The 72,089-nt window shown below is 43.4% G+C and overlaps 1 protein-coding gene across 1 annotated transcript; it reads right to left on the reverse strand.

Moving 5' to 3' along the window:
• Positions 1 to 20,373: 20,373 nt before the first annotated feature.
• Positions 20,374 to 47,306, reverse strand: LOC148040416 (uncharacterized). The gene is made up of 2 exons (XM_087666564.1): positions 47,001 to 47,306; positions 20,374 to 20,686 (listed from the first exon to the last, which is right to left on the reverse strand). Exons 1-2 carry the CDS (start codon positions 47,103 to 47,105, stop codon positions 20,600 to 20,602), a joined length of 192 nt encoding a protein of 63 aa, XP_087522690.1. The 5' UTR covers positions 47,106 to 47,306; the 3' UTR covers positions 20,374 to 20,599.
• Between the last annotated feature and the right edge of the window lie 24,783 nt (positions 47,307 to 72,089).

Here is a 72,089-nt window from a genome sequence, read left to right on the forward strand (position 1 = left end):
GTTGGGGTCGTTATTCCCAAACCCCTACCAGCGGTGCTGCCCCCGGATCCCCGCTGGGGGCGTTGCCCCCAAACCCCCACTAGGGGACGTTGCCCCCCGACCCCTCCCCAACCCCCCACTAGGAGTGTTTCCCCAAGACCCCCACGAGGGGGCACTACCCCTTGAACGTTCCATTGGGAGCATTGCCCCTAGGTCCCTACAAGGGGCGTTACCCCCACTGGGAACATTGCTCACAAACCTCCACCGAGGAGGACGTTGCCCTCAAACTCTCACTAGGGGCATTTCTCCCACACCCGCTCCTTCCCCCTCTCCCCTTCTTAAGAACCTACCATTGGGATATTGCCTCTATTTCCACATCTACAGATTTTGCCTATATACTCTCCATCCTACCTTGCTAGAGATTCTACTCTTGACCTATCATTAAGGTGGCTTAAAATCCTCAATGATATTACACAATACACATTAGATACATTAAATATACATAATCTTACAAAATATGATTTAATATATTTTAAATATATTTATTAATTATTACTAAATTATATATATATATATATATATATATATATATATATATATATATACACACACACACACACACACTACATTCTATAATATGCACATAGTACGATATACTAATATAACATGATTTAGACTAAAATAGTATAACTTAAAAATAAAGTGTAATATTATAGATTTTACTATTATCAACAAGTAGGTAGTATAAGATTTATGAATATTTAACCATGATAAAAAATATATTTCCTTCTCAAATAACTTCTATTGATGCTGAAATTTCCTCAATCTTTATAGCTTCATGTCATAAGAAATGGAATCTTCTATTCTTTAGAGATCCTTGTGGTTTCAACATTTAAACACGAGGTCAAAGTTTCTCATAAAATATCTTTATCCTTGTTGTCATGTGGAATACATAAAATAAAGGTTTTGATCATTTGATCAAATATTTTCTAGTGGAGATCACAGAGATTATTTATCCTTGTTGACATATAATAAAGGCTTTGACCATTTGGTTAAATCTTGTTCTATGGACATCACAAACAATTATTATCCTTGCTATCATCAAGGTTACATACAATACATGTTTTAACCATATGGCTAAATATTTTCTTTTGGACATTACAAAGAATTTTAATCCTAAGTCTTGTGTAAAATAGTTGTAATGGAGGTTTTGACCATCTAGCTAAATCTTTTTCCATAAAGATCACACACAATGAACTTTTATCCTTGTTGTGTGTATTTTGCTTGAGATTTTGACCATCTAGCTAAATATTTTTCTATGGAGACCACAATGAACTTTTATCCTTTTTGTCATGTGAAATACATACATCAAAGGTTTCAATCATTTGACTATGTTTTCTCCTATGGGGATCATAAAGATTTTTTATATTTACTATGGTATGGAATACATACAATATATTTTTGACCAGGTGGCTAAATATTTTTCTATACACATTATAAAGAATTTTAATCATTGTTCTCATGTTGAATAGATATAATACAATATTTGAACATCTATTGTATCTTTTTCCAATCAAAACTTATAAGGAAGCTTTTGCTTGCTCAAAGATTAGCTAATAAAATAAAGTAAAATCAAGGGCAACTAAAAATAATAGAAGAAACTTTTTTTCTTTACTTTAGAGCATAGTTCATGAGAAAGTTTGTTTTTGTCCACATGGTCAAATCTATCCCCTTTCTGTACTATGTTTTTATTAATACTTTCTATTATGGCTGTTTGACTCATTCTATCTAATGTTTAAGTGCTTTTTCTGTTTCAACGAAATTTGATACTTCATTGTATTTCGCAATCTCATTACTATTTTCTTCTTTCTGTGAGGTGACAACATACAAATTATAAAATCTCCATTTTCTCACTTGTACAGGTATCATAATTAACAAATTTTATTTTGGAGAAACTATGAATTTGCTAGTTGATCATGAGATTGTTGCACTTGGGAGACTGCATGCAATACATCCAAATGAGACATACCATGGAAAAACACTTGAAGATGAAAATATTTCAGTGGCCATTTATAAATGTCTAAATGTAGCAGCATATTTGCCATTTTCAACAATTGACACAATGAAGGTTCATGAAGCTGTAGGTGGTTTTGCAAAATGGGAAAAGAAAGATGTGGTGGTTGTTTCAAATTCAATAACACTTCATGGCAAAGGAGATTACGAATCAAACCATGTCCTGCCTTCTGAGGATATTGATGTGCTTAGCATTCATGAAAGTTGGAGAGAACGTAGAGTGATGCTATGGACAAAAGGCAACACAATGTGTGTTGGGACAAGGGTTATATTATTGGCTTTTCCATATGATGTGATAAACTTTGAATTGCTAGAAGAAGAGGATATTGGTGTGGTGGTAGATAAAGCCCTTGATCAAACTACAGGAACATACATAGATGACAGCCTCCACTGTGTCACTTTGGAAAGATGGCCTATTAAACATATCACCTTTGATGATGGAACATCGTTGCTACAACAACAATCATACATGCAATTTATCTCTACAAATGCTTGTGCCAAAAGCATAGAAGATACCAACTAAGATTTTGTTTCTACAAAAAAATCAATTTTTGTTCAAAAGAGATCATATTGTATGGTCAATAGAAAGCCTCGAATTATTGCCCCTAAAGGTGCAAACTTGAGGACTTCTATGAACTCCATTTCATAAGTTTACATGATTGATTGTTGCCAAGAAAAGTGTTGTCAATTTGCTGATAGAGAAGCAATGCAACAATTACGTAAATATTTTTGGGGATTGCAATTTGAAGACCGCACAAACTATGTTTATGACAAGTTTGAATCATCATGCAGGTTGATTACTTGGGAACAAGGAAGTACAACTTCATCTTCAATGGACAAGTGGTATGTGGAAGGGCATGGTATGAGATTCATGGAATCCCAAACACATCTTTTTACAAGTACAAAATACAATTTGAGCATGGCGTGAAGAGGGCAATGCATGGAAACAAGGGGGTAATAAGAGCAGCTTGGGATCACACAGAGATGGGAAGAGCCATCCTTAGAGACTTTGTTAAGAAGAATGCAGAGCAAATGCCACGTAAGAGTAGAACAATGCAAGATGGATCAAGGGAGACACAATTAGTCATCCCAGATGTTTACAAGCATGTAGATATATGGGTAAAAGTAAATACAACATTGAGTGATATTGGATGTAAGCAAATGTTATTGTCCACCTTCAATCGTATTTGGAACACAGAGTTCAAGCATGTAACCTTAGCAAAGACGAGCGAGTTCTCCAAATGTAGTATTTGCTCAGAGATCAACGAGCAACTTGCAGCAACAAAGTGTCTTCAAGAGCGAAATGTGCTTTTAAAGAAGCATCAATGTCATATGCTACAACAACAAAGTTGTCGAAACATATAAAACAATTGGTGCTTGGCCTCAACATTAGATCCAGATAAAAACATGTGCATCATACATGATAAAATGGACCAGCAAAAGACAGCTATCCCTAGGCTAAGGCTTCGATCAAAAGAGACTGAAGGATCTACTCAACTACCAGTTTCTTTAATAGGCATGATTACACATAGATATGGAGAAGGTAGATATGGACATTTCTCACTCGATCTATGGCCTCACGATCCTAACTTCACAATTGTCTCATTGTCATTGTGCTTTAGGAACTTGGAGCAACTACACAGGCATGCAAATGGTGATCTGCAAGTAGATGGAATGCCAAGATCAACCTTTGTGCTACTAAATGCCCTCAACTCGAAAAAAGCACTAGACCACCATCAAGGTGTTGCACAAAATAAATCATGCATGGAACATAATACAACACAGGATGGCCATCATCATTTCAAATGATTGCCAGAGAACTTACTACTTCAACTTGACAATTGTGGATTAGAAAATAAAAATTATTATCTCTTTGCATATCTATCAATGCTTGTTGCACGAGGAACATTCAAGATGATCCAGCTTGGGTTTCTCATGGTGGGTCATATACATGAAGACATTGATGCAATGTTTAGCAAATTTTCAGAGAAGCTAAGGATGAGCATGACCTTCACTTTTCCTCATCTTATGTAACATTTTCAATCATGCCAGATGACAAGTCCTACACCTTTCTTATTGACACATGTGCCTGACTTTAAGAGATACATTAAGGGATAATTGTGTGATTCCAAGGTTACACTTGTTGGTCACTCAAAATCTCTTCAATTTCGATTTTATATACAAGGAGATACACCTGTCATGCAATACAAGATGCATTCAAAGTCCCTAGACTGGTTACCAAGAGAAGGTGGCATTGAATTATGAAAGAGAGACCTTGCAGGAAAGCCTACTCTTCCAAAGGGTATTCCAATGTTGCTGCCCATGTTTGAGTACGTTAAGGATCATCAAGAAATAGTAAGTGGAGTTAAATATTATTTGAAGTATTGGAAAAGATGGTCAAATGTACAAGGACCTGAAGCAGAGTTCACAAAGTTTATAACACCAGTGATTGATTATTGGAAACATATGATCTACGCTCTTCAAACTTCAAATGTCCAAGAAGATTTATTTTTCATAGATTTTTGACTAAGAACACAAAGTAATGCAACCAATATACATGTAGATAATGCATATGACTTTATTGTATTGGAAGAGTTGAATGATCATTATTGTGGTCCTCTCAGCAAACGACCCAAATATGCATTTGAACCAATGCTTGATGTTAAGAAAGATGACTTTGTGCTTGTTAGACCTTCAGATCCAGTATATCCAATATGGCTTGGTGTTGCACAAAGTGAGGTTAATACAAATAGAAATTCCAAAAACTTCAACAAGGTACGTATACAATATTGAGCACCAGTTTGTAGTCGTCAAAATGCTATAGATGCAGAGGTGTATTTTAATTGTTGGGATAAATATTGGATGTGTAACAAAAAAGATTCTGAATGATGGGAAACAATAGATAGCATTGTCTTCTCTTGGATGACGAAAGGTACAAAATCTCCCAAAAATTTTAAAATTCCCCCAAATGTTGTATTGAAGGCCAAAGAAAGTCTACAAGAATCCATCAACTAAAGATTTTCCTTGAATATTTTCAAGGATATTAAAACCAAGGTGTTTATTAACACCACCTTTTTGAGTTTTTTTCAATCTCTTGGAAACAACCATAAGCAGTAATATGTTCCATTTCACCAAGTTCCAAATTAATGAAATTCCCAAAATTCACGAAATCCATTTTGATTTGGAATTCCCATATTGATGGAAAATTCCCAAATTCTCAAATATGGAGTTTTGAGAGAATGACTTTCAAAGTTTAAGGCATACAAGTCAATCACAACAACAAGTTTTACTCCAAATTCTTTGATTGGTTTTGTGAGGGAGCACATCATTCCGATGGAGTAATCCCATCCAAACACACCATCAAAAATGGTGTAGTGAAGTGTGGCAATGGGACCGTGCTTGAGATGGCCCAATCAATGCTAGAACATCATGGTCTACCTCATTTCCTTTGGGGTGAGGTGGTTTCTATAGTGGTTCATAGCCCCAATGCATCTCTAACATCAACTTTGAAGAACATGACTCCCTACGAGGCTTTGTTTGGCAAGAATCCTTTTGATCACTTTTGCATCTTTAGGTTGGATGCATATGTCCATGTGGACAAGAATAAGAGGGACAAGATCGATGCAAAATTGAAGCAGTTAATCTTTCTTAGTTTTAGTGCGACCACAAAGGGTTAGAAGCTCTATGACTTCACAAAAAGGAAGACAGAGGTGAGCCAAGATGAAATCTTTGGCAAGACTACAACTTCAAATACTCTCATTGATGGCGATTCTTCTACAAGTGGTTCATCATTGACTAACCCCCATAGCATCAAACCCCTCCCCATCCCCCCCCCCCCCCCCCCCCCCCCAAAAAAAAAACCATCAACACCTCCCCTACCTTTCCAAGTTATCTTTTGGCACCACTCCCTTACCTTCTACTCCTCCCCCTCCCCTTCATCCTCCTACTCCTCCACTCTTGCTAGCTTCATGTGCTTTACCAAGTATTCCTACTCCTACTCCATCCCCTCAAGTTTCTTCAAGGGGGGTTGAGCCATCAAAGAGAGATCCATCTATCAATGATGAGGGGGATGTATCTTGCCATAGTGAGGGGAGTCCCTTACCTAGATAGATGTTTCATTGGTACAAGAGGCCACTAGGCCTCCATCGAAACATGATCAACCCATTATTGTTCCATGATGGTTTCAACAACTTTTGTAGAATTTGGGAGTTACTCATTTTCCCAATACACCGACGGGCCCATGCAAATTATTTAGTCCATAGGCCAATAAGGAAAAATTACTCTGTGAACTATGCTCTTATGTATAGGATTCTACAAGATCATGAGCCTACTAATATTGAGGAGACTTGCAAAAGATGTCTAGTGTTGTGTTATGCAAGAGGAGCTCCACTGTATGGAGTTAAATTAGACTTTGGACATGGTTCCATATCCAAGAAAGGCCGAAGGTGATTGGTATGAAGTGGATCTATAAGACCAAATACCTAATTAATGGCAGCTTGGACAAGCACAAAGCTAGGCTTGTTGCTCGGGTTTCACATAGAGGGCATGCTTGGACTACTCCAAGAGCCATCTATTTCATGAAGCAAGCTTGTAGGGCTAGTACCAATAGATTCATCAATTCTTTCTACAAAGTGGCTTCCACTAATGAGACCATGATCGGGATGTGTTTATCATTATTTATGTGGATGACCTAATTATTACATAGAGTGACTCGGCAAAGTGGATCAAACAAGAGAGATTTTACGACAAGAGTTCAACTTGATAGACCCTACTACACTTCTTCCTTGCTCTTGGCTTCCATTCGTTGGTTGACACATGGCATCTTTATCACCTATCTCTAAGCTACTTTCAAATTTTGGTATGGTTGAGTCTAAGTATACTTCATGCCCCATGGAGCATGAGTCCAAGTTGGTTCTATTAGAGATCCCCTTCCAAATGCCACTCGATATAGGTGCTTTATCAGTTCCTTAATCTAACTTATTCATAACCAAACATCTCTTTTGTGGTGGCATTGTTGTCTTCCTTCAAGAAGACTCCTCATATACAAGCTCACAAGAGATCCACTTTGCACATGTTGCACTATTTACATTTGAGATCCTATAGGATCATGTATGGAGAGGACCATTCACACTAGATGGAGTGACTTGGATTGGATCGGGAATGTGGAGTCTCGATGGTCCGCTACATGTTTTGTTTTCCTCCTTGGATCGAGAGATATCTCATGGAGCAGTAAGATGTAACCTACCATGGCCTTACCTTCTATGAAGGCCAAGTACAATGCTCTATGTTCTACCACACGAGGCAATTAGGCTCTATTGGTCATTGGTGGAGATTGGCTTTCTACATACAAGACCCATTCAATTGTGCAAGGAAAACCAAAGTACCCTAGCTCTGGCTAAGAACCTAGTGCTTAATACTCGCACAAAGGACATTGAGGTTCGGTATCTTTTTTTTTGGGCGGCTCATGGATTCTAAGTTAACAATCACCTATTGTCCAATGGACAAATCTCTTCATGAAGCCTTTGTCACAAGTTTCCATGTTTCATTACATAAGGTATTTGGATCTTCAAACACTCCCGAGGATTTAAGAGGGTATGCACCTACACACTATCAATTTGTCATCCCATGGTTGTGAGCTTTATCAAAGTCTCATTGAGACATGATAACTTTGACTACTCCTATCCATTCTAGAGTATAAAGTACACTTTCAATGAGTCTTTCATTGTGTTCACACTAGCTTATGTTCTTTTTCAACCTTCACATTTCTTTTTCCATGATGGCTAGTGTCTATTCCCACACGATATGAGGCAATCAGCTTCTTTATGTGGTAATCAACATTTTTTAGATATGCCTACATTATTTTATTCATTTTATGTAGGTAGGTCAACTTTTTTATATGTTTAAACAATAATCGAATAAATTTTGGCATTTATGGCTATATATAACCATCCTTTACTCAATTGGTTGTTCATCTTTTGCGGATTTTGTGCACAACAACATTCAAGGCTCTCCTCCATCTTCAATGCTACCATTTACAATCAACCTAAACCAATGGCCTCACTAGGGCCTTCAGCTACATGCAAGGACTAATAAGTCCACCTTTGTATTCTTCATTCAAATTCAATGGAGATTTATCACTTCCATCCTCTTCTTTCATTGTGGTCTCTCTTCCCTTCTCTTTATCTCGTGGAATAGATAATTGTATTAATTACGAAAAATGTATCAGATTCAAGATTACAAGATGTAAGACGACTCTAGGCCATCATGTACAAAAGATACAAAGTCACGACAATACAACAAAGGAGATTGGTATACGCCAAGGAACTCTCGAGGGAAAAGATCAGCATACTAGATAAGAGCTAACGGTCAATGCAAGAAACTCTTAATTCTAGCAATATGACCTTGAACGCCCACAGGCTGCATCAAAGATGAAAGCATTTCGGGTGACCCAATTATAGTCAGGGCAATCATGTCTGACTGAGCGCTAAAGGGGAATGGGATCAATGACACTACCATTGAAAATCACTCATGAGGATACAACAACACTAATCCTGTAGCACTGGGACATGCATGGCCCAAATCCCATAGTGTGCATAAGTTCTACACAATGAAGGACCAATCCAAATAATCGAATGCCTTTTCCAAGTCCAGTTGCACTAAGACCACTTCTTGTTGAGAATGTTTGGCATAATCAATTCCCATCTATACATTCAATACATTATGCAATGTGTTCCTTTCCTTGATGAATCCATACTAATTGGAATGCATAATATCTAAGGAGAGACTTGTTTGGCAAACACTTTCAGAGAGAATTATATACATGGACTCCATTAGAGAGATGGGTCACCAATGCTTCAACATGGAGAGAAGGAACCTTTGGGATACAAGGTTCCTAATTAAATTATAAAAAGTCACATGAGCATTAGATATATGTGCAAAGGGGGTTTTGGCTGAGCCAAGAATATCCAAAAAAGCATTTAAATAATAGTGTACGGATCCATGACCATGTTACCCTCCGGATTCTGGAGTCTAACCATATTCTCTTGAGGGGAAGGATGTGAACCTTGAAAGATTTTATGGGTTTGGCAAGAGGGATCTTACAAGTTTTCAGTCATCAAAGATTTCAATTTAGCTTGCTCATAAGACCTCAACTAGAAATGTTGAATGATATCAACCAATCTTACAACCAATACAGGCAAAAATGTATCATTTGGCAACTCAAGAAATAACGAAATTAACAAATCAAGGCTAATAGTTCCTCTTTCGCCTATCGGCATTGTTTGCAAAGGGACGCATGGTGAATACCATATTGTAGGGCAACCCTCTACAACTAATCAATTGCTCAAAGGAGAAAGTGTTGTCAAATGGAAAGTCTATCAAGCAACTGTCCCATGTAGCCATTAAAAATAAGGTGTTTCAAGTAAGAGGAATTGAAGCACAAAGAAAGCTTTTCCAATAGTTGTGCAAAAGGCGTGATAGATTATGCAAGCATCTCTAACTGGAGAGAAAAATGATCTGGTAAGGTATATTGTTGCAAGACTTGCATATCCAAGATCTCTAACAGAAAAGCATTATCCTACATGACATAAATATGATTTGCATATCCAAGATCTCTAACAGAAAAGCATTATCCTACATGACATAAATATGATCCAATCACCTTACCGTATGTGTTGGAAGTAAATGTGGTTGGAGGATCTTTACAACAATCCACATGGGTTTTCATGGTAGAGGGACTTCATGGGGAAAAAGAGACCATCGACAAATGTATGCACCACAGGTTGCTTATCCTTGCATCACACATAGGTACGCAAGTAAGGAGTCCTAGGCACCAGCAAACTTAGTAGCTAGTGTCAACATTAATCTTTTTGTTTCTTTCGGAGCAAGCATCCATCCAAGATGAGTGTTCCATCCAAGCATGTTCCAATTGATACTGGCATTGCACATGTTTTACCACCCTATCTATGTTGATGAATGATGGAGCCTCCACATCTTGAAGGCCTTCAACCATAAGGTCTTCCTCAACTACTAGTGGAACTCCTACCTTGGGACTCACCTTTCTATATGGGCACTTAGATATAAAATGCCTCAATTGTCCATAGAAGAAACAATGATCAGCAAAGATGCTCAGTTTGAAATGCTAGTGCAAAGATGGCATTCCAAGGCAATATATAGCCTTAGCCAATTACACTACTTACAAGTAGTATTCCATAGCATACACATACAATCACAATTTGGTGACCCTTAGTACAAGGGGCACCAAATTCGTGCTAATACCTGCCATAGATTCCTTTAGTAAAGGCCAATACACAACAGAGTAAGCCTCCACTTCCACCCAAATTGGGCATTCCTATTGAAGTAGGTGTTGAAAGTCAACCATCAATCTCCACACGACCACAAAGATCAAAGAACAAAGGCACCTTTGTCAAGAGGTTGTCACAAAGCATTGGCAATTTAAGCATCGCTTTATAAAAGCCCCGAGGACCCACAAATATTTTTTTCCACATAGTCACCCAATGGTGTTGAATTCAACCATTGGTGGATCCATGAAAGTACTAGGATCCTGCCTGTAAAGAAGAGGATGACCCCCCTTTCATAAACTGCCAAGAAAGAACACAGTTTTCGTATCAATGGTTGCATCTAAGACATCATCCTGATCCTATTCAAGAAATATTTCATGGTTGTGTTGAACATAATCACCCTGCTTCATGGTTGTGTTGACCATATCACCCAGTAGAGTATTGGCAAATATCCATTAAGTGTTCCCAATCAAGATCCTAAAGAGTCCTCACTGGCAAAAGTGACATGTGCATACGTGCACACTTAATGGTCAGTACGAGGCATTTCATCAATTTCTTCCATCAAAGCATCAAATGCATGCTTACTGCGATTATTTCATCAATTTCTTCCATCAAAGCATCAGATGCATGCTTACTGTGATTAGTCAGTGCTTGCGCCTCCAGACCTAACTGAACCTCAGAATAAGGGGCCACCATCTCAAGGAAGTAAACCATTTCCTCCCCTTCCTCAGTATCCAAATCAGATCCAAAAGCCTCCCACCACCTAATCGATAAAAGCTGTGTTTAACTCGAGCATGTCTACTGATTTGGCACAACACACATCACCGGGCTGCCTTCTGTCTGTTGCAGTATTGCACAGGCTTTCCTGCGCACTGGTGGAGCAGGCTGCTCTCTCTTTTTTTTTCGTAAAAGATAATTGTATTAATTACGAAAAAAATACAAGATTACTTGAATACAAGATACATGATGACAATCTAAGCCATCATGTGAAGAGGTTCCAGTACTACAAGTTACAAAGTCATGGCCAAGACGCGGAGGAAATTGCCATATGCCACGGATGTAAGTCCTCCCTAGAGAGCATGTCAGAATGCTGGAGAAGATCTAACTGCCAATACAAGAGGCCCTTAAGCCTAGCAATATGCCGCTGAACATTATAGGCGGAATAAAAAAGAAACGCATTCCGAATGGTCTAGTTATGCCAACAGCCCCAATATCGAAGAAAGTGATACATGAGCTTCATATGTGGCTGTGCCGGAGTGGGGTATTTAGACTGCCCAAAAACCCAATCAAAGGGGCGTAGGGTGAAACCAACCACCCCTCGCCAAACAGCCGACAAAAAGAACCAGACTTTCTTAGCAATGGGGCAAGAAATAAATCGGTGCCGGGCGGATTCCACAGTAGTGGCGCAAAAGAAACAATTGCCATTGGAGATTCGTCACTTGGAAAGAGCTGAAGCAAGCGGAAGACCACCAATCATCTCTCCAAAGAAAGACCTTATATTTGAAGGGTGTCTTGTTCAACCAGCCCTCCATCATAGTTGCCCTCCACCATGACCGGGATTTATGCAATCCCCATAAAGCATTCGCTTTAGTAACCAGCCATTGATGATCTTTAATCAGAAGATGATACACCTGGCTAGCAGAAGCTTTGCTTAAATTCAGCCGGCCTTCTAAGTCCCAATCCTGTCAGGGATGATCCAAAGCAAGGGCAGAAAAGGGTTGTCTGCTCTGGAGCACCGTCAAAAGCTGTTCCCATAAATGCCTATATCCACGAGGGATCCTGAAAAGCCTCCTAGCTATAGGAAACGATATTAGCACATTGCGACTGGCAAGGATGGCATCCGCGACTGAAGATAAGCCCAAACGTGCCATCCGGTTGAATTGTGGTCTAAGCTCGTGTTTACCTTCCCATGAAAGTAAATGCGAGATTGCCAACAATTCCGATTGAAAAGAGTTAGTAGCTAAGCAATCCTCCGCTGGATGCCACTGAGCCTTCTGCAGGACCAGTTTCCAGGAACATACCAAATGAGTAAGCATCGATGAAGAAGGACTGGAGAACCGCGAATCAGCATTAAGAACATGCCACCAAGAATTCCGGATTTGGGTATTGCCATGCAAAAGCCCATGGTCCTCAAGGAAATAACGGGCTATAACGACCCATCGATGATGATCCGAGCACATGGCACGGAAAAGAGACCAACAGAGTGCCAGCATGTGAGTTTGGGCATCTAAAATAGCTCCTCCACCCATGCGTTTGGGGGTGCACGCATGCGACCAAGAAATCCAAGAAATACCTGCATGCAATGAGTCCTTCCATAGCATGAAACGAATAGACTGAGTAAGAGCATTCAGGGTCGTAGTAGTCCAGGGCAGCAATGGCAAGAAATATGTGAGCATTGGCAACATAATTGTCTGGGCTACTTTGAGGCGAACATGGAAACTTCCAATACAAAAACTTAGCCACCATTTTCTGAGAAATCCACTGCAAAGGCTGCTCTCTCTCTCTCTCTCTCTCTCTCTCTCTCTCTCTCTCTCTCTCTCTCTCTCTCTCTGTCTCTCTCACTCTCTCCTTAGTCTGTTGGATAAGACACCAGGCAGGAAGAGGACAGTGCGCTTATGGGGCAGAGCTCAGGATGCAGTCCCCCAGGTCTGTGCTCTCTCTCTCTCTCTCAGGGCTGGGACCAGACGGGCAGGGGACTACTGTTCAGAGCAAGGCGCATGCAAGCAAGCAGGCCGTGTGCTAGGAGCAGGGGTTGATGCTCCGAGCAGAAGAGAACAGGTCGTGGGCAGGCCCGAGGGATGATCTTAGGTAGCTCCCGCCCCATCCCCGGTTTCCTGCTGTTGCAGTCGCAGCCAACTCCTGCACAACACAGGCACAGGGCATGTCACAGCAGGCCGGTGAGCAGGTGAGCGCACAGACTGCGTTCAGGTCAATGGTGGCAGGGCCCAGTGCACAGGCGACGTGTCATTTTTTTCCATCACACACACACACACTTTTTTTCGTAAAAGGTAATTGTATTAATTACGAAAAAAATACAAGATTACTTGATTACAAGATACATGACGACAATCCAAGCCATCATGTGAAGAGGTGCTAAGTACTACAAGTTACAATTTCATGGCAAGGATGCGGAGGAAATTGCCATATGCCAAGGACGGAAGTCCTCCGTAGAGAGCAAGTCAGAACGATGGAGAAGAGCTAACTGCCAATACAAGAGGCCCTTCAGCCTCACAATATGCCGCTGAACATTATGGGCGGAGTCAAACAGAAAAGCATTCCGAATGATCCAGTTATGCCAACATCCCCAGTATCGAAGAAAGTGATACATGAGCTTCATATGTGGCTGTGCGGGAGTAGGGTATTTGGGCTGGCCCAAAACCCAATCAAAGGGGCGCAGTGTGATACCAACCACCCCTCGCCAAATGGCCGACAAAAATAACCAGACTTTCTGAGCGACGGGGCAAGAAAGAAATCGGTGGCGGGCGGATTCCATAGTAGTGGTGCAAAAGAAACAGGTGCCATTGGAGATTCGTCGCTTGGAAAGAACCGAAGCAAGCGGAAGACCCCCAATCATCACTCTTCAAAGAAAGACTTTGTATTTAAAGGGTGTCTTGTTGACCCAGCCCTCCATCACAATTGCCCTCCACCATGACCGGGATTTACGCAATCCCCATAAAGCATTCGCTTTAGTAACTAGCCATTGATTATCTTTAATCAGAAGATGATACACTTGGTTAGCAGAAGCTTTGCTCAAATGCAGCCGGCCTTGTAGGTCCCAATCCTGCCAGGGATGATCCGAAGCAAGAGCAGGGAAGGGTTGTCTGCTCTGGAGTACCGTCAAAAGCTGTTCCCATAAAGGCCTATATCCACGAGGGATCCTGAAAAGCCTCCAAGCAGTACGAAACGATATAAGCACATTGCGACTGGCAAGGGTGGCATCCGCAACTGAAGACAAGCCCAAACGTGCCATCCGGTTGAATTGTGGTCTAAGCTCATGTTTACCTTCCCACGAAAGTAAACGCGAGACTACCAGTAATTCCAATTGAAAAGAGTTAGTAGCCAAGCGATCCTCCGTTGGGTGCCACTGAGCCTTTTGAAGGACGCGTTTCCAGGAACACACCAAATGAGTAAGCAGCGATGAAGAATAACTGGAAAACCGCGAATCAGCATTAAGAACGTGCCACCAAGAACTTCGGAGTTGAGTATTGCCATGCCGAAGCCCATGGCCCTCGAGGAAATAGCGGGCGATAGCGACCCACGGATGATGATCATCCGAGCACATGGCGCGGAAAAGGGACCAACGAAGCGCCTGCATGTGAGTTTGGGCATCTAAAATAGCTCCGCCACCCATGCGTTTGGGGGTGCACGCATGCGACCACGAGATCCAGGAAATACCTGCATGCAATGAGTCATTCTTCCATAGCATGAAGCGAATAGACTGAGTGAGAGCATTCAGAGTCGTAGGAGTCCAAGGCAACAATGGCAAGAAATATGTGAGCATTGGCAACATAATTATCTGGGCTACTTTGAGGCGAACATGAAAAGGCAAGGCCTGAGACTTCCAATACATAAACTTGGCCACCATTTTCTGAGAAATCCACTGCAGAAGCTGCTTTGGGGGAACATCAACACCCAAAGGGTATCCAAGATGCCTGACAATGGAACCTTGAGGAACAACCAAACCCTGCCAGTCCAAGGACTGCAAATCCGACTCCGTGCAGCTTAGAATGGCTGATTTGAGGGCATTGATACGAAGGCCTGACGCCTGCCCAAAGAGACCCCAAACATCCAATGCTTTTCGAAGGTTATCCTTGTCCGCACGCAAAATCATAAAAGTATCATCCGCCAGGGATTGGCTAATGAAGTGTTGTCCTATAGGAAGCGACAGTCCGGCCAACTGGGAAGAGGCGGCCATATGTGATAACATGGAAAGATTTGGATGTGTCGCAAGGGCAAAGAATAAAGGGCTCAAAGGGCACCCCTGTCTGACAGAACGGGCAAGGACAAATGGCTCAGTAACACCTCCGTTCAGCATGACTCGCGAAGACGCCGCAGCACTAATGGTGTAGATTAGACGAGACATCTGAGCACCAAAGCCCATAGCAGACATAAGGTCAGCAACGAAAGACCAGTCCAGATAGTCAAAAGCCTTTTCTAGGTCCAGTTGAATCAGTACCACCTCCTAATTAGAATGCCGGGCATAATCAATGGCCAATTGGGCATTCAAAACATTGTGTAGAATATTTCGGCCCTTAATGAAACCATACTGGAGAGGGTGCACAAGGGCAGGGAGATGCTTATGGAGCCGATTCGCCATTACTTTGGAAAAGATTTTGTACATTGAACCCATCAAAGAAATGGGGCGCCACTGTGTCAACTTAGATGGCGAAGGAACGTTTAGAAGCAGTTTAATAAGTCCTTGTTTCCATGAGGGAGGCATGATCCCTGTTTCCCACACCTGCTGAAACAAAGCCTGCAATGGTTTCGCCAGTTGGGTAGCAAAGGCTTCAAAGAACTCATTGATGAGACCATCCCAACCCGGACTTTTATCTTTGGGCAAGTGTAACAAGACATCCATAACCTCTGCTTCACCAATATCTGACTCCAGAGTAGCTTGCATGTCCTGCGAGAGCTGATTGCGGACCAGGTCATAAAAAACCGAACGGGCCTGAGTAATTTGGGCTGAAGGTGGAGAAGCGGAACCGAGAAGGTCACGGAAATAATTCCTGCACATATGCACAATAGTCTGTGGATCCAGGATAAGGTGGCCTTGTGCATCCTCGAGTCTGGTCATATTCTCTCGAGCAGGAGAGGCATGGAGAGCTCGAAAGAACTTATGAGTCTGACATGCACTATCTTGCAAAGTCTCTGTCAGATGTTGCAATTTGGCCTACTGATACGATTTTAACTGGAATTCTTTAATAAGATCGGCCACCCGCATGGCCAGTGCAAGCAGAAATGCATCATCCGGAGTGTCCACCAGTAGGGAGCGAACCAAAACCAGCAGGTCCTCCGCTGCCTGTCGACGGTGCCGACAAAGAGAGGCATGATAGATCCCATATTGCCTAGCAACCCGCTGCACATTAGAGAGCAATCTTTCAAATGACGCAGTGCCCTGAGAGGAAAAGTCCAAGAAGAATCCGTCAAGCAATTGCTGCATATAGCCCTGAAAAATTGTATGCTTTAAGTAGGACGAGTTGAAACGCAAAGGGAGTCTCTCCAGAAATTGCTTGAAAGGGACAATGGGTTGTGCAAGCAACTCGAACTGCAGAGGGAAATGGTCCGACAAGACATATTGCTATAACACTTTTATTTCGAGCGTCTCAGGCAGAAAATCATCATTTTGCATGATATATATACGGTCCAACCGCGACCATGTTGTGGCATACTGGGCCGAATGGAAAGTAAAGCCTAGAGAAGACGGGTGTAGCCAAGACCAAAGATCTTGCTTAAGAACAGCAAGAGCCAACTCTTGCCACATACGACTTTCCGGCGCATCCATGATCGAGTGCTCCGATGTAGACTGGGAAGAATCAACACACATATTGAAATCCCCCATGAAGAAGCCTCGTCTGCCAAGTGACAATGAAGTCTGCAAAGTCTGCCAAAGCTCCCGGCAAGATAACGAATCATTCGGAGCATAGAGGCCAAGTAACCATAGGATTTCCCCTTCGAATAAGATTTCAACCACCAAAAAGCGGCCATGAACATCATTTTTAATAAGAACAGGCTGGTATTTGGCATGTACAATTATGAGCACACCCGAATAATGCATGGCCTGTGTTCCTGCATAGAACAAACGAAAGCCATGGCAATCCACAACTTTACCGCCGTCACCGTGACTCTTATGCTCAACAGCGCACAGGACATCCCACTGATTCTCATACAATGCAGTCCACATGGCATGTTGCTTGTGGCGAGAACAAATTCCTCGCACATTCCACGTAGCTATTTTCATGTGTATACAAAACACAATCAGGTACGAGGCACAGCTTGCCTCGATATGACCTTGTTGGCGAGAATGTCCAGGACCCCCTCATCCAAGAAATCTGCCAACATCGCAAAAGAGTTCTAAGGACCAGATGTGGAAGTAGACGGCATATCTGCTTGCTTGGGGTTGGAACGTGGGTAACGACGGTCCCACGGAGTAATGACGTTGCCTCTGGTATCAAAAGCCAGCTGTGCAGGTGGACCCTTTTGACGATCCGAATACATTTTCCTGGCAGGCTGATGACGGGGAGCTGAAGAAACCATAGCAGGAGCAGAGCGCTCGGAAGACATCATTTCCTTCCTGCGCATATATGTTCGCATGGAATCTTGTGAGGTAGTAGGCACAGTACTCTCCATGCCAGCACCAATCCTGTTGCCTTTTTTGGCACGTACTTCAACCCAATCAGTGGCACGGGAATCCAGACCCGAAACCTGTTGTTTACCTTTGGCCAGAACTTGGGGCGGGTGGATAGTATCCAGCGACGAAGCATCACACACCATATCTTCCATGGGCGGAGCAACATGACCCGCATCTGAAACGTGTTGTTGCTCTAGGCATTCAGCCATAAAGTGCCCCAATTGTCCACAGGAAAAGCAATGGCCTGCAAAATTGCCCCATTTCAAACGAAAGTGTAACGGATGCATGCCAGAGCAATTGAGGCGTAACCAAGCAGGCCGTTTCCTTGCAATATCCCATAACATGCACAAGCGGTTGCGATTCACAGCCCTGAGACTGGGAGGGACCAGAACCGTGCCCACAGCAGCCATAGCATCCTTCAATAGCGGCCAATAAACAGCCGGACAATTTTCCACTTCTACCCACACAGGGCATTCACGTTGCAGGAGACGCTGGAAATCTGCCATCGGGCGCCATGGAACCACATGAACCAACCAACGATCAAAAAACAAAGGCAGTTTAGACAGGAGAGCAGCACGGTGCGTCTCTGTTTTCAAGAGGACCTCAAAAAAACCTCGGGATCCAACAAAAATCTCTTCAACACATTCCCCTTGTAGCAGACTCTGCAGCCATTGGCGAATACGGAAAAGCAGCGGGATGCGACCAGTGAAGAAAAGTACCACCGCGCGATCATAAAATACCGAAAAGGAGCGTAGGACAGTTTTTGGGTCGACGGTAGCTTCCAGAACATCGTCCGGAGCAGAGTCAGAGAAGGCTTCCTGATTATGTTGAACATATTCACCAAGCAGAGTGTTGGCAAATTCCAACAGATGCTCCCATTCCACCTCCTGAGAGTCCATAGAATCCGAAGCAACCTGTGCATAGGAACGATCCGGAGTAACACCTATCTCTTCCGGGGTATGCTTGGTATGTTTACCCGCAGGCTGGATGTCAGGGCCCGGGGGCAATTCTTCAGTGCACGGAACCATATCCTTCGGTTCCTCAGCATCAGAGTCCGGGCCAAGTGCTGCCACCGTTTGGTCTATGAAATCCAGATCCAAACCAGCCATCGTGTATGACGAGCTGATCTCGAAGGACTGACCGACAGTGCAGATCAGTGTCGGCTGCGTTAGAAAGCTGCACCCCTATAAGCTGGTTGCGCACACGGCGGAGGACGACCCGCAGGACGTCACACGGACAGGTTGCAGGCGTTAAAAGTCTGGGGCGACCACCACGGTGGCTGACGGGCGAGGGCAGCATCTCTCTCTCGCGCCTTCTCAGGCAAAACAGGACATGCACTGGAGAAGCGGCTTCAGGCGTAGCCTGTCCCAATATCGCGAGTGACAGGGCACAACCCTGACAGGGCACGTGCAAGAGGGCGAACCACAGGGGAGGCAGAGGACGGCAGGGCTGGACAGGCGACGAACGAAGGCAGGGGCGGCGTTCAACAGGGCCCAGGTCCGAGTGCAGGACGGGCGAGGCAGCAACGGCGCAGGGCAGGGATCAGGCGCGGGCAGAAACCCTGACGCGCAGGGCGGACGGCGCAAGCCAGGCACGGAGCCCGCAGGGTACGCGGACGAGCAGGCGCCTGACGGGCCAGACGGACGCAGGAGGAAACGTAGGGCGAAACGGCGACGCGTGACGGACAGGGCCGACAGGTCAGACGACCATCGGCAGGGGCAGGCGGCGCCATCACGATCCTTCTCCCCGCCATCGCCAAGGTCTCCCTTCTCTCTCTCTCTCTCTCTCTCTCTCTCTCTCTCTCTCTCTCTACACACACACACACTCTCTCTCTCTGCCTCTCTCTCTCTCTCTCTCTCTCTCCCTCTCTCTCTCTCTCTCTTTGCAGGAAGCAAACTCTCAATACTGTTGGAACAAGCCACTTTTTGAAGACACTGAAGACACAGAGATGGTGTTAATTACATAGGATACACTAGCTTGGGAGCTTTTGCAACACATTATTTTGGATCAGAATCAATAGTCACATAAACAATATAGCTGTCATTTCTGATGTGAATCGCACGGTTGCTTTTGTGAATTATCATTTCTTGACTTTTAATTTTATCTGTTAAGGGGTGGTGTGGGAGGATGGTCATGTCGGGCAGTCACAGCATCATGGAACTCCTGCCAGACCTACCTATGGACCACAACCAACATCCTCCAACGCTCACAATCAACAGACCCAGTACTAGAGAAGACAACCACATGACAACCTTTCTATTTAAGTCCACACTGAACTCCTCAAAGCGATTGTTGTTGAATACAAATATTACAACATTTTGAACAAACAAGCTCTCGCCTAGCATGTCCATGATACCCTGTAAGAGCACTTCGTCTTTTCCTTTGCCCTGCAGACCCATTGGTGAGACCCAAAAGAAAAACTTTTCCCAATCGACCTCACATGACTAACAGTAGTTGTCATATTGAAACTCTGACAAAGTTTTAGACTCAGCTTGTCTCACAAATTGGGAGGTCCAGGATAATCCTTATATCATCATTTGCCTAGCAGTATCTTTAGCAATATTTCTCAGAAAAAAAATTCACGGCATCATTAAAATTGCCATCATAAAAAAGAAGGAATTGAATTGAGAGAGAGAGAGAGAGAGAGAGAGAGAGAGAGCTACATGAACAATCTTGTTCAGGATAAACCATTTTCATACGCCATCTTTCTTTATATTAGCTAGCTCCCAGCACTAGTACACTTCAACTTCCTCCTTCACAATCCCATTCTTATTGCACTAAAATCTGTGGTACATGTGCAGAAATTGGATGAAAGTAACCAGGCAAAAGAACATTGTCAAGCAGTCAATAGAAACTCCTGTACTGCCTAATGCAGGAAAAGCAGGCCAGAATGGATATTTCAAATGGATGCAGATTTACTGCGTAACTCCTTCAGCAGCTGCCTTCTAAGCTCTGCTGCTTCTCTCTCTTTCTGCAATAATTCCATCTGCAAGAAGCAAAGCTTCCCATTAGAAACAAAACACATCATATCAGAGGTATCAGAAAGGTCAAGAGACCTCCAATGGCCTGTGCAGCTTGCATTGATTAAAGTTGATTTCCTTTTGTGAACGTAGCTAAGCACTCTTAGCACTATCCATGCCCTTCCAAGTTGGCTTTAACAGTGGTAGACAAATTGACCTCTAAATGCACACAACAATTAACAATTGCTCGTTTCTGTGCCCTGGTCCCTAGTTATGCCCAACTCTGAGGCCTACCGAAAACAAAAGTTCCATGTTAAGCGAGTCTCCACACTTTCAAAATAGGCCTTGGACCAAGATCTAGTTTTGCTCACATGAGAAAAAACACATGTACAAATGTAATTCCATTTACTGGTCCATTCCTGCTCTCATAGCCATTGAGTTTTCAAGCCATGGTGAACAGCATACAATACGCTTGCATGCTTGAGTACAGCCTTGATGTTATCACACTGGCACCTAAGGTTTTCCTCATCTTACCTATTTGAAAAGGGACCAAAGACAACAAAGTCAGATTCGATCCAGTCACACTTTTTCTTTTGCAAGTAAAATGTGGCTGATTATATTACTCAAAAAGACTGATTACAACGGAATGCTCATGCTCGACAGACTAGCTGGAGCTGGTGCAAGGTCATAAATAAATCATGTGTACAAGCCTCTCAAGGTGGTCTTGTGGGGGGGGGGGGGGGGGGGGGGGGGGGGGGGGATATGTCGCCATCTGGGGCTGCATACTCCCCATCTGGGGCTGCCTGCCTCCATCATGAAGAACAGGTCCTGGCCGCCCCAAGTGCGCATGAAGTGAAAACGGAGCTCTTGACAAGCTCGGGACTCACCTTGTACCTGGTCCCATCGGCCGCAGAGGGAGTGGATGATGGAGGTCCAGAGCTCTGCCAAAGTTGCCTATACTGAAAGTCTCTCCCCGCCAAAAACCTCCTGACACCACGCCTTCCAAATGTGCCATCATGTAAAACTCCCTACGATCTCCGATACCTCAGAGCGGTCTGTTGTGGACTCCAATACCTAGCGGATAGGTAGAGCTTCCAAACTGACCACTACGCACGAACCAACCTCAATGATGAAGATCATGTCCTGCATCCTGGCCTCATACAAAAGGTGACGGCCCTGGCTGACTATCTTCCAACAGAAAGTTCCCCATGAGATACATCCAAGGTTGGGTGCTATATGGCGAAGAATACAACATGCTCCTCTCCACACAAGCCGCGCCACCTCACACGACCAAAGGCAGTGCTTTGGAGTTTCCAAAAACTGCTATGTGTAGCGTTTACAACCTCCATCCTTCTGCATCTGGGCTAACCAATTCCCCACCGCCAGGCCTCCACGTGCCAACAGCCATAAGAAATATGATACCCTCCTCGGACTCCAACTGTCCCATAGGTGGCGCCAAAAAGTCTGCCGGAAAGCATTCGTGATGCTGTGCTCCGCCCAGTATCTACCATGCGAAGGCGCCCAGTCCATGTCCTCCTCCATCAGTACATGTCTGCCAATCCTGTCTGTGTACTCCAGGAACCTTGGTGGCTTCTTGGCAACCGCAGTGGCCTGCTCTCCCATATCCAAAGGCACCACTCCCAAAACTCCTCCCAGAACACATAAGGGTCCAAACGCCATGTCTTCCCCTGAAGGCCAACCACCCGAATCCCCTCCACAGAAGGACAACTATCCCCTTATCCTGCTGCCGTCTGTCAAGGACTAGACACCCCCCCTCCTGCATGGTAAAAAAAGTCCCATGTGGGGCGCCGCCCACTCTACCTGCCACCTGTAGGGGAACACCTGTTGGTGAAAATCTAGCGGCCAAAACCTCACCAAGCTCTACCGACTCTCGTATCACGGGGTCAAGCCACTCCTGAGACATCACTGCGTCAATCTCCCTTCTCAACTCAACTCCTCTCTAACAACCTAATGCCCGTTGCAACACCTCCTGGTCCACCATCCTATACACCTCCCGCCATGTCCTGATGGTACGAGCGGACCGGCCTCCCAACCAGCCCACTAGGTGTGGGGGCGCTTGCCAATCTGTACTCCATCCCGATCTTTGACCTCAAGGTTCTAGATCACCGGCTCGCAGTCTATCTCCTCCTGGCAACCTAGGGGACTCTGAATTAGGGCCTTACAGAGGCCCTGCCACACACGAAGTAAGTTGTGGAGGAAGGAGGATCTGGGGGGCATGATCTGGGCAGTCGTGAAGATCCATCTCAAGGATGGCCTCTGATCACCGCCAAGCCTCGATCTACACTCTTGGAGACCCTCATACAATAGGCCTGCAATAGGACCTTCCATGTCTGCTGTCCTAATGTGAGACTGCGGACTACTAGCTTGCCCAAAAGGGCCAAACTCTGATACTCTGGGTGTCATGAGAACACATATTTTTGAAACCTCACTTAGCATATGGATTAATTTTTAATCACATGATTAAGTAAATGTTGCACATGTGAGATGCAACTAAGATTAAAGTAAATTTACGAGCCCGAGACCCGAAGAAATCACGGGATGTCAAAGGCAAAGGTTGCTATAAGTTATGCCGCACAGGTACTTGGTAGTATCTGGTGTCAATTATTGGCCTAGGTCATTCATTTGGCCATAAGTGTCAGTTGGTGACACTAGAGAAGTGGTGTTTAATGATACCTAATACCAACTTAATGGTCAAAGATGGCGCAAAGACACTCAGGAATGGAAGTTGCCTAGCCAATTTAATTATTGGCCCGTCAGATTATTTTTCAGGGCATCAAAATAATTATTAGATTAATTTTCAGTATTTAAAGGCTGAAAATTAATATTTAATTATAGAAAATGCTGGAACAACCATTTGGGAAGGCTTCCACTTGTCAAAAATGCCCATGCAAGACTGAAAAACGTCTTCAAAGGCTGAAGAGAAGCATTTTTATAAATTCAGCTTACAAGAGAGAGGAAGGGGAGGCTGCTAGTCTGAATTGCAACCATTGGAGGACCTTCTGAGGCAGCTAGGGGCAGAAGAAGACCAATCAACAGTAGGTGACAACATCTACAAGCTGTTGAGACAAGGCAGCAGTAGTAAATGATTGATTTTCTTCAGTTCTTTGCATCTACATGCTGTTGTGGCAGGGCAGCAGCTGCATTTGACTGATTTTCAGTCATTCTTCGCAACAAAACTCTGAATTTTCTCTCTTTATAGTTTTTCCTCTCATCTCTCAACCATTTCACAGCCTTGCTCCGAAGATCTCAGCATTTGAACCCTTGAAGGTTGAGAAATTTCAAATTTCTCTACTGTAAACCCTAATGTGCAGCAGAAATTAGGGTTTATAATTGAATTTGGGGCATTTTCCATATCCAACAAAGTGGGTGAAGGCCAATTGATTGCCCGAATCAAGGGGCAAATCAGGTTAAAGACTTACTGGCGATCTTGAACAGCAAGGGGAGTTGGAATGCTGAAAGCGATTGGGAGAATCCCATTGTAAATCAACTTATTCTTCAATAAAGCTAAAGAAATACTGAAAGGGGCGCCAATTTTGGGGCCAATCGGGTGTGCATTGTCCAAGATCAGTAGGTAAATTTGTATTTTCAGATTTGCATTAATTGTTTGCTGCTGTAATTAAGTTGTAATCAGGGATTTATCACCCATCCACGGAAGGAAGGCTGGTTTCACTAGGTCTATGATCCCAAGCCCTCCCTCTGACCGATGTCGGATGATGGTCGCCCATGCCACCTTGGCTCGAGAGTCCTTGGAACCGTTTGACCCGGCCTAGATAAAATTCCACACTAGGCGGCAAAGCTGAACTACACAGAACGAGGAAAAGCATCAACACGAGGCTCTTGGGAATAAAGGCCCTCGTGCCTTTAAATGTGCTCGGTTGTAAACACATCCTTAGCACTTGTACTTGCACATATATATCTATCTATCTAAAAACCTAAAGTGGTGCACTCGTCATTGTACCTAAAATAGTGCACAACCTCTACTTTGCTCTCTCCCACTCTCTTTGTCTCTTCGCGCCTAAGAAACTCCTATTGTCTCAATCTTCGTGCCTAACCTAACACTACAAACTGGTATCAGAGCGGGCAAGAGACAGCTCAGGTATTGCAGAAGTCCTAGGTTGACTCGACAAGCATCAGTAAGCAGTCAGGTGGGAGCAGGAGTCGCTGGCGGACAACAATCAACAAACTTAACGGGCTACAAGCAAACGCAGCCTACCTGACGGCACCAGTCGACAAGCACGTAGTGAGGTATTGTGGACAGTCGCATGCATTGTGTACAGTCGCAAACGCCACATGAGGCTCCAGCGAGGAGACAAGACCAGCGGGGCATCAATCGCGTAACGCAATGACTGCAGCGATGACGACAGAAGCGGGTAGCAGATAGCGTGCGATGGGCAGCAACTGATGGGAGATCAACAGGCGGCCGTTTGGCAGGCGCGACTGGTCACGGACTTGAACGGCCGTTGACCTGTAATTCCTCTCCTTTTCTTTTTCAAAAATTTTGAGTTTGCTTTTACCTCCTCTCCTCCGAGTGTTCCCATGCGCAAGCACAATGTGCAAATCTGTGCAGGTCTAGGCCCAGAAATCTGTGTAGGACAATCTGACTCAGAAATTGCAAAGTCGGTGCACGTTTTCCTGGGAATTTTGGGGCTTTCACATTTAGTGAAATTCTTTCAATTTCACTAAAATTAGTGCACGCAAGACTTGGAAAATTTGGGGATTTGTCCAGATTTGGTGCGAGCAAGATGCAACAGTGATATCTGTCTCCAACATTTAGGGCTTTTCATGTACATGCACAAATTGGGCTGAAATTTACCCAATTTCTCGACATTGATGCACATTGGACCCCGTGCAATTTGGGACTTTTGCAGTTTGGGCAAAATTTATGCACCATTTGGTCATTCTATGTACATGTAGGTTCAATTCCATGCAATTTGGACATCAACACTAGGTAAATTTTGGGGGTTTTGCTGAAATTGCTCTATTTTGGCAGAATTGGCATGTTCTATGCATGACAGAGAAAATGCAGATGTGTGATTGATGCTTTGAGCACAAAAATTTTGGGGCTTTTGACCGTGCGTGTCAAATTTTATGCCCATGGATACATATACAACAGAAATTGCAGCTAAAATTTGGGATTTGTCATGTAATGTGATGCAGATGCCCTTGGAACAGCTGTAATCAGTTGTAGAATGCTGTAGCACATGGTTTGGTGCTTCTGAAAATTTAATTACAGATCTGAAATCTGTGCTTCTACATGGTCATTTATTGCTGGTTGGTACTTGTTTGTACCTTGGTCACTTGGGTGACAGTTTAGGCCTGCAGTTGCTGATTTTTTTGTCACATTAGGGCTGAAAATCATGGCTGGCAGCAATGACAGCAATTATCTCATGCACATAAAGAAGCTTGAAGGAGCACATAACTTTGCAATTTGGCAAAAACAATGCTACAATATCCTATTGCAAAAGAAGCAGGCAAAGCCGATTAAAACCAAAGGGGCAAAGCCCACGACATGGAGCAAGAAGATTGGGATGAGTTAAATGAGCTTGCACGCTCAACCATCGAGCTATCAATTTATGATGCCTTGTTGTTTAACATTGAAGGTTTGGATCCTGCATATGCTATATGGACTAGATTGGAAGAACTGTAGCACAGAAGCGTGCTGCAAGCAAAGTGTATTGGCTAAAAAAGCTTATGGATTTGCATATGAAAGAGGGTACAGGAATGTCTACTCACTTGAGTGAGTTTAACTCTATTTTTAGCCAGCTGGTTGCCTTGAAGTTCTTTATTGATGAAGAATTTAAGGCGTCTAGCTCTACTCAGAAGCACTCTCCAAGCATTAGATCTGCTGCTCGAAACCCAAACCTGTCCAGGGAGTGAAGTACTTCTTCAGGCGATAGCCATTGATCAGAAAGGGATCATCAGAGGCATCAACGGCCTACACTTTGACAAAGCCATTAGGATTGGCAACAAGTACCTTATAAGGACCCATCCAATGTTGTTGAAGCTTGCCAGGAAACTTCCCAAATCGTGAATCATAGGCCAGAACCAGATCACCTTCTTTAAACTCCTTGTGTTTGATAAAGCTGTCATGATAAGCCTTACGTCGGGCTTCCATGGCTTCTATACACTATAGAGCCATCTTGCGAGTCTCGTCTAAACATTCCAAGTGTAGGAGGCGGTGTTGTAGTGACTCATCATCTCCCAAGAGTTCTTTGATAGCCACTCGCAAAGAGGGAGATTACAGTTCAATCAGCAAAACAGCTTCTGTACCATACACCAATTGGAAAGGGGTCTGTCCTATAGCAGCCTTATAGGAGGTTCTATACACCCAGAGGGCCTCTGTAAGTCGATCGTCCCAATCACGACGATGTGCGACAATCGTTCTTGTCAAGATCGAGCAGAGGATGCGGTTGGTGACTTCAACTTGGGCGTTGGCTCTGGGGTAGTAAGGAGTGGACTTGCGATGGCGGATCTTATACAGCTCTAATGGCTCCGTTGGCTTCGCAAGGGGGGTAAAGCCCCAGGACACCTACTCCAGAATCTCCTAGTTCACTCCTTCTTCTTCTTCCAATTCAAAGTGCAGTTTTCAGCCTGTCAATAGCAATCACGACATGCGCGATTTCGCAATCTTTCTTTTTTATGAAAAATCCCATAACTGATTAAAAAAGCAACTTGCTTTTTGCACGCCATCCTAATCTAAAAGCTTTTCTAGCTTTTTCGGATTTTTACAATAAATAATATCAAAAATAGGCTAAAATTGTCCTAAAATCTAGTATTTTTGGACCATTCATGCCAATCACACTAGTATTAATGACTCAGATCACATAGACTCTCTTGATCAATAAGAAAGTCGGATGGTGATACACTCCAGAGTTTTTCACACCGTGTCTGCGTAGTGGCACGACATCCACCCCCTCTGAATCTACACATCTCTTAGTTGTCATTAGATTCTGAGTCCTCATCCTTTGTAACCATATCCTTTGCTTCTTCATCTTCCATATCTTCCTGGATACCCCATGTATCTTGGCCACTATTTTCTTCCAATTCTGGCAACTCATAGCAATTAGATTCCCGTCTCTTGAATAATTTGATTCTTTTTCCTGGTACCAGAAGTTTTATGGCTATCCCATCCAGCTCATTTAATGCATAAGTAGCATTATCAAGCACCTGCCTTACCACATAGGATCCAAACCATCTTTTGAAAACTTTACGCATGGCACTATACTTGTTGTCTAAACTACTATCATAAACCAATACCCAATCCCCATCTTGTAGAGTTCTTGGTCTCAGTCTATGTCTTTTGTTAAACCGTTTCTTGTTTTGTATCCTTGCTGCCCTTAATTTTGCAATTGTTGCCTCTATGTCTTTTGACTTTCTTTCCAACTATCTAATACACAAGGCCAACAACTCCTCTTCATTCAACTCCTCTTTCCAAGATAGCACACTCCATGTGATTGTCATCTCTTCTATCGGCATGATAGGTTTTTAACCATACATCAATTCCGTAGGCATATATCATGTGACAGCACTATGAGTTATTCAGTAAGCCCACAAGGCATAAGGGAGCAATCGTGAATACTCTTTTACCTTTTCTCCGCATGCTTTTGCCAATGCCTTCACAATAGGTAAAGGACCTCTTTCACTTTTTCCAATTCCTTCAGGGTTATAGGCTGAAGTTAAAGCGAGCTTTATCCCCAACCATGCAAAGAAATCATGAGCTTCATCTGCATTCAGCTCGTCCCTATCTGCAGTAATTTTTCCCACATGGACATATCGACAAAAAATCTCTTCTAAGAGAAAAGTACACATGATATTTGTTGTCTTAGTACATAGAGCTCTCCCTTCCACTTGATTAGTCAAGTCTTCACAAGCAAGCACAAAATATCTCATTTGTCAAACACCTGTAGACATCGTGACTAAATCCACCACACTTAAAATGAAGAGACAATGGATATGTGGACTGCAATCCATCTCGATGTCTCACAGATGAATACATTTGACATGTCGTACATGTTTTCACAAAGTGAGCAACATCCTTATACACACCCTGCCACCAATATCTTTCTTTGATCTTTGTAAAAGTACCCCAAACACCTCTATGGCCAGCCCACAAGCTTTCATGAAATTATTGTATAACATTTACTTGTGAAGCTCTGTCACCCAAAACTCGCAATGGCATACCCTGTTTCTTTTTAGCATGTTTCCATAAGTATCCATCTTTTAAGAAAATCCCATAGACTTTCCTTTGATCTTCTTAAACTCCTCATCTGACCATTCATCTCTCTTTGTTAATGTACTAAGATATTAGCCAATTCTCAGCCATTCTCTTGCATATTTGTCTTCCAGAAACACTTCTACACAAGATACAAAACATCTAAAGTGTCTTCTCTTTTTTGTTCAAGCTTCTTTAATGCTATAGCAGCACCTCGCATTGCTAAATTCACTCTTACAACATCATTTTCAGCCACAAGAAAGTCATCTTCTTTCTCCTCATCTTCATTCTCATAGCGTGCTCGAGATAACATGTCTGCCACCACTGGGTTATCTCTTACTGCAATATGTTGAAATTCAGGGTTCAAAGATTTGATGTATACAATCCATCGGAGCATAGCAATGTCTGGGGTAGCACAAGTAGTAATCATACCCAATACCGGCAAACAATCTCGGTCTCAATGACTACATGAGCACCCATAAAATACTCATTCTCACATTTAGGGGCTGTCACAATTCCCCATAATTCTCTTTTTACCTGTGGATACCTTCTCTATCATTCAGTCAATACTTTAGCACCAAAGCGTATTGCATAGTTTTACCCTTCCTCATCATCTTGCCCAATCGCCCATCCAATTCCGATTAGACTTATATCAATAGTAATAATAATAGGCTTTCCATGTGAATAGTTAGCCTTTCTCAATGCAGAAGCAGATTTTAAGAGCTACTTCAAATTAGCTTTTTGTTGATTTCTTTATTACATATTTTATTTGGTTTTTCTTTTTGGAAGGATCCCTCTTGAAATCTAAACGCCTGAGTTGCATGGCTAGTTTGTGAAACAGACAGGAATGTCTAGTGAGTCAAGACTGGACAGTTAAGGTCCAATATAAGTCTGGAAGAGACTGATGGCATTGTAGATTGACAAGCCTGGAAGAGACTTGTGAAAGTGTATATGGACAAGTGTGTTGAAGAACTAGCCTGGAAGAGACTAGTCCAAAGTGAAGATGGACAAATCTTCAAGAGATTAGTCCATGTGGGATCATCAGTGGAAATTCACTTTCAGTTGAGCTACATTGCCAATTTGGATGTAGCTATAGTCAGCAAAGATGGTCAGAAGACTAGTGGGGATGCAATGGAAGCAACTCCTAAAATTTAGGGAGTTACTATTTTTGGACCCCAGAATCTGTTCACGTCATTATCTTCGTTTTTGCATGAGGATTAATCCTCTGGTCTGTGCCGAGGTCAAATTTTGAACCAAGGATGGAGAATTTTAGACCGAAAGGTTTAAACAGGAAAATTGTTACATGTATACCATGTGTCACAATTTGGGCATAAATTCCCAAAAGAGAGAGAGAGGACAGCACCAAAAAAACGAGTTTCAATGCATGGGGAGACTCATTTGGTGAAAGGGAGATGGATTGCTGCAGATGGAAGGCTCTTGAGAGTTGGTCTACCTTGTCTATGATGCACAGAGGCTTGAGTTTGCTTCCTACTCTCTCTCTTTCTCTCCCTGACAGAATGGTTATGCTGCAGAATCAAGGGCCTTTCTTCTGATTCAGGTACAGCTGTGTGGAATATGCTGTTTTTGCATGAGGCAAGAGCCTTCTTTCTTCAGCAACAGGAGCAGTTGTTTGCAGTTCCCAGCAGGGACAAGTGAGGGTGGTAACCTCACCAAGTAAGTGTCTGAAACAGGACTGAATCAGTACTTTTTTGGGATTGTTCAGAGGTTAATTTAGAGCCCAATTGATGTCAGAGTCAAGGGGCACTTGGCCCAGATGATGCAGGACAGTGCAGGGAGCAGCATGAACTGAAAACAGGTTTCAGAGCAAGTCTGAACCAGTAATTACAGTGGGCTGAACAGTACAGGGAACAGTATGAGTTGTAAACAGGTCTTAGAACAGGTCTGAACCAGTAATTACAGCAGACTGAAATGGTCAATTCTGCACTCCAACCAGAAGATTCAGACTTGGGCAGAGTTGCTCCTCCTGGTCAACTTGATTTGGGTCAATAATTGTACTGTTATGTGTCTTCACTCAGAATAGGTGAAAGACAACCCATTGTACTTTCTCTTTTTAAAAATAAAGAAATACCGCAAGGGGCGCCTAACTTAGGGGCCAACAGGGTGTATGTGTTGCAACAGGAGCATTCTAGCCTCCTGTATATCTTCTTGATTCTGTGTCTTTAAGTTCAGGTAAAGTGGACGACTGTAAATTGGGTGAAAGCATTTATGTATTTTGGTTGTACTCTACTGCCCTTCCCAGTGAACAAGCCGGTTTCAATACATCTTACATTCTATCAATCCCATCTATTTTTGTTGGTGATGGTCTTCGCCCATAGGGCCCACACATGCCCAACAATCAAAACCTCTTCAACTCCAAAGACAAGACTTTTGTCCAAAAAGAGTTAAATGCATCTCTTCTAGACGCGTCAAAATCCTCTCACAATCCATAATATGGTCTACAACAAACTGTTTACACCCATCAGCATCCATCCCTTCATTCTTTTCATCCACTGCACACCCTTTGATTGAAACATCATCCAAGAAGAACATTGTCAATTGTGGTATAAAATCCTTGAGTACTCTATTCATAGCATTTGTCATGTGTGCCACTGAGTTTGTTGCACCTTGCAGGAGAGTACACATCCGTACTAACCCTAAGGGAGTCTTCATGGTTGTGATATCCTTGCTTTCAATTGCAAGCTGAAATTGATCATACCCCGAGTAAAGATCACCCAAAGAATAGATCGCTCTGTTTGCAAAAGTCTCTACAAATTCATCAACCACAGGACTTGCACCCACATTTCTTATGGTCACTTTATTGACCATTTGCATGTCTTGAATAAATCTCAAAGCCCCATTCTTTTTGGGCACAGTAAACCAACGATTTTAGTACGCACTGAAAAAGGCTCAAAGATCTTCATGCAAATCTTTTCATTTAGCAAATCCATCAGCTTTGGCAAGTAAGCTTTAGGCACTAGAATAAGCCTCAAGTTCCATGGTACATGTGGCACAGTAAATATTACCATAGGAGAAACAACATTTGGATCCACACAACCTATTTCAATTGGCTGAAATGCAAATGCCTTTCCATGCCTAGCCAACATCTGCATAAAACAATCTCTTTCAACAAGCAAAAGAAACCCTTTTGCACCAACTTTCAATTCCTGTATTGTTTCAGATGTAAACTGATGACCTATATCTTTAGAATCTCGTAAACTTGCCTACCTTGACACTTTTTCATACAAACCCTCACTTTCTGGTGGAAGTGGCAAAGCAATTGGTTTCACCTTTTTGTCAATTGTCTTATACTTTGTCTTCACAAGTGCTTCCGCCCATTGTAATCCTTCCTACTGAGCAAACAATGCTATAACATCATACATGTCCAAAGAACATACTGACAACACTGTTTTCAGCCTCATTTTCTACATGTATAGTTGCTGAAATTTTAGCCATAGTGAACCCTTGTCACTCTTTTAGATGTCCCTACATTATCTTCATCTCTCTTTCGTTTCTCTTCCACAAGTACATCCGTGTTTTATACCTTTGCTAAATATGTATACACTGAATATGCATCTACCGGTGATTTCCAACCAGTTATGTCACGAATGTCTTGCCCTGCATGAGACATTTCACTATCAGTAATCTTTCTCTTTTCAGCTACATGCAAAGCATGTGTCCATATTTCAGCCTTTGGACCAACCATCACTTGGCTGGCCATGCATTCTATTCAACTGTAGACCAAAAGTAGTACGTACCGCCGCATAAGCACTTCGAACAGCCAAGTTTTCCAAAAACTTCTGCATACCTCCCTTTCCAAAATTCAAAGCAAAAGGCAATCCCGTTTCTTGTGCATGGATCTTGCCATCTTTCCAAAAGATGAGCCATCGTGTCAAGGCCTCTTGATAGGCAGCACAATCCTTTCACTCATGCTGCAAACTATCACACCACATACATCTTTTTCCTAGCTTAGGACGGGCTGCTACCGGTCCCCTTGTCCTGTTTCATTCAATTTTACAACCTTCAATTAAAAATCTCGCATGTCTTTGACTAATTCATCTAAGACATCTTCCCTAATAGAGGGAACAATAACAAGTACAGCCATAGGGTTAGCCATAGAAGTGGATGGCTTACTAGATACATTAACTGTCTTGCCCGTAACAGTGGGCAACTAGAGACATGCAATCTTTCTCTTATTCTATGATTTTTCACAAGTGCAGTAACTTCTTTGACATGTCTCCACTTTGTTTTCAAACCTGTCTCTGTAGTCTGATCCTCCGCAAATCATCAAGCTTCTCTTGAAGCTCAGAATCAGCTGCTTGTAGAAACAATTCAATTTTCTGACTTGCAAGAGCTTGCTGTTTTGTAAGATCCAACTGCCCAAATCGACTTTCAGATTCTCTTAACAATTCTATAGCCACAAGACCCTTATTAGATTGTAAAACCCACTCCTAAAAAGGCTTGCGTGTAATCAAACTGGTATCTTCAATGTAAAATTCTTCCCTGAGTGTCTTCTTGAAAGCTACCCACTCAGCATCCTGCATGTATAATTCAGTAATTCGCGTTTTGAGTTCATGTACAGCAATATGTACAAAATACCGGCTCCATGTAAGTTGAGCCACCTCAAAGAATTCCATCTTTTAAGCATAGGTATGTACATATACAGATACATTCCTGCCATTGAATAACTTCATCTCACGCTCAACTGCTTTTACAGAGCAATCATCACAACACTTTCTGTTTGAGCAGAAGCCTGCACACATGTTGTACTTGCATAAGCATATTCATATTATGCACCAACTGTTACAAAACATCACTGGAGATTGTATTCGAAGGTTCTCCCATCTTGTCTTTCCTTCTTCTGACGACTTTTCACGTCGGATTCACCAATGTCGGAGGGGTTTTTGTCGAAAGGTCGTATCCACCGAGGATCAAAGATAGAAGGAAGTAGAGATAAGAAATGGAAGAGAAAAAAAAAATAGACAAAAGATGAACACGATAAAGACAAAGCACAATGAATTGAATCAATATGTATTGATAGAACATGAAATCCTTTGTTTGGCTCTACTCAAAAGCACTCTCCAAGCATTAGATCTCCTGCAACTCCTTTGTAAACCAAAAACGTGCATCAATATAACAGCTTCCTCTCTGCTGCTTGAAACCCAAATTTGATGGCTCCATTGGCTTCGGAAGGGGGATAAAACCCCAAGACACCTACTCCAAAATCTCCTAGTTCGCTCTTTCTTCTTCCACTTCAAAGTGTAATTTTCAACCTGTCAACAGCAATTGCGACACGCGCGATTTCGCAATCTTTCTTTTTTATGAAAAATCCCATAACTGGCTGAAAAAACAACTTGCTTTTTACATGCCATCCTAATCTAGAAGCGTTTCTAACTTTTTCAAATTTTTATAATAAATAATATCAAAAATAGGCTAAAATTGTCCAAAAATCTAGTATTTTTGGACCATTCATGCCACTCACACTAGTACTAATGACTTAGATCACATTGACTCTCTTAATCAATAAGAAAGTCGGATGATGATATACTCCAGAGTTTTCACACCATGTCCGTGTAGTGACACGACAACGTTCTTGCTTTGCACTCTACCAGAGAGTTGGGATACATTTAGTACTGCTATGAGCAACTCTAATGTGATCCTTTGTATGTTGATGTAGAGAGTGCTTTACTCATGGAAGAAATGAATCGGCAGAACAATGCATCCAGTAAGTCTTCCAGTACTTTGCATACTAGGGGCAGATCACAGCAGAAAGGAAAATTTGATAGCAAGGGACATCGTAAATCACGTGGCAAAGATGTTGAATGCCACCATTGTGGTAAGAAGGGTCACTTTAAACGTGATTGCTACAAATGAAAGAAAGAGAAAGGAAAGGGCAAGAAGACGAATGATAGCAAAGAAAAGAAAAAAGAGGGTCAACCCAAGAAAAGCAGTGTCAAAATTGAAGAGGTAAATGTAGTCACTCATAATAGTGAGGACAGTGGAAATGACATACTTTTGGTCTCTTCACACTTTGGTACACATGCTTTACTTGCAGATACAGATGAGGATATGCACACCTAGATTCTCGATTCAGGTGTTTCCTTTCATGTCACCCCTCATTGAGAGTGGTTCTCTGCCTATACAAGGGGTCGAAATGGTATTGTCCATCTTGGGAACAACTATGCATGTGACATTGTAGGTATTAGCACTGTGCAGTTACAGTTTTAGCATGGCTCTGTCTTCACACTTCAGTATGTACGGCATATACCTCAGCTCAAGAATAGCTTGATTAGCACAGGGCATGATGATGGTTTTCATACCACCTTTGGTAATGAAAAATGGAAGATTTGTAAGGGATCTAGAGTGACTGCTAGAGATTGTAAAAGTGATACTCTGTATCCTCTTCATGTATCTAGCATGAGTGATCATGTTGTTGCCGTGACCGAGCAGCCAAGCGTTTCTTTGTGGCATGGCCGGTTGGGACACATGAGCCAAACAGAAATGAAAGTGTTTTCTTGCCTTGTCTTCGTTATGCTGATTTTGAGCATTGTGATCATTGTATTTATGGTAAACATGCACAAACGTCTCATAAAAAGTCTCTTTCTTTGAAATCTTCTCCTCTAGAGTCAGTACATTCAGATGTATGTCAAATGTCAGGATTATCTTTAGGGAAAAAGAAATATTTTGTCACTTTGTCGATGATGCTACACAAAAGATATGGGTTTATCCTATTCGTAGCAAAGACGAAGTGCTTGACAAGTTCAAAAAATTCTTGGCATTGGTTGAAAATCAAACTGATAAGACACTCAAGTGTCTTCGCTCTGATAATGGTGGAGAATATGTATCCAAGGCCTTTCAGGCATTTTGTGACAACAAAGGGATAACACACTGCCCCTCATAATCCACCCCAAAATGGAGTTGCAGAGCGTATGAATCGGACCATACAGAATAAGGTCCGTACGATGCTATCTCATGCTGCATTACCCCATGGTTTTTGGGCAGAGGCTGTTATGACAACCGTACACTTAATTAATCGGTCACCAAACAGGTCTTTTGGGGGGAGGGGAGTTCCCCAAGAAGCATGATCAGGCAAGCCACCTTCATATACTCACCTGAAAGTGTTTGGCTGCGAAGCTTTTATGCACATTCGTAAAGAAAAACGCAGCAAACTTAAGCCAAAGTCTTATAAATACATTTTCCTAGGATATGGTGACGAGGGTGAAATGGGTATAGACTGTGGGATCCCAAGAAAAGAAAAGTAATACGCAATAATGATGTTATTTTCCGGGAAGATCGTATGCATAAACAGCCTAAAAAGACTGAGGAGGTCCGCATAATTGTATTCCGAGAAGAAATACCTTTTGGACAGCAAAATGTGCCTGCCGTACAGCAAATACCGTTGTAAATGAACCTGTAAATGCAGAAAATAATGCCAGAAATGATCAGCCAGCTATTACCCATGATAATGAGCCACTACATATGCAAGAACAGCCACGACAGCAAGCTGTTAATGCTGATTTGCAGGCTGAAATGCCAGGACAGCAAGCTGAAAATACTCAACAGCCAACAAACAATGATCATTGGGTTAGGAGATCGTCTAGGGCTACTAGACAACCTGATAGATTCATTCCTGGTGCAAATAACGTGGCTGATTATGTCATGTTGACAGATTGTGGTGAACCATCTTACTTCAAGGAAGTAATGGAAAGACAGGACAGCAAGAAATGGTATAAAGCCATGTTGTCAAAGATGGAATCTCTAAAGAAAAATGGCACTTGGGACTTGGTGCAGTTGCCTAAAGGGCAGAAAACACTTCCATGCAAATGGGTTTATAAGATGAAGGTCACTTCTGGTTCCTCACCAAAGTACAAAGCAAGATTGGTTGCAAGGGGTACAAGCAGGAGCATGGAATTGACTTTGATGAGATTTTCTCTCTTGTAGTCAAGATGACTACCTTGAGAACCATTTTGGACTTGGTTGCAGCTGAAGATATGAAGCTCATACAAATAGATGTAAAGACAGCATTCTTACATGATGATTTGCATGAAGACATATATATACAGCAGCCTGAAGGGTTTGTGGAAAAAGGGAAAGAGAAAATGGTATGTAAACTCAAAAGAAGTTTGTATGGGCTAAAACAAGTACCCAGAGAATGGGATCATAAGTTTGATACATTTTTGTAGTCTCAAGGTTTTCATAGAAGTCAAGTGGATCACTGCTTGTACACTAAGAAGGCAACATATGGCAGCCTGATTATCTTGGTTTTGTATGTTGATGGCATGCTAATTGCTGGCAGGGATACTCATGCCTTGAATTCACTGAAGCAAAGTCTACGTGGCAGCTTTGACATAAAGGATCTTGGTGATGCAAATCACATTCTTGGCATGCGAATACTCAGAGATAGATCAAAAGGCTTACTCTATCTATCTCAGCAGGAGTATATCTCCAAGATTTTGCAGCGTTTCAATATGGAGGGGGGGGAAACAATTGGGGTTCCATTGCCTCCATATGTGAAACTCACTGCAAAGGACAGCCCTACATCTGATGATGAGAAGGCTGAAATGGCCAAGATACCATATGCTTCAACTGTTGGCAGTTTGATGTATGCTATGGTAGCTACACGTCCTGACATTGCCTTTGCAGTGGAAGTGATTAGCAGATACATGGCAAACCTTGGCAAGAAGCATTGCGATGTAGTGAAAGATATTATGAGATACCTCAAAGGCACAAAGGAGTTGTGCATATGCTTTGGAAAGCAGAAGGCATCTGTTGTTGGCTTTACGGATGCAGACTATACTGGTCATGCGAATTGCAGAAAATCCACTTCTGGATATGTGTTTACTTTCATAGGAGGAGCAGTCCCTTGGATCTCCAAGCTACAAAAGTGCGTTGCATTGTCTACTACAGAGGCAGAGTATGTGGCTGCCACTGAGGCATGCAAGGAGACTTTATGGTTTTCACGTCTGGTGGAAGAGCTTGGCATCACATAGTTATTTGTCCTCCATTGTGATAGTCAAAGTGTTATCATGCTAGCACGGAATCCTGTCTTTCATGCAAAGACAAAGCACATACAAGTAAAGTACCACTTCATTAGAGATGTACTTGATAGCAAGAGCATTGAGCTTGTCAAAGTGCATACAAATGATAATTCTACAAACCTCACAAAGGCTCTTCCAACAGAGCGGTTTGCTCATTGCCGACAGATGATGGGAGTTGGAAAGATATATGTATTTCAGCTTTGTACATACCTAGAATTAGTTGATTCTTTTCTCCTCTTAGGGCACATTGCCTTTAGGTGGGAGGTTGTTGGGAATAAAGACCCTCGTGCCTTTAAATGTGCTCGGGTGTGAACACACCCTTAGCACTTGTACTTACACATATATATCTATCTAAAAACCCTAAAGTGATATACTCGTCATTATACCTAAAATCATGCGCACTCTGCTTTGCTCTCTCCCACTCTCTTTGTCTCTTCACGCCTAAGGAACTCCTACTGTCTTGATCTTCGTGCCTAACCCAACACTACAAAGGCGATGTACCAAGCCATCGCTAGGAGGACGTGGTTAACCACCAGAGCTTAGCCCGCTAGGGAAAAGTGAGCAATACTCCAATAGGTCATCTTCCACTGAAAAGAGTCAAGGACTGGAAGAAACTGCTGGGCAAGAGTGATGTTGAGTCCCACCTGGAACCCTAGGTAATGGACAGTCTGCCCTCTACACACCCATCTAAATCCCAAGTGGACGCCCCACTCCGTGCTAAAGTCCATGTCCATAAGGAAACCAACCGACTTTCGCCAATTGATTTTTACTCCTACTCCAATGCAAAACACCTCAAGAGCTAGTCTCACTCTCTCCAGCATCAGCTCATCGTCCTCTATGTAGAGTGTTGTATCATCTGTATACTCTGAGTCTAACAACTCTGTCTCCTCTCTCACCGAAAGTCCAAGGCCATATAACCCGCTCACACGTGACCTAAGGAAGTGAGACATCGCCTCTGCAAAGAGTACGAACAGATACGGGGCTAGAGGAGGGCAGCCCTGCCAGACCAATCTCTCCAATTGAAACTCCTCCCCTCACCTGCCACCTATGAGGACCCTGCCGGTAGCCGATCTATAAAGTGCGGAGACCTCGTAGATCCATGCCTGGGGGAAGCCCAACCTCACCATAGTGCCCTCTAAGAAGTCCCAGTCAAGAAGGTGAAGATATTGTCTAGGATGCTCCTATCCTGGAAAAGCCTATTTGTGTGTCATGAATGATGTCTGGAAGCACAAGGCAGAGTCGCCTACCAATCATCTTGGCCAATGCCTTATAGACCACTAACAACAGGGTGATTGGTCTCCACTGGATAGCTCCAACCGGTCTCCCCCTTTGGGAAGGAGACTAATAGGACCTGTTAATAGACTCCCTGGCATCCATCCTGAGCTGAAAATCTCCTCGAAAGCCAGCAGTAGGGAGTCCTTCACCACCTCCCAGTAGATAGCGAAGAAGGCCCTAGAAAGGCCATTCTCTCCTGGGCATTTTTGCCCGTCCTATGCATGGAAAGCCTCCTCTAGTTCCTTCTCTATCAAGGGGTCTAGGAGGGAGCGTCCCATCTCCTCTGTGACAAGGGACTGGATGTGATCCCAGACCTGTTGTCTACATCGTCCTCTGGCCGAGGCTATCTCATGCTAGAAAAAGTATCTGCAGTAGGCAGTGGCAATCTCCATCCCCTCATCTGGGCTAGAGCGAATCCTCTCATGCTGATCCCGAAGGCTGTGTATTTGCTCTCCTAAGGTGCGGGGCTGATACACCTGGAAAAACTTCCTGCACATCATGTCCCCCTTCCGCACCCAAAAGGCTGCTAAGGTACGGAATGAAAACTCCAAGCGCCTGTCCTTTAGGCAAGCAAGGGCTGCTCGTGCACGCAACTCCTGTGCGTGGAGGATGGGATCCCCGGATGCCTCCTGTAGTAGTCTCTGCGTGGCTGCTAGGTCCTGCCGAAGTGCTCTCTCCTCCTCCTAGCTCTGCTACCTGGCCTGTAGGGCTGCTTCCTAGCAGATACTCCTCGACTCAGCTAGGACCTTTGCAATCTCCTCTACGATCCAGTCCATCCTACCCCACTCCCTAATCCAAATCTGCTCAATCTCTCTCTTCACCTCCTTCCTCCTGTAGATCGAGTCAGGGATCCGATAGGATCGTGTGTCTAGGGCAGAGACTGGGGCATCAAGTGTCAGGAGAACCAAGCAATGATCAGACAAAGGGGTGCCAGCCAACTGCCCTACCTGGCCTTCGCGAGAGCATCCCCACTCTCCCACATAAAACCTATCCAGCCACTCCAGTAAAACTTCGCCTAGCCACCTGTATCCCCAAGAGAAGTCCAACGACCTCTCCCTCCTGTGGAGAGCTAGGTCTCTCCAAGCATCGCGTGCTCCTACTACCAATAGGAAGACCTCCCATGCCTCCTGCTCCTCCCCAACCATGCCCTGGTAGTTTCTGCCTCTACCCTGCTTGTCCTCTAAGGCCTCCAGGTTGTTGAATTCTCCTCCAACAATCCAAAAGTCCACCTCTAGGAGTCCTACGACGATCTCCACCCAAAACCTGTTGCATGCCCTAACCTCAGTAGGGGCATAGACATTGAGGACTCCAAGGCACGAATCCCCAATATCCTATCTGATCCATAGAAACGTGTAGTGAGGCTTGAGCCAATAGAGGTGCATACGCCTCCACTCTTGCCGTGGGCACCGATGGCATGCTCCCAGTAAGTGTATAAACTGCCTGGGAGTACCTTTCCTACTCAATGGGCCTCGACGGAAGTGAGCTTGTGCTCTTGCAAAAGTAAGATGTCGATCCATCCGACAAGGGCAAGCTGCAGCTCCTGCCAAACAATCAACTTCCTAGAACCTTGGCCCACTGTACTGGAGGCTATTCACATTCCAGGATGCAAGATGTATACTCGTAGGGAAACCTGTGACTAACCAAACAAGCATCTATTCGGTGTGGAAGCTACTGACGAAGAAAAAGAGCTATGGGACATGCAGATATGCTTTGTTGCAGGCCTAGACGGTGAACTCCATTCCCCCATGGTAGCCCTCGGGTGGACCATGGGGGTGATAGATATACCTAGTGGTACCACTAGGGCATCTATCAGCCAGGCTACAGCGTGACTCCATCACATCCATTGGAGCTCTCCATTGTGGAGGGGCTCGAAAGATAATGCTCAAATGTGGGACCTCGGCCCCAACCCACCAGTTAATGTCCATCATGCAACCTAGACACTATTGGGAAAAGAGTGTTAGTCCTCCTTCTCCCATCCACTGGGAGATGTGGTCTGCCACTTGACTCTTCACCTCCTCCTCTATCTGTGTCATCGTCCAATCTGCAGTATGAGAGGTATGGAGTAAGAAAGCATAGCTTGGTCCATTCGGTGGTGCTAGTAGATGGACCTTGCTACTCGACTTGCGTACCACGAAGATTCCCACCTCTAGAGGTAGTGGGAACTCTCCGCGCTCCGCAGCTCTTAGGTAAGACTACAGATCACTACAAAAAAACCCCTGTGGTAGCAGTTACGCCAGTCTTGGGAAAGAATCACGAGCAGCATAGACAGATGAGCCGGTGGCTGTGTGGGGAGAGGGGGGGCTAGGCTACTGGTGAGTAAAGGATGTCGGTGTATGGGGCTCCTCACCTCCTGTTTGGGGGGGGGGAGGTGTACTGGGTGGGGATCAAGGGGACTGATCGGCGAGAAAGATGGTGGGGAAGGGGAGGATCGAGAGATGGTGGGGTGGTTGAAGACACAAGGCGGGTGTTGGGGTGGGGGGGGGGGGGGGGGGGGGGGGGGGGGCGGAGAACTCTGGAGGAAGGGGCATGTGGGCTAGGGTCGAGGAAGGAAGCGTGGGGAGAAGAGGGAGGGAGGGTGTGGGGGTGTGGGCCCTCAGGTGAGGTGGCCTGTGACACCTCTGTGGAGAGGTGAATGTGGAGACGTGGTCGTGCCGGGTGGGACGAGGAGAAGGGGGCCGCATGGTGCTCTACTGAGGGGGCGGCACTCGCCTTCCTACTCTCTGCTGTCGTGGCTGTGTCTGAGGGGCTAACTGCGGCCCCCCTGCCATCTCCTCTCTATCGTCTCTAGATTCGTGTAAAGCCGTCAACGTCCACCTGTGGGCTTATCGGCGAAGCCGCCTTGACTTCGAAGCGCATGTAATCTACTACCTGATGCCCAAAGTCATGGCAACGCTTGCAAGCACTGCCCTGGCTGCCTAGTCACAATAACCTGCTGCCTAAAAGAGTATCCACCTACCTCAATCTCCAGAAATTGTGATATATTCTTTCTCTTTCACTGCTACCTGTATCTTTGGGACTCCTGCAGCTATCACTGCGTCCGCAAAGGAGGCAAAAAGGATAGTGTCGAAGAGCCCTCCAAAGTCCTCCACTAACTGGCAATACTCTACCGCTAGTCTGAGGAAGAGTAGGGTGACCAAATGTCTAAGAAACCTATTGTGGAGCGCGAATGCCTTCACTATGAAGCCACTGTACCAGGAAACCATATAGATAACCCCCTTCATGGAAGCATAGGGTGAGCTATCCACTAGCTCACAGGCTGCGTTTGTTGAGGTGAGTCGTACCATGAAGTTCCCTTAACCCATGAGAACTGCCTCCACAATCTACGTTGTGCCAATGCACGGCGTGGAGTAAAGCCAATCCCGAAGTTGGGCCCTGGATAGGGAGTGTCCCACGACCTAACCAAAGATCGTTGTTTCTTTTAGCTCCAACTCTGTGGAACGAATGGCTAAGAGTTGTTCCCCAAAGAGGACGACACGCAAGGTGTTTGACTAGGGGACACTCGCAGAATACACCGGCGTCTGACCAGAGGTTTCCATTGCGCGTCCCTGCTGAGAACGCACCAATCATGCTGTTGTGCTGCTGGAGGGGGGAGTGTTATTGCAAATGGAGGGAGCAACCGGGAGGGGGGGGGAGAGTTTGTGGGTGGGGAGGGACGAATGTTGTTTTCCGGCGGTGAGGAGGCGCTCGACTCCACAGATGGCCGGCTCTCGACGAGTGGGGGCCTGCCGGACAGGGCCACGATGTAGGGAGGCAGGGGGCAGCGTTGGGGGCAAGGGGAAGCATGAGGAGAAGGAGCTAATGGGAGGGGGAGCACAGCGCATCAGGAAAGAGAGGAAACACAGCACGATAAGAGGGAGGGGGGGAAGGCGCGATGGTGGGCAGAAGGAGGGGGAGACACAATGGTGCGACAAGAGGGAGGAGGGAGACGCGATGGCAAGCAGCAACGCAATGGCAGGGAGCTCCAATTTTCACTTACATGTATATTGATCTTGTCACACATGTAATAACCCAACTTTAAAACAGAAAATTGCTCTTACGTGTGCATTGAAATTTGAAACAGAGACATTTGGATGAAAGGATCATCAGTCGCTTAGGTTGAGCTCACACACAAGGCCTGTTTAAATCAACCCAGTTGCCCAAGCCCCTAGCTCAGTTCCTAGAGTAACGAATTGGCTGAAACTCAAGATTATTCTCTTCAAATATCTTGTCAATGTCTTCCTCCTTCGTAATGAAAACATAGATACGATGACCACACTAATGCAAGTGAAATGTTCAATATTTCTCCAAAGAGAATAAAATGAACAACAAAGCCCAAAAAACAAGAAAACCTACAATTGCCAGAATATTGAAAGAAAAGGGCCACATAAATGACAAAAAGCCAAGACACTCCTAATGTCTACCCACTTCAAGTCACCTTACATTTGGAAAAGCCAGAGCAACCCTAGGTTTTGAGACCCTCAGCTCACAATGATTAGTCCATAGAGCCAATAACATTGCTCTTATCCTACTATATAGAGGTGTGTCCCAATCCACTGCTTGTCTTAAAAATGAGCAATTTTCAGAAGCACCTTGCGTCTTGCAACTACAACACCGTAGTAGTTGTTGTGCTTTATGCACATTCTCTTGGACTTGCTACAACGACCAATGCATGTTCATGATCAACTCGTCTGCAAAGTTCCTCACAAAAGTCCCAAACTCTATTGAAATATATCATATCGCTGTTTGGCTGCCCATAAGTTAGCACAAACAACATTCACTTAGTAGAAGCATGAGCCATGTCATTGATCGCATGCTTGACCAACAGTAGGTACTCCCATGCCAACTGATGATTCTAACAATATCCACGAAGTGTTGCGATCATGGACCAACTAGAATTGTCAAACAGCCCATGCTCCCTAAAGATCTATTCAATGAAAAGCTTGTTAGCCTACCGCATTTTGTCAGCCTATCAACACCTGGTTGTGAGCTCCATTACAGTCTTAACAAGGACATTGGAACTCTGACTGCTCTTAAGTACTTAGTTTGTGTGCGTTTCTTTTTCAGTTGAGTGTCAGGAGTGTCCACACCATGCAGGCCACAGTCTCCAACAGTCAGGAGCCAACCATTTACGATGTGTACAGGGCAGCCGAATTAGCAGAGAGTGGCAGCATTTTTCATCTCCAATTGGGGCTGGTTGGCCAATTTTTTACTAGCCAACTACACAATTATGGCCCTAGATTGCAGGTTTGCTCGATTTGGTGTTTTGTGGCAATTTATAGCCAGCCCACTAGTTAGGGCAGATCATTATTTTCTGTCTTCTGTAGGTGCACACTCAGATTGCAGCATTTTTCTGTCATTTGCACAGGCTGCTGGCTGCACACTCCGTCTCTGTCACTGTCACCATCTTTGTCGATGCTGTCATAATTTTCCAGCATGATCCTGTGCCCTCACTGATGCTTTGGGCTGCGTGCAAGGACTGATCAGTCCATCATCTAAGTGAGGACACAAAGGTTTCCTTCAAAGAAGACCAGCCTACTGCTGAAAACACAAATTTTAGCTTGATGTTTGCTGTCTTAATTGCACTTTCATGCAAGAGACACGTTATCCTGCATATTCGGTCGTACAAAACGGCCAAGGATGCTTGGGATAAGCTTGCCTCACTATATCAAGTGCGCAATGAGGCTCATGCAGCCTACTTGCATAAGCACCTTGAGATAAAGCACGTGACAAAGGTGATTCTGTGGATGCCTACATTACACGTATCAAGGATATTATAGAGCAACTTGCTAATATTGATGAAATCATTCTTGATGCATCTCTTGTATCTACGGTCTTGGCTGGCCTACCTGATACTTATCAGAGTTTTGCCACCAAACTTCATTTACTTGCAAAAGGAGATGCTAATGCTTACACATTTGATGCAGATGTATCACTATAAGTTGCAAGAAAGCAATCAAGGTTGAATCGCTCTAATATAAGTATGGATAATCAAGCATTTGCAACCAACCATCGTAACAAAGGGAAGTCTTGGCAACCCTAAAACTCCAAAGCAAAAGACAAAACGTCTTTTATGAACTCCTCAAGCACCAAGGATGATGGTGCTAAGAAAAAGAGGTGCAATTATTACAGAAAGTAGGGGCATGTAATTGAAGAATACAGAAAGAGGATGGCAAGTGAAAAGAAGAAACAATTGAGCATGAGTATTGCTGAAAATTCAGCAAATGCAAATGATGCAACCGCACATTTGGCAAGCTAGGGAGTCCTAGGCCTTTGTTGTGCATTGTTCATAAGATCCCTCTTCACATGAGCATGGTCTTTTAGTCGTTGAAAATTGCAGTACTTGGTATTTTTATAGTAGTGCTTCTAAGCACATAACGTCCTTTCATGACTTGTTTGCATCATATGCAAATGCACAAAAGGAGGGAGCAGTTGTATACGCAAACAATGCTTCATATAGCATTCAAGGCATTGGTTAAATTCCCATTATTGCAGTGGATGGAAAAACTATCATGCTCGAAAAGGTCTTGTATATACTAGACATAAAGAAAAACTCGCTTTTAGTTTCAGCCATTGCATGTGCTAGTTTTGTGGTCAAATTCCACATGGATCGATACAGTGTCTATGATTGTAGTAATAGGGATATCCTCATTGTCATTAGTACTTTATACAATGGACTTTATCAGCTTGATTTATATGAGAGGAGAGCATCAGAGGATGCATTACATGTTGATGCCACCATTGTGGATGACACTAAGTTATGGCATGCTCAGTTTGATCATCTTAATTATGGTGGCTTACTACGCCTAAGAAGCAAAAATATAGTGCTCAATCTTTCTCCATTGAAAGCACCTACTCACAATGTATGTGAAAGTTGTGTACTTGGCAAAATGCATCGTGCTTCTTTCCGCAAGGGCGGTACTATGCATGTTGATTAGAAATTACAGCTTGCGCATAGTGATGTTTGTGGACCCATGCATGTCAAATCCATCAAGGCCCTAGGAGGGGACTTGGGAGTTGAAGACTATGGGTGGATCACAAGCAAGAAAACGACCAAGCTCAAATGGCACAATCTGAAAAAGCGTAGGCTAAGAGATAGACTCAAAGAACTCAAACCAATGTAAGGAGTTTCAAGAGGTCCTTCTCATCAAGTACAACAGCTCTCTTAGATACAATTAGTTTTAGGAATCAAATAACCGATATGCCTAGCTTGGAAAGAGTAGCCTACCTAGAGGAGTAATAGTGTGTCAAGCTTTAGAGATCCACTAAGGCCCTTGATCAAGTTATAATAGTAGGATCTAGGTGATGATCAAACCATGTATTTGTGATTGGCATGCCATGCTACTTTAACTTGGATACTACATTTCTTATGCTATAGTGTCCGATAACAAAGATTCTTGGATGACTATTGGACAGCATCATTCGATACTAGAACAACATCCCCTTTTCGTTTTACTCGTAGGCAGTCGTGAGCATTTCTTTCACTTTCATTTGCATCATCGCTTGATGGAGGATCACTCATGAACATGTATATAAAGTTAAGGGTCTCATTGGTCAGTTTTGGTCTTTTGAAGCCATCCCTCCCCCCCTCAATTATAAATAAGAACTGATTCCCTCCCTTGTTTTAAACTGGATCAAGGCTTCCACAAAAGCCAGGGCAGGTACTGCTGCAATTAAGTACCTACCCCGTTTCAATTGCTGCCCATCAGTCAGTCAGACCACACGTGCCAGATTGTCTTGGAACTTTTCTACGGCTTCTGATATGATATGCAGAGAAAGTTGTTTCTGTGACACTGCTAAAACCAGGCTGGCATGACGCACCTTCTTTTCTTTGCGTTCGGCCATCCAGTCGAATACGCGGTCCAGCTTGCTGAAGGCGTAAGTAGCCAACACCGCCGCCGTTCCAAACACGACTATGCGCACCATCGCCGCTGCACGCGCAGAGAGAGAGAGAGAGAGAGAGAGAGAGAGAGAGAGAATGTGTATCTGTGTACGTTTTCTCCTCGTCTGTGTTATCCCTTCAGAAATCCGTCGTGGCCGCGCCCAATGTGTCTTTGGGCGCAACCGGTTAAAGCGCAATGTTCACGAACGAGAATTTGTAGTCTTGCCCTCTATGACCAGATTATGGGGCTTTGTGAGGCTACCTAATAACTTGTCAAAAAGCCATTGCAGCAAGGCACCTATGTACATCGCATGAGAACACGCCTTTGATTCCTAGGGATGAAGTGGTGGATCTCAAGCTTTACCAATATAGGGCATTGCAAAGGTATCAAATAAACTGCCAAAATGTTATCATATTATTGAAAGATTTGTAAATTTTTTAGTTTTGTAGTATGCGTAGTTGACTTTGACTATTGTTCTTAAATGAGTCCTTGATCATATTTTGACCTATCCTTCTTCTTGTAATTTCCTTTTTGAGTCAATGGTGCCAAAGAGGTCTCATTGTAATGAATGAAGCTAAGAGAAGAGATGAGAATAAGCTAAAGAGAGATAAAGAGAAAAAGAAAGACTAAAAGAGGAGAGAGAAAGACAAAAAAGAGAGGAGAAAGAAGGAGGAAGCCATAGAAGTTAGAGATGAATGTGAAGAGTATGTTCTTAATAATTGATGGCCATAAACTGGGACTCTTACACTTTATATATCTTGATCAATGTGATTGGGTGTCTAACCCCTAGTTCTTATGTGTCTCACTTGCATCGTTGTGTCTCACTAGTGGTTACAATCCATCCCCACCCTAAAAGTTTTTGCCCTTAAAAATGAAGACTACTGGAGAGGAGTGATAGATGGGCTTAAGGAGTGGGGTGCATAGTACTACTTTGAGCCACATTACAATGAAAAGAGGTTGATAGGCTGCTCCAAATGGGGCATGCTACATGTTGAAATGGAGCTTATAACGTGTACTTTCAACTTATGTAGGAAACACAGTACTGAGATTTGGACAAATACAAAATTATTCTAAAACAGTGTGTAGTCTGCCTGCAAGGTGTGGTCAAAAGGGGGCATAATTGGCTAGTCTTTAGCCCATTGGGCATCTTGGAGGTGAGAAAATTCATTGACAATAGTAGTTGGGTGCCAGGAGCCTTCTTCCAGGGGTAGGCCTTGCCATTTGATGAGGTACTACTTGATGGATTGAGATCCTAAGTGCTTCTCTCGTTGCCCGATGATTGTCTCAAGGATATATTGAATTATATGTTCGTCTATGGGGGGAAGTTCTTCCACATAGTCCACTAAGGTGCCAATGAAGGGCCTCAACTAGCTGACATGAAACACATTGTGAATCTTAGTGGTAGGGAGAAGCTCTAATCAGTAGGCCAATTCACCAATTCTCGTAAGGATCTGGTTGGGGCCATAGAAACGATGGGCCAACTTATTGCCGATGCCCTCTTTGAGAGTGCAATAAATGGGACTTAGGTACTTTCAAGAGGACCAGCTCCCCTTCTTGAAATTCCAAATGCCTTCTCTTCTCGTCAGCATAGAGTTTCATGTGAGTTTGTGCCTTTTGAAGATTCACTTTGCATTGCTGAAGTAGGGCGGCGACTTGCATACGATCCAACTTGGCTTTACTGCTGAGGATTGATCTCATCATTGAATAAGACGATAGGCAGGGAACCTTATACCCATATAATGCCTCAAAAGGGAAAATCCCAATGCTAGAGAGTGGGTAGAGTTGTTATAGGCAAGCTCACTCAAGTGGAGCCACGTATCCCAACTGTGTTGTACATCATGGTAAAAGTACTGTAAGTATGTCTCAAGCCATTTATTTACTCTTTCAGTCTAGCCATCTGTTTAGGGGTGGTATGCAATGGATGGAGTAAGCTTAGTACCCATAGATATGAAAACTGACTGCCAAAAGTTGCTCATAAACTTAGCATCCCAATTGTGCACTATGACTTATGGCAAGCCATACAACTTAAAGACATATTCCATAAACCGAGTGGCCACCTGAGAGAAAGTGCATTGTGTCTTTGTGGGGATAAAGTGGGCAGCATTGGTGAGACAATTAATTTCCACGTATATACTATTCCATCCTTTCTTGGTAACGGGGAGACCCATGATGAAGTCCATGGTAATATGTGTCCATTTCCCTTCAGGAATAGGAAGGGGTTACAAGAGGCCAGCAGGCCTAAGTGTATTATCCTTGTTCTATTGGCATGGAACGCATTTAGTCACAAAATCCTTGACATCCCTCCATAAGCCTTTCCAATGAGAGCTCTTGGCAATCCTATCAAATGTTTTGAAAACACCCAAGTGATCGGCAAAGCAGGTGGGGAAAGAATGCATCTCTTCCATGATATTCTATGTGAAAAGAGAAGTATGGGGGGGATGAAAATCTTGCCATGGGACCAAATAAGGCCATGCTTGAGCTGATATTGGAAGTTTTTAGCCACTATTCCATGTTGTAATTTTTGGAAGATGTAGCCAAAGTTCTCATCCGACAGATAAGCTTCTTGAAGATCCTCAATCCAATCACTCTACAACTCTGAAACAAAAGATTATAACGTACCCGCCTTTGATTACTGACGAGTAACGTTTTAGTAGTTGCCTAGAGTTTATCTTCCACTCGTCGCCATCCGTACTCTAATCAGAATGATCAGATTTTGTTCGGCTACTTAACCCTAGGTCTACCTCACAAGGAAAGCGTTCTACCATTACCTACGTAGGACTGACCTGAAGGTTCCTAGTTGACCTAATAATCACATATTCAACAACTAACTCACATCCGGAGGTGTCCTTCGAGAGGCTTCTTGTCCGGAAGGAGCAACTGCCATTACCCTTGGTTTATGGAGTACAACGCTTTTTTCTAGTAGTAGGCTAAGGATTTATAAAATCCATTGCATTGCTCTAGCACAGCCGCCATACCTTTCCCCTAAGATAATTTACAGTTCGGATTCTGAGACCAAACCCTTAGTAAGTTAGAGAATTGGCCCTTTCTAGAGTTTCTTCCTAGTGTTTGTTTTTGGGAAAACCTCTAAGCTATTACTAACCGAGACCACCCTACCATAGGACTGGATTCGTCGGGAATCCATCCACCTGCTTCCCTCTATGAAAGTTCTTAGTTATCTAATTACCTACCACATTACATGAAACATGTAAAAACAGCTTCATTAATTAAAATCCTTTTATACACAGTTGTTCGTTTACGTAATTTACTCAGAGATATACCATTAGAATAAAACAAATTCATTGATTATATTCCATAATGTGTGTTCTCCCACCCATACAGGAGAAAAAAAATTACAATTTTACGTGATGCCTCTTCTGGCGTATCTTCACGTCACCAAGATCAAATCCACCTATAGCTAGCGTTTATAGGTATCCCAAGTAAAACTCGGGCCATACAGGGGACCAAGTAGTTCCTAGGTGCAAAAAGGGATTTATTAGCCAAAGCCCCCATTGGCACCCTATCCACCTCCTACTTAATGCGATCCTTGTTGGGAGATCTCTCACCATCGGAGCCAGTCCATGCTTCCGCAACAGGAAAAAAAATTCCCTCTTGGTATGGGGATTTAGCACCTATCCTCCTTGGGGGAGGTATAGGGCTCCTCAATTTATATCTGTTCCAACATTTAATTCAATCAAGATCTAATCTAGAAGATCACAACAAGATTGATGTCTGCAAGTAGTTATGACTTCAATCAACCATGTAACTTTCAAGTGATGCTTAATTCTAGTAGCAATCAACAATTGAGTTTCACATAATGAAATCTTCCCCTAGATTTTAACTAGGGGTATCTAGATTTTGGGGTCTCTAACTTCCCAATTCTTGTAACCAAGTTTCTTGGTCTTAAGTCAGTATTTCTCAAGAGACTTAACTTATTTCTATTGAATTTGAATAGAACTTTTTTAGAAAAAAAAACATGTGGTATTGCGGTTGGTAAAGGGTTTGTTGGGGGTAAAGGTGCCTCTGCCTAGCCGCCCGTGTATTACTACACTGATAGTCACCGCCACTGCACCTGTCACCATCACTTTATTCTTTATTCTTTTAGTGACAGTTTGAATAAAGGAAGGCCCGGTCACACATTGTGACTATTGGAGTTCCCATTTCTAGTCTCTTCCTTTCTTGCTCTTGCTCTCCTGCCATAGCTCTCGAGTCCAACCTTCGATCCATCGCTCCCTTTCAACTGGTATCAAAGCTTTGCTTTCCGACTCTTGAGCTTGGTTCGTAGCATTCTCAGCATCCCATCGACTCCCTACTTGCATTGGGTCTCCTTCCCGGCAACCATATTCGACTCCTTTGAGCTCCCGTCACTCCCCGGCTTCCCGAGCACCTTCCCAACATTGTTGGGCACCTTCAGGGCATTACATCAGAGGTATTTGATCATTTTCTTCCGAGTTTACTTCAGTTCTCAGGTTTCACAGGCTGTAAACAAGATTGGGACAGCCACCATTGAAGCTCCCTTGCTTCATATCTCACTTGCCTTTGAACAAGACTTGCTAGAGCTTCTTCCTTGGCTTTAACCGGACCCCTCCGAAGCTTGGCCACCATTTATTGCAGCCCTAGGACCAGCATTTACAGTTCGCGGAATCACGCAGCCCTCCCATATGTGTCTTCAGCATTGACAGTCACAACAATAGCTCTCCCCCTCCATTGGCGCTTGGAAAGGCTCAATTTCGGGCATATGAACATGCTTTGATACTTGGTTTTGATGGTTGATGTGTTGGCATAGCATTTGGATTGATTTAACACTATTTTGGGACTATCATAATAGTCCACATGCAGTTTATGATAGTGTTACACTAACATTTGATGCTACAACTTGTTTGGCATTATCATTTGATGCCCAGTTTGTCTTATTTGATGCTCGGATGTTAGGGGAATGTATGCCTATTGTTTGGCAACCATTTGGAGCTGATTTTGGTACTGAAATTCTCAGTTTTGAACAGTAAATTACTACTGTACACAGTTGTGGGCTGAAGTCATTTTACTCATGTATACTTATGCCTATGCTTTTCGGGCTATGTTTCGGGCATATATGGTGATGTATTAACACTTGGGGCTCGGCATAGAGCTTGGTTTTGATTCGGGATCATTGGTTGAGCTTGAGCTCGCTTTGTAAAGCATTTGGATGCACCGTCTTGGATGCACTTATGGCATGTATGTTGCTTATATATGACCGGTCTTGACATGCTTAACCTATATCATTACTACACGCTAATTACATTGTTTGGAGCCTATTGCTACTGGAGCTCGGTCTTGTCTTGACCTTGGATTCTCGGAGCTTACTTGAGCTATTTATTGGCTTGCCAGAGTTGTATCTTGGGATGTACTTGATGTCTTACATGCTTATGGATGCTACATATGAATGCTCTACCGCCTACATGTTCAGGATGTACTATTGATGTATTGTCTTGGACTTATGTCATTGGCACTGTGTCTTGCCTTGGATTGAGCTCTTGAGCTCGTACATACGGCTTTTGTGCCAGTGGGAGCATTCTTGAATGCTTATCTGACATTGAGCAGGTGGTATTTTTATGCATTGAGCCGTTACATGCTATTGAGCAGTTATAGATACTTGAGACTTTGGGACTTCTCACCTTTGGGATGATACATCATATGTCTTGGTTCACTGTATGCTTATGAGCTAAGTCTCAATTTTGGATCCGTATCTTTGTGAACTGACACCTACTTGTGTCAAGTTTTAGTAGTGGCAGGAACACTTTGCCCCGTTGCCTGGGGGGTGTGCCTACTCACTGGTAGATGTTTATATGACATACTTGGGTGTTGGATTCATGCTTATCGACCGTCATATGCTTATGCTATGCCCGCATGATGCCGCCTTTGGTCTTGGCAGTATCTAATTGCCTTGGGATCCGATTTTGGCACTATTAGCTCTCTTTTACTAAAATCTGAAATTTATTACAGCAAGCATATATGTATGGACTGACATGGATTTTTCATACTGAAACACTCTGAAATGATGTACTTTCACTAGCACTTGGAGGGCAGTAGCTTTTGTTCCACTTTCTTCGCTATTTTTCCTTGATTTTGGTGATTTTTTAGTCATTTTCTGCAGTAAACAGCAAGCAGTTTTGAACTGTCTACAGTCTTTCAGCCTGCATTATGGCGAGTTCGTCCACTAATCATGCTATTTTCAATATCACTAAGCTTGATGGTACGAATTACTCTTATTGTTGGAAGAGCCAGATTTGGCAGGTGTTGGTGCAGAAATCGCAGATAAAATCTTTGAGGTTAAGCGGGCATACGCCTGCAACTATGTCAGATGAGGAATGGCTTGAGCTTGATGAGTTATGCAAGTCCACCATTGTATTGTCTCTCACAAAACAGGTTCACTACAATGTATTTGCAGAGTGCATGGCAGTTGTGGAATAAAATCAAGAATCTCTATGACAAGAAAAGTCCAGCGAGTCAAATGTATTAGCTGAAGCAGCTTATGGATATGCGCATGAAGGAGAATGTGACTATGTCTACTCACTTGAGCTAGTTCCATGCTATACTCAAGAACTTGACTTCGCAAGACATCACTTTTGCAGAGGATGTCACTCCTCTTTTCTTGCTTGGTACTCTTAATGAGTCATGGGATGTATTTCACACTACATTATGTGCCTCTACTACTACCTTGAAATGATCTGATGTTGAGAGTGCTCTTCTGCAAGAAGAGGTTAACTGTAAGAATTTGGATGCCTCTTGTGTATCGCATGCTATGACAGCTAGAGGCAGGAATGATGGATATGGAAAGCATGGCAATGGTAGTGGCCATGGATGGGATTCTCAAAAATCTCGATCCAAGTCTCGTCGGAAGTCACGTAGCAAATCCCGCGGCAGAAATGCAGATGTTACTTGTCACCATTGTGGAAAAAAGGGCCATATTAGGCCACAATGCCATGAATTGCGCAATGAAAGGTGCAAAGATAAGGGGAAAGACAAAGTGCAGGATAAGTCTTCTGATCGCAGTATAGTGCCTGCAAAGTCCAGTGTTAAAATTGAAGAGATCAATGTTATGCAACCCGAGGATGTTGATGACGATGATTGTATCCTTGCAGCTTCTTCTAGTGCTTCGTAGATGATAGAGATACACTCTATGTATGCACAGTGTTGGCTCTTGGACTCAGGTGCATCCTTTCATGTGACACCTTGTCGAGAGTGGTTTCATTCATACCGTACTGTTTTGAGTACTGTGCGCTTGGGTGATGACAGCTCTCTTGATATTGTGGGCATTGGTGATGTTAGGCTGCAGTTTCCTTCTCGCAGCAGTTTTGTTATGCAGGATGTACGTCATGTACCTACTTTGATATGCAGTCTCATGACAGCTGGATAGCTTGATGACGTAGGTTATCATGTATCTTTCGGAAACTCTGCATGGAAGATCACTCGTGGCAGACTTGTGATTGTGAGAGGTGCCAAGGCTGGCAGTCTCTACCCCTTGATTGTATCAGCTTCTTCCCTTGATCATGTTTTGTCTGTGGGTTCTATCCCACATGTATCTCTTTGGCATGCCTGTTTGGGCCATATGTCTTTGAAGGAAATGAAAATGTTTCTGGTTTGCAGTACTTACCGCCCCTTGATTATGCATGTTTTGATTCATGTGAGCATTGTCTTTATGGCAGGCAGACTAGGTCTATGCATAAGAAGTCTGGTAGGCCACGCATGAGTGAGCCCTTGGCATTGGTACATTCGGATGTCTGTGGGCCCATGCCTTGTCAGTCTATGGGTGGTGCAAAGTATTTTGTTACGTTCATAGATGATTTTTCACGGAAAGTTTGGGCTTATCCCATTAAGCTGAAATCCGATGTCTTGGCTGTGTTTCAAAGATGGCTTGCATTGGTTGAGAACCAGTCTGGGTATAGGCTAAAATACCTAAGGACAGATGATGGGGGTGAGTATGTCTCACGTGCTTTTGAGCAGTTATGTGATGAGAGGGGTATTAAGCGTCAGCTGACCATCCCCTACACCCCCCCAGAATGGTTTGGCTGAGCGGATGAATAGAACCATCCAGGAGCGTGTACGCAGTATGCTTAGTCATGCAGACCTACCACAGAGCTTTTGGGCTGAGGCAGTTAGTATAGCTGTGCATGTCATAAACAGATCACCTTCTAGTGGTTTGGATTTCTAGGTTGCAGAGGAGGTATGGACTAAAAAACCCCCCTCTTATGTGCATCTCCATGTCTTTGGATGTGAGGCAATTTGCCATGTGCCCAGGGACAAGAGAAGTAAGCTAGATCCCAAGAGTGTCAAATGCATTTTCCTTGGTTATGGGGATGCAGGCAAGATGGGTTATCGTCTCTGGGATCCGCAGGCACGAAAAGTCATCCACAGTCATGATGTAGTCTTCCATGAAGACAAAATGCATAGGCAGCCTGAGAGAGTTGTTGAGATCCGCAAGGTCATATTTCAGGAGGAGCCGACAGCTCCCACACAGCCAGTTGGACAGCCTACAGCTGCAACAGATGCTCATGGTCAGGGTGTTGGACATGCAGTTGGGCAAGCAGCAGAGCCTACCGTGAGATGATCTACTAGAGACAGATGTCCACTTGATAGATTTCAGCCCTCGATGCATTATGTCTTGGTTACAGATACAGGAGAGCCTTTTACCTATGATGAGGCTATGCACAGGGGTGACAGTCACTCTTGGGAGAGGGCTATGCAATCTGAGATAGACTCCTTGCATAAGAATGACACTTAGGATTTGGTTTTCTTGCCTACGGGCAAGAAGGCTTTGCCATGCAAGTGTGTGTACAAGCTAAAAAGTACCCCTGGACACCCCAAGCCGGCATACAAGGCTAGATTTGTAGCAAAGGGTTTAAAGTAGGAGCATGGTGTGGACTTTGATAAGGTCTTTTCTCCTATGTGAAAGGTGAGAAGGATTGAAGCTTGCACGCGAGCTATGGTGGGAGAGCAAGAGCAAGAAAGAGAGAGACAAGAAATGGGAACTCCAACAGTCACAATGTGTGACCGGGCCTTCCTTTATTTACTAGTCACTAAAATGAATGTAAAGAATAAAGTGACGTGACGGGGGCGCCCACCACCTGCAGTGTGCAGTGGCGGGTACTGTCAATGTAGTAATACACGGGGCGGCACGGTGGAGGCACCTTTACCCCAACAACCTCCCACTTAAAGGCGAATCTACCCCAGTGAGAGAGAAAAGAAAAGAAAAAGACAGTACAACTGTACATAGGTACAATGGATGAGGAAATGCAACATCTCATCCAATGCCCATCAATCTCCTGAGGAAGGCAAAGCGCTTAGTAGTGAGGCTTTTCGTGAGCAGATCTGCAGGATTCTCGTCAGTGGAGATCTTGACAAGGTCAATAGACTTGTCCTCCACGACACCACGTATAAAGTGATACCTCACCTCAATGTGTTTCATCTTCGCATGGAAGACCGGATTCTTAGCCAATTGAATGGCACTCATAGAATCCGAATGCAGTGTAGGTATAGCATCAATTTCAAGGTCAGCAACTAGACGGCCTAGCCATATGGCCTCCTTGCAAGCCTCAGTGGCTGCAACATACTCGGCCTCAGTGGTAGACAAAGCCGTACACTTCTGAACCCTGGACATCTAAGAGACAGCACCTCCAGCATAGGTGAATACATAGCCAGAAGTGGACTTCCTACTATCTGCATGTCCTGCATAATCGGAGTCAGTGTACCCCATGACCCCTTTATCCTGGCTGCCATAGCAAATACACATATCTGTTGTGCTATTCAGGTACCTCATGATACCCTTCACGGCATCCCAATGTTTCCTGCCAGGTGTAGCCATATAGCGTGCCACAACACCAACTATAAAGGCAATATTTGGATGAGTGGCTATCATGGCATACATCAAACTACCCATGGCTGAAGCATAAGGGATCTGGGCCATCTCGGCCCTCTGCTCATCTGTCTGCGGACAATCGGCTTGTGATACATTCACATAAGAAGGCAATGGACAGCCAATAGGCTTTACGTCCTGCATGCGGAATCGCTCAAGGACTTTATGAATATACTCCCTCTGTGACAAGTAGAGGAGTCCCTGATGCTTGTCGCGTCTAATGCGCATACCAAGTATGTGAGAGGCCTGTCCCAAATCCTTCATCTCAAAGCTCTTCTTTAGCTGAGATTTAAGAGCATCTAGCTCATCATGAGCTTTCCCTGCTATCAGCATATCATCCACATAAAGTACCAAAATAAGCAATGAACCATCATGGGCTTTCTTCGTGTAAAGATACGGATCCATAGCACTCCGGTTGTAGCCCTGTGACTGCATAAAGGCATCAAACTTATGATACCATTCCCTAGGTGCCTACTTCAAGCCATAAAGACTTTTCTTTAACTTGCACACTAGGTGCTCCCTACCAGGTTCTGCAAAGCCCTTAGGCTGCTCCATATAGATCTCATCATGCAAGTCCCCATGTAAGAAAGCCGTCTTGACATCCATCTGATATAGATCTAAGTCAAGCTGAGCAACCAAAGCCAAGACCAAGCGCAGGGTGGCCATCTTAACCACAGGAGAAAAGACCTCATCAAAGTCTACACCATGCTCCTGCTTAAAACCCTTTGCTACCAATCTAGCCTTGTATGCCGGCTTGGGGTGTCCAAGGGTACTTTTTAGCTTGTACACCCACTTGCATGGCAAAGCCTTCTTGCCCTTAGGCAAGGCAACCAAATCCCAAGTCTCATTTTTATGCAAGGAGTCAATCTCAGATTGCATAGCCCTCTCCCAGGAGTGATTGTCACCCCTGTGCATAGCCTCATCATAAGTGAAAGGCTCTTCTGCATCTGTAACCAAAATATAATGCATAGAGGGCTGAAATCTATCAGGTGGACGTCTGTCTCTAGCAGACCGTCTCACTACAGGCTCTGCTGCCTGCCCAGCTCCCTGTCCAACACCCTGACCATGAGCATCTGCTGCAGTTGTAGGCTGTCCAATTGGTTGTGCAGGAGCTCTAGGCTCCTCCTGAAAGATCACTCTGCGGATCTCAACCACCTTCTCAGGCTGCCTATGCATCTTGTCTTCATGGAAGACTACATCATGGCTGCGTACTATTTTCCACGCCTGCGGATTCCATAGGCGATAGCCCATCTCTCCTGAATCACCATAACCAAGAAAGATGCATTTAATGCTCTTTGGATCCAACTTACTCCTCTTGTCCTTGGGCACATGGCAGAATGCCTCATATCCAAAGACACGAAGATGCGCATAAGAGGGTGGCTTACCAGCCCAAACTTCCTCTGTAACGTGGAAATCCAATCCACTAGAAGGCGATCGGTTTATGACATGCACTGCCGTACTAACTGCCTCAGCCCAAAAGCTCTGTGGTAGGCCTGCATGGCTAAGCATAGAGTGAACACGCTCCTGAATAGTCATGTTCATGCGCTCAGCCAAACCATTCTGGGCGGGGGTGTAAGGGGCGGTCAACTAACGCTTAATACCCCTGTCATCACAAAACTGCTCAAAAGCATGTGAGACATATTCTCCCCCATTGTCAGTCCTAAGGCATTTCAGCCTATACCCAGTCTAGTTCTCAACAAGAACAAGCCAACATTGAAAGACTGCCAAGATATCAGACTTTTGCTTTATGGGATAAGCCCACACTTTCCTAGAAAAATCATCAATGAAGGTAACAAAGTACTTCGCGCCACCCATAGACATACACGGCATGGGCCCACAAACATCTGAATGCACCAAAGCCAAGGGCTCACTCATGCATGGCCTACCCGATTTCTTATGCGTAGACCTATTCTGCTTACCATAAAGACAATGATCACACGAGTCAAAACGTGCATAGTCCAAAGGTGGAAGATACTACAAACCAGATAACATTTTCATTCCCTTCAATGACATATGCCCCAAACGGGTATGCCAAAGTGATACATGTGGGATAGAGCCCACTGCCAAAACATGGTCTACAAAAGACCCAGATACAACAAGAGGATAGAGGCTGCCAGCCTTGGTGCCTCTAGCAAGCACAAGTCTGCCTCTGGTAATCTTCCAGGCAGAATCCCCAAAACAGACATGAAACCCTGCATCATCCAACTGTCCTGCAGACATAAGACTGCGCGTAAGCGCAGGTACATGATGTACATCCCTGAGCAAAAAGGAACTGCCAGTGGAAAACTGCAACTTAATATTTCCACAGCCCACAATATCAAGAGACCTGTCATCTCCAAGTCTGATTGATCCAAATATAGTACGGTAAGAGTGAAACCACTCACGGTAAGGCGTCACATGGAAGGACGCACCTGAATCCAATAACCAGCACTATGCATACATTCTAGGTGTCTCAGTCAAGTGTGAGACATCAGAAGAACTAGCTGCAAGTATGAACTCATCACTACCATCGGAATCCTCGGTCTGTGTGACATTAATTTCTTCAATCTTGACGCTGGACTTCGTAGGTACTATGCTGCAATCAGAGGACTTCTCTTGCACTTTCTCTTTTCCCTTATCCTTGCACTTCTCATTGCGCAACTCATGATACTGTGGTCTAATATGGCCTTTTTTCCCACAATGATGACAAGTGACATTAGCGTTGCGCCCACGCGACTTACTACGGGACTTTCCACGAGATTTAGACTGATCCTTCTGCGAGTCAGGACCATGACCATGACCATGATCATTCATATCATTCCTGCCTCTAACTGTCAAAGCATGTGAAACACGAGAGGCATCCAAGTTTTTGCGATTAACCTCTTCTTGTAGAAGAGCACTTTCAACATCATTCAGTTTCAGAGTAGCACTAGAGGCACATTGGGCAGTGCGGAATACATCCCATGACTCATTCAGAGTCCCAAGCAAGAAAAGAGGAGTTACTTCCTCTCCAAAGGTGATATCATGTGAAGTCAGGTTCTTCAGTATAGCATGGAACTAGCTCAAGTGAGCAGACATAGTCACATTATCCTTCATGCGTAGATCCATAAGCTGCTTCAACCAGTACATCTGACTCGCCAGACTTTTCTTATCATAAAGATTCTTGATCTTATTCCATAGATCCCATGCACTCTGTGCTTCCTCAAATACATTATAATGTACCTGCTCAATGAGAGACAATACAATCGTGGACTTGCATAGCTCATCAAGTTCAAGCCAGTCGTCATTGTCCATAGTTTCAGGCTACTCCCCGCTCAACCGAAGTGGCTTAATCTAAGATTTCTGCACCAAGACCTGCCAAATTTGACTCTTTCAATAAAAGTAGTTGGTACCATCCAACTTGGTGATGTTAAATATGGCATTATCAGTCGAAGAGGATGCCATAATGCAGGCTGAAAATGCACAGACAATGTAAAACTGTTGGATGTTTTACTGCAGAAAATGCTCAAAATCTACTGAAATGAGCTCCAAATGGTGAGAAAAGTGTGCCAAAAGATGCTGCCCACTTAGTACTAGGTGCGGTACACCAAATCAGGATATTTCAGCATAAAAAATACTGCTCAGTCCACCAATAGATGCTTGTTATAATAAATTTCAGAATTGCAATAATGAGAGCAAACTGTCCCAAAACTAGATCTAATGTCAACTAAACAATGCTAGGTCCAAAGCTAGCATAAAGAGGACAAAGCAAAGCCAAATGACAGTGAAAATACATGAGCATAACACTGAGAGATCTCAAATAACATTTGCCAGTAAGAGGCACACCCCGAGACAATCCAGGCAAAATGTACCTGCAACTGCCAAAACCTAACACAAATAGGTGTCTGCTCAAAGGAAAGCGGATCCAAAACTGAGACTCAGCTCATAAGCATCCTGTGAACCAAGACATATACTCAATGCAACATCCAATTGTCGGAGTATAGTCCCAAAGTCTCAATACATTTGTACTGCTCAATGACATAGACTGCTCCAATACATGTAACTACTCCAATAGCATATAATCCCTGCTCAAGGTCAAGTAAGCGTGCAAGATGCTCCCACTGGCACAAAAGGCGTACAAACGAGCTCAAGGGGTCAAGCAACCCAAGACAAAGTACCAGTGACAAGTGACCAAGTCAATGCATCATACGCATCCCAAGAGCATGACATACATGAAGCAACTAATGGAAGCAACTAAGTAAATGATCAAACTGATTTGGAAATGCTCAAATACATCCAAGGCAAAGCTCCCAATGTTGGTAAAGCATAGATGAACCAAGCGGCATATATCATGAACCAAAGCATGTAATGTATGAAGCCTAACTGTCAAGCATAGACATGAGGCATAAGCGGTCCAAGAGCATGCCAAGCCGGTCCAAATGCCAGTGAATACCAACCAAGATGGAGCTTATGCGTAGCTCAAATACATTCCATAGATTCAAACATGAGCTCAAAGTCGTCCCCAAATGTCAGATACATGATGGCGAATCCCAAAGCATACATGCGGTACCAATAGGTAAGTGACAAAGCATCCAAAGTACCTTCAGCCCACTGTTATTACAGCCAAGTTTGACTGTCAAAATTGAGAAATTTCAGCCAATATTTCAGGTCAAAATCATGGCATAATCATGTGCATACATTCCCAAGGCACTAGGCATCATGAAGGTTGCATACGGGCATCAAACAAGGTAACCGAAGTAGAGTATAAGCATCAAATGCCAATGCCAAGTGTGGCTGCCCTGTTTCCAGCACTGTATAACAGTAAATGTCAGTCCCAAATCAGCCAATATTTCAGGCCAAAATCATGGCATAATCATGTGCATACATTCCCAAGGCATTCGGGCATCAAGTAGACCGCATACAGGCATCAAATAGCACAACCGGAACAGAGTGTAAGCAACAAATGCTAATGCCAATGGTGCTACCCTATTTTCAGCCTGTTATGACAGTTTATGACAGTCCCAAATCTGAAGAAATCAGCCCCGAATGATCAAGATAGAGAGCAAGAATGATCAAGACCAATGCCCAAAGCTTGAATGACATCAAACATGAAGTCTAATAGCCCTCTTAATCAAAATAGAGAGCAAGAAGCAATGGCCAAGTGTGGAGCTGAAGTAGACGAGTGCTAACAGCCTGGAAAAAATGGCGCAATCTACCCTATTGGTGCTGAACTTGCTGCTACTCCATATGGGCTGAAAGGGCCTATCAAAGGCCTATGACAAGCCTCTTTGAGCCTTGATAAGTGTAAGGCACAATATGAGGGGAATAAGCTTCAAGGGTTTGAAGCCATGGCTACCCTTGCTGTTTGCAACCTATAGACTGAAATAAAACCCTGAAAGAATGATCAAATACCTCAGTACCAATGCCTTGAAGGTGCCTCAATAGATCGGGAAGGTGCTCGGGAAGCCGGGGAGTGACGAGAGCTCGGGGAGATCGGATATGGCTGCCGGGATGGAGATACAATGTGTGAAGGGAGTCGATGCGAAGGTAGAGAAGCACCGAGTCGAGCTCGAGCAAGAGGAAGCCAAGCTCTGATACCAGTTGAAAGGTGAGAAGGATCGAAGCTTGCACGCGAGCTATGGTGGAAGAGCAAGAGCAAGAAAGAGAGAGACAAGAAATGGGAACTCCAACAGTCACAATGTGTGACCGGACCTTCCTTTATTTACTAGTCACTAAAATGAATGTAAAGAATAAAGTGACGTGACGGGGGCGCCCGCCACCTGTAGTGTGCAGTGGCGAGTACTGTCAGTGTAGTAATACACGGGGCAGCACGGTGGAGGTGCCTTTACCCCAACACTGTGGTTAAGATGACCACCCTACACTTAGTCTTGGCTTTGGTTGCTCAGCTTGACTTGGATTTATACCAGATGGATGTCAAGACGGCTTTCTTATATGGGGACATGCATGATGAGATTTATATGGAGCAGCCTAAGGGCTTTGCAGAACCTGGCAGGCAGCACCTAGTGTGCAAATTGAAGAAAAGTCTTTATGGCTTGAAACAGGTACCTAGGGAGTGGCATCATAAGTTTGATGCCTTTATGCAATCACAGGGCTACAGCTAGAGTGCTATGGATCCGTGTAATTACCCGAAGAAAGCTCGTGATGGTTCTTTATTGATTTTGGTACTCTATGTGGATGATATGCTGATAGCAGGGAAAGCTCATGATGAGCTAGATGCTCTTAAGGCTCAGCTCAAGAAGAGCTTTGAGTTGAAAGATCTGGGATAGGCTGCTCACATACTTGGTATGCGCATTAGACGCGACAGGCATCAGGGACTCCTCTACTTGTCACAGAGGGAGCACATTCACAAAGTCCTTGAGCGCTTCCGCATGCAGGACGTAAAGCCTATTGGCTGTCCATTGCCTTCTTATGTGAAGGTATCATAGGCTGATTGTCCGCAGACAAATGAGCAGAGGGCCAAGATGGCCAAGATTCCCTATGCATCTGCAGTGGGCAGTCTTATGTATGTCATGATAGCCACTCGTCCAGATATTGCCTTTGCAGTTGGTATTGTGGCACACTATATGGCTTTACCTGGCAAGAAGCATTGGGATGCTGTGAAGGATATCATGAGGTACCCGAAGGGCACTGTAGATATGTGCATATGCTATGGCAGCTAGGATACAGGAGTCGTGGGGTACACTGACTCTGATTATGCAGGACATGCAGATAGTAGGAAGTCCACGTCCGGCTATGTATTCACCTATGTTGGAGGTGCTATTTCTTGGATGTCCAGGGTGCAGAAATGCACGGCCCTTTCTACTACAGAGGCCGAGTATATTGCAGCCACTGAGGCTTGCAAGGAGGCCATTTGGTTGGATCGTTTAGTTGCTGACCTTGGTATTGATGCTATCCCTATATTGCATTCTAATTCTATGAGTGCTATTTAGTTAGCCAAGAATCCGTCTTCCATGCGAAGACGAAACACATTGAGGTGAGGTATCACTTCATACGTGGGGTCGTTGAGGACAAGTTTGTTGATGTTGTCAAGATCTCGACTGACCAGAATCCTACAGATCTGCTCACGAAAAGCCTCTCTATAGAGTGCTTTGCCTTCCTCAGGAGATTGATGGGCGTGGGATGAGATGACGTCTTTCCTCATCCTATTGTACATGTGTACATGTTGTACTGCCTTTTTTCTTTTTCTTTTCACTCCTCACTGGGGCAGATTCGCCTTTAAGTGGGAGGTTGTTGGGGGTAAAGGCGCCTCTGCCGAGCCGCCCGTGTATTACTACACTGACAGACGCCCGCCACCTGCAGTGTGCAGTGGCGGTGATTCGTGTAGTAATGTTGGGGGTAAAGGCGCCCCTGCCTAGCCGCCTGTGTATTACTACACTGATAGTCACCGCCACTGCACACTGCAGGTGGCGGGAGCTCGTCACCATCACTTTATTCTTTATTCTTTTAGTGACAGTTTGAATAAAGGAAGGCCCGGTCACACATTGTGACTGTTGGAGTTCCCATTTCTAGTCTCTCCCTTTCTTGCTCTTGCTCTCCCGCCATAGCTCTCAAGTCCAACCTTCGATCCATCACTCCCTTTCAGGGTTTTCATCCGTGCCCATGACTTCGTTAGTGACTCCCGTGCTCGCAACTCCAATTGTTGCTTCCACATTAGTAGGATTATTTGCAATTTCTACTTCTGAACTCTTTTTCTTCGGGGCCATGATGGAATAGAGACGAGAGTAGAGGTATGATAGAATATGATAGAGTTCTTCAGTGTCATCTCTTCTCGGATCATGGTAGAAGAAGATGAGAGACCTTCAACATATCCCGGACAGAGTCTCCTCCTTCTCGATCAGAGTCTCGTCCTCGTTAAGATTACTCTTGTTGCTCTATGTGGTCATCCCCAAGCCCTCAATTTATAGTTTTGCAAAAGTGGGGTGGTTAAAGAGAGGGCGCCTGCTTTTTAGCATTTTTTAATGACATCATCAATGATAAAGAGGGAACACTTTCTTTTAGTGTTTTTCTGACGACGTCATTGATAACATCAAGAAGCGACTCCATTTTTGTAGCGTGAAGATAAAAATTGACGGATTTATGGGCAAGCACGCACCACATGCCACATGGCAGGCTTCACTCCAAGGTGGCAACCAAGGCATAGACCTTGGCATCTTGGCCTTGGCATATTTGGCAACGAGCTACGAAGGCTTCATTGGCGCCGTTGGCTGCGCATGAGAAGCTCCTACTAGCTTGTAGGAAAAATCTTATCTGGAGGTCACCCATCATGGCAGTGTCATCACCCAAGTGCACTTAACTCCCAAGTGACTATCCACTAAGCTAGTTCTTTTTGTTGTTCTATACTACAGACATAGTTTTAATAAGCTAGTCTTGGGAGGGTTTCCCAAGTCTTTATTCCATAAACTAGTATATAATACCTTATTAACAATAACAATGATCTTCATAAGTAGAGCCAATTTCATAATTTGTGCAACATAAATCAATTTTCTTTGGAATGTATACGCACATTGTTTATTAAAATAAACTAAGTAATGGGGATATTACATTCTTCCCTCCTTAAAGAAATCGAGATGTCCTCATCTTGAGAGAAACTGGGGGTATTCTTTCATAAGGGTTACCTCATCGACCCAAGTGGCATCCTCTTCAAGATAATCCTTCCACTGGACGAGATGTTCTCTAAGGGTCCTATTCCTAAGGATTCTTTCTTTTACATCCACAATTCTATCAGGTTGAAGTTCAAGTAAACCTTGGCTCGGCTTTACAGCTTGTTGATCATCAAGAATATGATCATGATTAGGTACATAGGGCTTCAAGAGACTGACATGGAATACATCATGAACTTTTAAGGTTTCAGGAAGTTGCAATTATAAGCATTAGGTCCAAGAGCCTTTATGACTTTGTAAGGTCCACATTATCTTGGGCTTAGCTTCTTGAATTTTCCCAAGGATAAAGAACTCCTCTTTGGGCGTACACGAATAAAAACCTTGTCCCCTTCTTGGAAGATTCACTATTTTCTCTGTAGGTCAGCATAGGCTTTTTGCTGATCCTTGGCAGCTTGTATATCTTGCTTGATGGTTTTGACTTGTTCGTCCATCTCTTCAAGCATCTTCTTAGAAGCTTCAACCTTCAAGGTAGGGTCGGAAAAGTTTAGCGGGGTTAGGCATTCTTGTCCATATAGAGCTTGAAATGGGGTCATTTGAATACTCTAATGATAGGATGCATTGTAAGAAAATTTCACCAAAGGTAGATATTGTATCCATAGTCTAGGTTCTTTGCAACAATATGCCCTAAGTATGTCTTCGATGACGTGATTTACACACTCTGTCTGCCCATCAGTTTTAGGGTGATAAGCTGTACTAAAACAAAGCTGTGTACTAAGAGCTTCAAATAATCCCATCCAAAAATGTGAAGTGAATAGAGAATCACGATTGCTGATAATTCTCTTTGGTAGTCCATGAAGTCTAAAGATTTCTTTGACAAATAACCTAGCAATATCTGAGGTTTTGTAGTTGGTTTTGACCAGAATAAAGTGGGTAACCTTAGTCAACATGTCCACAATTACCATGATCAAGTTGTATCCTCCTTGAACTGAGAGCAATCCAACTTCAAAATCCATATTAATGAATTCTCATTTCATCTGAGGAATATCATTTCGACTTTTATTCATTTGGCAACTCAAGCATTCGATTATGTATTTAAGTACGTCACTTTTGAGCTTTTCCCAATGATAGCTTTTCCTAACTGCATTGAGAGTTTTGGCATAGCCAGGATAATCTAAAAATGCGGAATCATGAGCTTCCCATAGTATCTTCTTCTTAAGATCTTGACTTGAAGGGATACATAATCTTGTCCTGAAGTAGACGAGCCCTTTGTCAACAAAGAAATTAAGATACTTTGTCTTAAGCTTAGAATTTTGTTCTTTATTTAGAATTTCCTTCAGCATTTGTTGATATTTGGGATCATTATTCACCTTCTCCTTGGCTAGCTCGATGATGGGATTGCTAGGCATTGATATCATTGTAGTTAGTGTTTGAGCTCTAAGAGGTTTTTTTGAGATAAGTGCATTGAGAAATAATTTACGGCTTAAAGCATCTGCAATTACATTCTCTTTGCCCAGTCTATATTTGATCTCAAAATCATACTCTTGCAAGACTTCGATCCACCGATGTTGCCTCATATTTAGATCTGGTTGAGTGAAGATCCATTTAAGACTTTTATGGTTGGTTACCAGTGATAATTTCTTCCCGAGTAGATAATGTATTCATAACTTAAGAGCATGGATAATTGCAAGTAATTCCAAGTCATGAGTAGCATAATTTCTCTCATGAGTCTTCAATTTTCTAGAGGAATATGCTACTGGATGTTCTTCCTACATGAGTACTCATCCCAAAACAAGAGAGCTCACATCGGTCACCACTTCAAACTCTTTGCCAAGATCGGGTAGTTTGAGGATTGGGGCTGTGACTAAACTTAGCTTAAGCTTGCCAAAGCTAGACTATTCAACTTGGGTCCATTTAATGCTAACCTGCTTCTTGAGTAGGTCGGTGAGGGGTGTAGCAATCAAGGCACAATTCTTAATAAAGACCCAATACCATCTTGTTAAACCCAAAAAGCTACAAACTTCGCTTACAGTGGTTGGAGGCGACTAGTCTTGTACATCCTAGATCTACTGAAATTCCTTTTGTTGAAATTATAAACCCTAAATACTCGATTTGCTTCTCAAAGAATGCACACTTCTTCTTCTTAGCATACAGCTTGTGAGACCGCATTGCCTTAAGAATTGTCCATAGTTGTGACTCGTGACTTCCTTCATCCTTGGAAAATGTTAAGATGTTATCAAAGAATACAAGGATGAAATAATCAAGATAAGGTCTAAATATATATTGCATTAATCTGTTGAAGGTAGCAGGGGCATTGGTTAATCCAAATGACATTACGATAAACTCGTAATGACCATACCTTGTGCTAAAAGCGGTTTTTGGGATATCTTCTTGCTTGATTCTGATATGGTAATACCTTGATCTGAGATCAGTCTTGGAGAAAATCTTTGCTCCTTGTAGTTGATCAAGTAGTTCGTTGATCCTTGGAATCGGATACTTATTTTTTATTGTTACTTGATTTAGCCCTCAATAGTCAATGCAGAGATGAAGAGTCCCATCCTTCTTTTTCTGAAATAACACCGGAGCTTCCCAAGGTGAGTTACTAGGTCTAATGTATCCCTGATCTAAGAGCTGTTTGAGTTGTTCCTTTAGTTCTATGGCTTCCGAAATGGACATTCGATATGGTTGCCTTGCAATTGGTGCAACCCTTGGTACTAGCTTGATTTCGTGGTCGACTTCTCTTTGTGGTGGAAGTTTATTTGATTCTTTAAGAAATACATCAGTATATTCCTTAAGCCACGACGGTTCATCTTCGACTTCTTTATCCTATTCAGCTTTATTTAATTTGATCAGGTATATATGTGAGCCTTTTCTTAAACCTTTAACGATTCGAGAAGCTTTTGCTAATTGAATATTTGATTTTCCTACTTCTCCTTGTGTAGTCACTTGTTGTCCTACGAGATTCAAGAATGTGACTTGGCCCTTTTCACAATGAATATGAGCATCATTGGGAATTAACCAATCCATTCCTAATAGGCACTCATAGGTTCCCAGGTTCATCACTCTGAATTTCATGTTGGTCTGATTGCCACCCAGATTAAATTCCACCTTACTTGTATATTGTGTTGAGGAAACTTCTTTTCCATCAGCTAACTCAACTATCAGCCCAAATGCATGCATTGTGTCTATGCCTAGTTTTCTAGCACACCTTGGTGATATGAATGAATGTGTGCTTCCACAATCAATCAAATTTTAAAGGGTTTACCATTATAGGTTGATGGTGTTTGAATCACTGAGAATTATCGATTTGGTCCCTTCTTGTTGAGAGAGGTATGAATTCTTGCTCTTTCCATGTTGGTTTCCAAGGTGGGACATTCATAATCTTTACTTCCTTGAGGGTTATGCTAGCAACTCTTTCTCTAGCTATGGCTATCCAGCTCTGGTTGTTATACAGAACTTGCTTTGGTGTTCACTCTGTCCAAGTTTTGGGCATCACCTTTGGATGTGGCCAAGTTCGTTACAATAATAGCACTTGAAAGTATCCTTATTACCACCAGTAAAGCTCTCCATTGCCGATGTCTTAGCCTTCTTGCTATTAGCACTTTGGAATTGACCTTGGACTCTTTTTGCATAGGCCCTAGTTTTTATGTTATGGAACTTATTATTCCAAGGCTTATCGTTTCTTGGTTTGGACTGGAGTTCATGTACGATTGGTCTTGCTCTTATCAATGCATCTTGGAGGTCAGATGGGCGCATTGCTTCAAGTCGTGTATTCAAGGGATCATCCAATCTGTGGCAAAACTTGGATACTTGCTACGCAATGTCCATAGATGGTGCATACTTGAGAAGTGTTACAAACTTCAAGTAATAGGCTTCCAATGTCATTCCAAGTTGCTTTAGACCAAAGAATTCATTCATCCTTTGTGTGCGGTATGCTAGCGGAAGGTACTGGCCTCACACTACTGCATCCTTTAATACATCCCAACTAACAGACGCTTTGGAGATTCCTTGGTCTTTACACCATTGTTTCCACCAAATTCGGGCTTCTCCTATTAGCTTTAACTTGCCCATCATTGCTTGATTAGTTGGGGTAATTCCAACATCAATGAAATAATATTCCATGAACTCAACCCATATTTCTGCTTCAACCTCGATGTTTTTGCCTTGGCCATCAAACTCAGGTGTTTTGATTTGCTTAAGCAGGAACTACTTTTCTTGGATATCAGCAACATTAAGGGTAGGAACAACTTCTTGTCGTATCGTGATTTTCTCTAGTTAGCTCTACGAATGTTATCATACAATTTGCTTGTATCTTTTCAAAGAGAAATCATTTCAGAAGGATAGAAATGCTTTATATTAAATTTTCAAAGAAGGTTACATCATGATAGAGTTTTTCCGAATGAACTTAAGGAAAGCCATGGATTTTTGATATATCTACTGACTCGTAATTCTTAATTGCTAGAATGGTAACCAATTTCATATTCAATGGATAGACAAAATATTTTCTTTTGTTGTAGGGGATAAATACATGGTTTATTTTTGGGATGGTTGGTTATTTGGGAGAGAAGATTTTCCTAACACAATCTTAGCATGGTATTTGGATACATCCATTGGGTAATAATTGGGCTTTGAAGAATGGATATCTAAAAATTGGTACATTAAAGGAAGATCAAGAAGTCCATCTTTGACGTAATTGCGGTGTTTAGAGTGACCAACAACTATAATTCGGTTCGCAGGGATGACCTTTGTCGCTTCCTCGTAAATATATCAATTTAGTTTAACCTCCCGGTCTCGAGTAAATATAGTTGAATTCACTCTGGCTTCATGGAATAAATAAGCCTTAACGACTTTAAGGTTTTCCATCCATCTTATCCTCTTCAAATTGTTCTGAAGGACGGCAAGACGACGTGTCGATATAACAAATTCCACCACTTATCATCCATTGTCTTTCCTGGTATAGTGGAGAAGCATTATAGATGCGATTGAGAATTTGCATCACTTGCATTCTCCATCCATAATCTATAGAATGCATTGCCAATGTAAACATCACTTGGAAGACTAGAAATCACTCCCAATCTTTGTCTATCTAGGTAAGAGAAAAACACATGTTAGCAAGAGAAGAGAAAAACACATGTTAGCAGGAGAAGAGAAAAACACCTCATATCTCAGGCTATAATGACCAAGTTCTTGATTTCTTTTCACTTTGATACCACTTGTAACGTACCCACCTTTGATTACGTGACGAGTAATGTTTTAGTAGTCGCCTAGAGTTTATCTTCTAGTTGTCACCATCCGTACTCTAACCAGAATGATCAGATCTTGTTCAGCTAGTTAACCCTAGGTCTACCCCGCAAGGGAAGTGTCCTGCCATTACCCACGGAGGACCGCCTTGAAGGTTCCTAATTGACCTAACAATCACCTATTCAACAACTAACTCACATCCGGAGGTGTCCTTCGAGAGGCTTCATGCCCGGAAGGAGCAACTGCCATTACCCTTGGTTCATGGAGTATAATGATTTTTTCCAGTAGCAGGCTAAGGATTTATAAAATCCATTGCATTTCTCTGGCACAACAGCCATATCTTTCCCCTAAGATAATTTACAGTTCGGATTCTGAGACCAAACCCTAAGTAAGTCAGCGAATTGGCCCTTCCTAGAGTTTCTTCCTAGTGTTTGTTTTTGGGAAAACCTCTCGGCTACTAACCGAGACCACCCTGCCATAGGACTGGATTCGTCAGGAATCCATCCACCCACTTCCCTCTATGGAAATTCTTAGTTATCTAATTACCTACCACGTTACGTGAAACATATAAAAACAACTTCATTAATTAAAATCCTTTACGTAATTTACTCACGAACATACAATTAGAATAAAACAAATTCATTGATTATATTCCATAATGTGTGCTCTCCCGCCCATACAAGAGAAAAGAAAAATTACAATTTCACGTGCTGCCTCATTTGGCACATCACCAAGATCAAATCCACCTATAGCTAGCATTTATAGGTGTCCCAAGTAGAACTCGGGCCATACAGGGGACCAAGTAGTTCCTAGGTGCAAAAAGGGATTTACTAGCCAAAGCCCCCTTGGCATCCTATCCACCTCCTACTTAATGCGCTCCATGTTGGGATATCTCTTGCCATTGGAGCCGGTCCATGCTTGCGTGGTGGGAAAAAAACATCCCCTCTTGGTATGGGGATTTAGCACCTATCCTTGTGGGAGGTATAGGGCTCCTTAATTTATATCTGTTCCAACACTTAATTCAATCAAGATCTAATCTAGAAGATCACAACAAGATTGATGTCTGCAAGTAGTTATGACTTCAATCAACCATGCAACTTTCAAGTGATGCTTAATTCTAGTAGCAATCAACACTTGAGTTTCACATAATGAAATATTCCCCTTGGAATTGAACTAGGGGTATCTAGATTTTGGGGTCTCTAACTTCCCAGTTCTTGTCACCAAGTTTCTTGGTCTTAAGTTAGTGTTTCTCAAGAGACTTAGCTTATTTCTATTGAATTTGGATATAACTTTTTTAGGAAAAAAAATTTGTGGTATCGCG

This window comes from Lygodium microphyllum, chromosome 2 (assembly GCF_053477565.2).
Source record: "Lygodium microphyllum isolate KBCC chromosome 2, Lygodium_microphyllum_v1.1.10, whole genome shotgun sequence".
In the NCBI taxonomy this organism is placed as follows: Eukaryota; Viridiplantae; Streptophyta; class Polypodiopsida; order Schizaeales; family Lygodiaceae; genus Lygodium; species Lygodium microphyllum.

Bases quoted from the DNA above. Each gene is read 5' to 3' on its own strand.
- LOC148040416 (XM_087666564.1), bottom strand. From the start codon at position 47,105: ATGGTGCGCATAGTCGTGTTTGGAACGGCGGCGGTGTTGGCTACTTAC. The intron at 20,687-47,000 runs GTGCGTCATGCC...TGCTTCTTGCAG, and splicing joins CCGAACGCAAAGAAAAGAAG to ATGGAATTATTGCAGAAAGA.